The 72,089-nt window shown below is 40.5% G+C and overlaps 2 protein-coding genes across 2 annotated transcripts; both read right to left on the bottom strand.

Moving 5' to 3' along the window:
- Positions 1-16,777: 16,777 nt before the first annotated feature.
- Positions 16,778-21,706, bottom strand: LOC148040733 (65-kDa microtubule-associated protein 1-like). Its single transcript, XM_087661265.1, has 12 exons — positions 21,205-21,706; positions 20,876-21,079; positions 20,287-20,532; positions 19,971-20,186; positions 19,723-19,878; positions 19,421-19,580; positions 19,190-19,341; positions 19,016-19,103; positions 18,851-18,924; positions 18,518-18,592; positions 18,053-18,398; positions 16,778-17,851 (listed from the first exon to the last, which is right to left on the bottom strand). The coding sequence occupies exons 1-12, from the start codon at positions 21,277-21,279 to the stop codon at positions 17,373-17,375; spliced, it is 2,271 nt and encodes a 756-aa protein (XP_087517391.1). The 5' UTR covers positions 21,280-21,706; the 3' UTR covers positions 16,778-17,372.
- A 32,676-nt stretch (positions 21,707-54,382) lies between these two features.
- LOC148040732 (dirigent protein 1-like) lies at positions 54,383-56,240 on the bottom strand. Its single transcript, XM_087667055.1, has 2 exons — positions 55,374-56,240; positions 54,383-55,276 (listed from the first exon to the last, which is right to left on the bottom strand). Exon 1 carries the CDS (start codon positions 56,075-56,077, stop codon positions 55,439-55,441), a length of 639 nt encoding a protein of 212 aa, XP_087523181.1. The 5' UTR covers positions 56,078-56,240; the 3' UTR covers positions 54,383-55,276; positions 55,374-55,438.
- Between the last annotated feature and the right edge of the window lie 15,849 nt (positions 56,241-72,089).

The following is a 72,089-nucleotide window of genomic DNA, read 5'->3' as shown; positions in this document are numbered from 1 at the left end:
GAAAATGAGGGCGCTCACATGGGAAAAATACAAAAAAACAGGCCCGAAAATACATACGGGGATTAATATCGAAAAATTCGCTCACCGAAATGCAAGGCGGAAAGAAGGAAAAAGGTGCAGAAGAATGTGGCCAACAACCTTATCACGGCAAAACACAGTTTCGACCGAGATAGGACGTGTTCACATGGAAAAAATGAAAAAATGGCACACGAAAACGAGGTTAGAAATTAATTACAAAAAATCGGTTCACTAGAACAGAGGGTAGGAAAAAGGAAAAATGTGCGAGGGAAGGGGAGGCACAAGGGTGTCACATCAAAACTGAGTTCCGAGGGAATCAGGAGGGCTTCACATGCAAAAAACACAAAAAATAGATTAAAAAACGCTCGAAAAAATTAATAACGAAAAATTCGGCAGTCAAAAAAGGAGGGAGAAAAAAGGAAAAATTGGGGGAAAGGCTGGCAGGACACGGCGGTCAAATCAAACTGCAATTCCGGTGAAAATAGGACAGGTTCACATGGAAAATTGTAAAAAATAAGCACGAAAAAGACTCGAAAACCCATAAAAATTAATAACGGATGAACCATACGTCGAAATGACACGGAGTAAAAAGGAAAAATGTCAAGGAGGAAGAGGAGGATAGGGCTATCACATCAGATCACCGTTCTGAAGCAAGCAAGATGCGTTCACATGGAAAATGGTCCAATTTACGCAAAATACGTCAAAAATTAATAACTTGAGAATCGTCTGTCGGAATAGGGGTTGGTAAAAAGGAAAAATGGTCATGTCAAAGGGACAAACAGGGCTATAATTTTGGATTGGAAGTGCGATGATCGTAGGGTGCGTTCACATGGAAGGACAACAAAATCAAGAAATGAAGAAAAACTGCAAGGGAACGGCCCCAAGGGTGGGTTAAAAATGGATGAGTGGGTGGGGAAGGGACCCATCAAGGTAAAAGTAGGGCAAGCATAGATGCATTATCAGGTTAAGGCAAATACAGAGGGGTATGCAATGTAGACACGTAGGGACGCGTCCCCACACTTAAAACCTTAAGGGATAGGGTTGACCGAGCAACATGGACTTAGTACCACACAACAGGCCAACCGCTAACGTCCCCACACTTAAAACATGACCGCCACTGACAACAGAAGGTGTAGAGTTAGAAAAACTTAGCCCATGTTGTCGAGAATCAAGGTTGATTGTCGATGGTACATCCACTGTCGTTGTCGGCTGCAAGAGGTACCAAGTTATCTTCACACCACACATCCTTCATGGCAGGGACCATGCGGCAGTAACCAGGGAGGTAGCTGGTTAAAGGAATCGCAGGAAATTCGTCGATAGCGAGGGATATTGCACTCAACTCACAATCACTCATATGGAATGAAAGAGCAGTCACTCACCCCATGACTGATATCACTCGAGAAAATCAAGATGAAAACCCATAGCTCACACCCGGTTTAGGAAGTGACAAAGGAATGGTGCAGAGGGAGTATACCAGGGTGCACAATTGATGGTGCATCGGTGCGTTCAACCCATCTGGCATAGGTGCAAGGAGGAAGGCTAGGGAGCCTTGTAGTGCAGTGTGTAGAATAGAACGATGTGTCATGTGTTGATGGCAGAAACCCAGCCTGTGGGTGCATAAGAAAACGGAAACGTACCTGACTCCAAAGGTCGTAACGTCCCTTAATCCTCACCTCCTGATAATTGATTGAAGAAACTCCAGTCACACTCAGCCCACCCTCTGTCTCATGCTCTATTGAAAGATATAGAGGGCAGTCATGTCCTGAAACCCGTTGATGTAATCCTCACGGTCACTTGTGCAAAGGTTGTATGCCTTGTGCGCATTTGATGGTGCAATTGTGCATCCCGCCCAGTGCCGGCATACAGTGCAAAAAGGAAGGCTAGGGAGCCTTATGGTGCAGTGCACAAAAACAAATCGTGCTTTGTGCATTGAGAGGCCCATCTCGTGCATGCAACACTCCGTTCACACATCTCACCTCTCATTTGATTTAAAGGGAAAGACTGGTCACTCGCCCCACCCTCTATCTCACTCTCTGATAGATACAGAGGGCAACCCATACTCACATCCCCATCCTGTTAGGATGAAAGCTCACATCACTCAAGGGGTTGGTGATGAAGATCATGTCAACTGTTAGTGTCATCAGGATCTTAAGGAGGAGGCATACCCAGGGAGGCAGCCTACAAATCCCATACTTCAATGATTGGTAAGAAGAGTCGTCTGTTAAGAAGGGCAGACGGATTGATATTGTAGAGACAGCGCACCAAGGGAGGTGGCTTCAAATTACTTTCTGAAGAGGTTCTACTGGTGAGTCAGCTATCTTGAACTGCGGGGTGTTACCACCTTTTCCACAGTCAGCTTCTCGCCCAAGGGTGTTTCCACCTTTTCTTGGAACGAGGCCTGTTATGACAGGGAATTTCTTCCTTTTCTCCCATAACAGTTTCGTTTTTTCTTTTCTTTTCTTTTCTTTTGTTTTCTTTTTCTTTTATTTTTCTTCTCTCTTTTTTTTTCCATTAAGAAAGAGAATGGTAGAAATACCATATGTCAGGACCAACCTCGCCACCGTTGTTGGATCAGACGAGAAGAGAACAATGTCAGGTTGAGATGTTTCCGTGAGGGGATAGTAGAACGAGACCACCTCATGAAGAGAATCATCATGGCTATCAGAAGCACGACAAGAAGGACAGTGCGATGCCCAAAAGGGAAAGGGTAGGTCGACTGTGATTGTCAAGATCCCTAGGAAGGGAAGTACTTCAGGCGATATCCATTAATCAGGAAAGGATCATCAAAGGCATCAACGGTCTGCACCTGAATAGAACCATTAGGATTGACAGCCAGTACCTTGTACGGACCCATCCACCATTGTTGAAGCTTGCCGGAAACTTTCCAAATCTCAAATCATAGGCTAGAACAACATCACCTTCTTTGAACTCCTTGTGCTTGATGAAATTGTCATGATAGGCCTTGCGTCGTGCTTGAGTGGTTTCCATGCACTATAGGGCCATCCGCCGAATGTCATCCAAGCATTCCAAGTGCAAGAGACGAGGTTGCAGTGACTCACTATCTCCCAAGCGTTCTTTAACTGCCACTTGCAAAGAGGGCAATTCCAGCTCAACACGGACGACGGCTTTTATACCATACACTAGTTGGAAAGGGGTCTGTCCTGTAGCTGCTTTATGGGAAGTTCTGTACGCCCAGAGGGCCTCTGTAAGTCGATCATCCCAGTCGTGACGATGTGCAGCAATTGTTCTTGTCAGAATCAAGCAAAGAATGCGATTGGTGACTTCAACTTGGCCGTTGGCTCTAGGGTAATAGGGAGTGGACTTACGATGGCGCAGTTCCGTCAGCTCCGCCATGATTTTGTTAAGGAAATGAGTCCCTTTGTCACTTACCAGCTCCAGGGGACTGCCAAAATGGGTGATAATATTCTCGTACATGAACAGGGCTACGCTGTTACCATCGTCCTGCTTTAGAGCTTTAGCTTCACACCACTTTGTGACATAATCCGTACATACTAGGATGTATCTATTCTACTTCCGTCTGGTAGGTGGATCAATGGGACCCACAAAATCAATCCTCCACTTCTCGAACGGCTTTAGAGAAAGAATGGGTTGCAGTGGTATGGCACTTGTTTTGGTGGGTTTTCCCATTCGCTGACAAGCATCACATTTTTTACAGTAATCATATGCACCCTTGTGGAGGGTCGGCCACCAATATCCTGCTAATAGAGCCTTCTTGGCTGTCGCTTCTCTTGCGAAGTATCCACCACATGGTTCGTCATGACATGCTTTCAATACTATGCCGATTTCATCTCTTGCGACACATCTTCACAGCACTTCATCTTTGCCTTTCTTGTACAGTGCACTGCCTAGCAAAGTGTAGGGGGCTAATTCTAAGAGAAGCTTCTTCCTCTCACGACTTGAGATGCCATGAGGATATTGTTGAGTTGCCAAGAGGTTGGCTATGTCTGCATACCAGGAGCAATTGTTTCAACTAGAAACAAGGAAGCGTCAGGAAGGTCTGGATCATCCTGTTCCTCTTCTTCTGTTTGAGGGATCCGTGATAGATGATCGGCTAGGACATGGGAGCGGCCAGGCTTAGTGACTACTTCAAAGTCGAACTCTTGGAATAGGAGCAACCATCTCATCAGTCGCCCTTTAACATCTACTTTGTTCATCATGAATGACAAGGCCTCATGATCCACATAGAACTTGAAATGTGTGGACAATAGATAGTGTCAAAACTTCTCCAGTGCAAACACCATTGCCAAGCACTCAAGCTCTGTCACACTGTGTAGTTCCGTTTCCTATCAGTGACCTTTCGACTTGCATAATATATCGGTTGGTCTAATTTGGAGGGGCTCTTTTGACATAGGACAGCACCTAGCCCTTCAACTGATGCATCTGTGTGCACATGGAACTCCTTCGTCCAATCAAGAGGCTGCAAAATAGGTGCTTGGATCAGGCACTGTTTTAGGGTATTAAAGGCCTCTTCACAGTCATCAGTCCAAAGGAAGTCAGCTTCTTTTCTTAGGAGCTTGTGCAGAGGGGCTGCATTGGTTGCAAAATGTGCAATAAATCTTTTGTAGTAGCCCACATGGCCAAGAAATCCTCTCAATTTCTTGAGGTTTGTTGGTGCTGTTAAGGCGGCAATCTTTTCAATCTTTGCCGGGTCTATTGCAATTCCTTGTGCAGAGACAATATGGCCCAATAGAACTCCTGAGGAGACACCAAAGACACATTTGTCAGGGTTGAGAGAAATCCCATACTCTCGACATCTGTCAAAACATGGCTCTAGGTGTCCCCAGTGCTCACGGATCAAGCTATAGACATAGAAGTCATCAAGGTACACCTCAATAAAATCATGCAGATGGTTCTGGAAGGCAGCCATCATTACTCGTTGGAAGGTGGCAGGAGCATTACAGAGTCCGAATGGCATCACTCTGTAGGCATAGGTCCCCCATTCTGTGGTGAATGTTGTTTCGGATTGGTCCTCTTCTGCAATTTGGACTTGGTTATATCCGCTGAATCCATCCAAGAGGAAATAAAGCTCATGGCTAACAGTTGGTCTGTAAAAGGGATAGGGAAATGATCCTTCTTCGTCTTCGAATATTCGAAGTTTCCCGTTCTTCTTGGGTACTACCACAATGGGCGAAACCCATTCACTGTTAGCCACGGGATAGATGAACTCTGCTTCAAGAAGTTTCAATAATTCGGCCTTCACCAGAGCAGAGTAATTAGGATTCATCTGTCTTTGTCTTTGCCTTACAGTTTTGGCATCGGGCTCTAGGTCAATGTGATGTTGACATACTGTGGGATCAATCCCCTTTAGGTCTTTATATGACCAAGCAAACATGTCTAAGTTTTCCTTAAGTAGGTCTCGAAGGACCACTAATTTTTCTTCTAGAAGATTGAGACCCACTTTCAGGTGATGTTCAGTACCCTCAGCATCCAGGAACGTTACTTGTCTTTCACCTTCCACTTCGTGGATAAATGTCCCACGGATTTCTTCTGGGTAGAGGTCTGACTCTTTCAAAAGAGTCGTATCCTCGTCTGATGTCCCACTAGAACCAATGTCCTCCTTCTGAATAGATGACTCATTTGTCTGTTTAAGTTGCTAGAAGGGTATCAGAGCTTTGTTTGCTTTTGTTTGAGTGGTGACCTCTTCAGGACTCAAGGTTTTATCTTCAGAGGATGCGTCCAGGAATGTCACATAGCACGGACTTGCTAGCGGCTGTGGCTTTGAGGGCTTGGGCTTTTGTTGGCAGGGAGCATCATCATCATCTTTTCTTTGGATTGAACAGTCAGGACGACAGGAGCCACTGGTGAACTTAATTTTTATGCTTTTAATCCATTGCTTATACAGATTCTGCATACTTTGTGGTCCATTGATCAACCCAAATGGAACCATGGTCATTCCATCCAGTACCTTGAGATATTCAACCTCTGAGGTCTCTGTAGGGGCATCAACAAGATCATCCTCTATCAGAGGGAATTCATCATTTGCACTTTCATAACCTGCTTCATTTTCTTCCTCATCAGTTTCATCCTTATCCTCTGGAGGCTCTGTCTCTGCTTCTGTAGAGGCTCTATAGGAGAAGAACAGATCTTCTGCCTCTGCATCTGCTTTTGCTTCTGTCACCAGTTTGACTCTGCTTCTGCCTCTGGCTCTGGCTCTGTTACTGTCTCTATAACTATCTCTATATCTGCTCTGTCTCTGTTCTGTATCCGCTCTGTATCTGCTCTGCCTTTGTACTGTCTCTACTCTGTAACTGTACTGTCTCTGTACTGACTCTGCTCTGTCTCTGTGGCTGTCATGTAATAGGGAGAACAGTACATCCATGCTTCTATTTCACTGTCAAAGGTGATTTCAGAGGTTAATTCTAGTTGAGGCAGGAGATATTCACCCATGGACAATGATTTTACATCCCGTGGCAGTTGGCTTACAGTGCCCACTGTTAGGGACTATGCCTCTGTTTTCTTAGGAAAGATTTGCTTAACAACTTCTTCATCTCCTGACATACCATCTGTTTCCTCATTAGAGGAGTCAGTTATTACCTCAATGGATGTGGATCCATTGCCTTTTTGCGATCCATACAGCTTTAACACCGCTTTGTTGGGTCCTCTGCCTAGGGTTAGGGTTCCTTTGAACCAGTCCATCTTGGCTCTTGCTTCAAAAAGTCAAGGTCTTCCCAACAGCAGATGGTATGAGGTCCCACAAGAATTTGGTTTGACCACCAAATATGTCAGCCAATAATCTCTTCCTGCAAGGGTTGTTTTTACATATGGGAGAATGCCCAACGATTTGACTCTACTTTGGTCTGTCAATCTAATAAGCCATTGTGTAGGTTGAATTCCTTGCAACCCTAAGTCCTTCATTGTGACATCAGTCATTATGTTTACTGATGAGCCTCCATCAATCAATGCATCTGAAATGAAGCATCCTTCTATCCATATGCTAATCTCTGGGGTTCCAAGATCTAGGAAGGCATTAGCCACATCTACTTCCTTTACAGGCTCCAGGGCCTTGTTGGTCTTAATCGTTGTTGAAGGGGCGATTCTTAGTCCACGCCTTTGTGTCAAGATGCCTTTGAATCTCTTTCGACAGCTGGGAGACAGCATCAGAAACTGTCGGAATGTTAAGTTTGGTTTAAAAGTATCTAGGTCTTTGACCAAGTCATAATCTTTAATAGGATCCACAGGCTTCTCCAGCCGGCTAGGGAATGGGGCTACACCCATTTTCATCTTTCCTTTTTCTGCTAACAATTGTTGCATCGACACTTCTTCTATTTTTGGAAGTGCTTCTGTATCATCTATCTCTTGGGCCTCTGGTCCTGTCTCTAGGACTGTCTCTGTATCCCTTTGTGGCACTGTAGTGCTCTGTACTGTACTGTTCTGTTCTGTACCACTCTGTCCCTTTGTAGGTAGGTTGAACTTCACAGTCTTGGTAGGAGAGTCATTTCCATTCTGAACCACTGGTTCCTTCTTCTTCATGCGCATAACAGCAGCAACTTCCAACTCGACCAAATTGGAAGCAGGTTCTTGTACCTTCTGTTGGCTATCAGTGGCATTGGCCTTTACAGGGGCTGGACTGGGACAGTCCTTTGCAGTGTGGCCTTCTCCTTTGCATTGGCTGCATAAGGGCTTGTAATCTACAGATTTTCTAGGGTTTGGACAATTCGGGGAGATATGTCCCTTTTCTCCACACCTATAACATAATCTTTGACCACCGCCAGACTGTCGTCCTCTGTAACTTTGAGAGGGAAACCTCCTTGGACCAAAATTAGGACCAAACTCTCTAGGCTTGGGTCCAATATCCTGTGTTATCATTTTGGATTCTAGCAAGTTGAATCTTGCATTTTCATCCTTCTGTCTTCGTTCATGCATCTCTTTTAGAGAGCAAATATCCTCTGTATGGTTCTTCCGCAAACAGTAAGAATAGAAGGCTCCAGGAATGGTTGGTTTTCGGGTACATTCAGTGGCTAAATGTCCCGCTTGATGACACTTTCCACACCATGTATTAGAGTGCATCACATCTCTTCCGGCTCCCACAGGAGTGGATATATTGGCAGTATTCACCTTTAGCATCTGTAGCTGCTCCGTAATCACATCCAGAAGCTCTTTCTTGATACTTGCAACTGAGTTGGATAAGTAGTCCTTCATATTTTCACCTCTTGAAGTGCTTGTGGTAGGGTTTTGGGAAGCTTCTGTAATTACTGCATACACTGGTTGGGTAGATCCAGAAGGTCCTCTGCTCTGACTCTAATTCAGAGCTCCTGTTGAGACTTGGGGTTGTTGATTCCAATTGGTAGGATTCCACTGTTGTTGATTTGCCATTGGAGAAACTGTTTGAGGCCACTGTTGTTGTGGTTGAACCATCATTTGAGACACTGCCGTCTATGGTGACCACACTGGATTAGGTGCACTATACTGCAGCACTGTTTGCATCTGGGGATAAGGGTAGGGGATTGTCCCTGGGACTGCATTTGGTGGGTATACCATTCCAAGCATATGAGGGGATAGGACTCCTCTTCCTGGAGTCATTGACAGCCTTGCTTCAACTTCGTCATATAATCTTGCACCTTCCACTGCAGCTTGCAGATTGACTGGTCTTCTCAATTCCACGAACTTACGAACTTCTGGTTGTAGGCCCCTGAGAAACACTCCTTTTTGGATTCCCTCATCCAAATGATGGTTAGTCCATCTCTTCAGGATGGATTCCATTCGCGAGACATAAGCTTCTACTCTTTCTCCAGAGGACTGACTTAGGTTCATGAACTCCTCTCGCATCCGCTCTTCAAAACCTTCACGCCTGAATTTAGTGAGAAAGGCCAACTTCAGGTCGGAAGGGGACCTTGAGTCACCATGGGGACTTCTGTAAAGAGTGCTTCTACTGCAAGCTCGTTCTCAGCTTTGATTTTTGCCTTCTCTCTTCTCACATACCTCTGGACTCGTTCCAATGCTTGCCTCTTTATTGCGTCATTCATCAGGGGGTTGGCTTCAACCAGTTTTGATTTTTGCCTTCTCTCTTCTCACGTACCTCTAGACTCGTTCCAATGCTTGCCTCTTTATTGCATCATTCATCAGGGGGTTGGCTTCAACCAGTTGGTCCGGACTCAACAGGATAGTATCAGCGAGGGCTTCAGTCTCTGAGGGATTCTCTAGCCAACATCTCTTCTACTTCCTTCTTTTCAACATCTCTGAATTCAGCTTTTAAACCACTACAGAGGGGAAGATATTTTGTTCTGAAAGTATCAAAACTCATTCTTCTTAGGATCATTGTTGCGTCATTATAATAATGCCAGCTTCTGAGGGTTTCAACAGTGTATGTTGTGAAAAACACTCTGTCTACCAACTTCCAGTGGGTTGCTAATTGAACAAACAGAAGATTATCAATGCACCAAGCATCCCACATATCTTGCTGTTGAGCATCCACAAACAAATTCCAACTCTTTTCCTTTTTGTCTTCGTAAACCTCCACAGACCAAGACTCCTGAAGCTTCTTTACAATCTCCCACTTGATGATGTCTGGAAACTTCTCAATGAATGCCAAATCTTCCATGGATGGTCATTCTCTCTGTTTCTGCTCTTCAGTTTGTTCCCAAACAGTTTGCCACCAAGATGCAAGTTTCTACTGCTTCAACTGGAAGAGGAAACAGTCCACCACATAGAGCATGCATCATGATGGTGATATGTTTCCGCCATTGTGGGATGAACTTCTTGTGGAAAGTGACTTTGATTATGAGAAATTCCAACTCTTCAGTGGAAGAAGGAACTTTACAAACATCCATTGAATTCTTCTCTTCTTGGCAATGCCATTTCCTTCATTTTCAGCCTCTTCTGGTGCTTGTTGATGGCAAGTTTCCCCGGCTGCGCACCAAAAACATGGAGCCCCAAGAGGAACACCAAGGAAAAGGGAATTATCTTGCAAGAAAATCTATCTTGCAACATCAACAAGCTTTTATTTCATTCTTTTGATCATCAAAACAAAGAAAACAACAATTCTTCATGCATCATCATAGTAGATATCTCCCACGGATTTGATAGAATAAATCATAATCTTCAACATCTTCATAAAATTCTTCAATAGGACAAAGAACACAAAAAAATACACCATCTTTGAATGGAAATAAATCAGATATTATTCATCTTCAATGTCTTCATAGTTCTCTCTCTCAATCTCTCATATACAGTTACACTGTTTTGATAGAATTGGCTATCTCTGACTCTCTCTCTCTCTCTCCATCAATAGTACATCATATCCTCACTACAATGCTCTCATAATAACTCTCAATAATCCTTATTAGGTCATGGATGCACCTCCTAAGAGGTATGTCTGATATGAAGAGTCACTAGAGCCACTACAGTGTCTTTTCACAGCTCACTACTATCACTGTCACTTAGTCTTCTCTTCAGTCTTCAACAGCTGTTTCTTCCACCTGTTTTAGCTCTTTTGAACTTAGATTCATCCTTTCTAAAGATTAGAAAACTTTCCCAAAGTCGCACATACATTCTACAAAACACCTACAGAAGGTCTACAGAATAGTCACAGTACAGCACTAGAACAGCTACAGTACAGTTAGACTGAGGCTCTATAGAGGGTCTACAGAAGGTCATCAAACCCTCATAACTCATACTCAAACCATTCCAAACTCTCAAAAACTATTCAATAAGCTTTCAAAAGATCTCAATCTTCATCAATCATCAATCCATGCTTCATATAGAAGACAATTAGAACAAAACAAAAGCTATACAGAAGGTATACAAAACCAATCAGAACCTATCAGAACATCACAGAACCTCATATCTCCATTGAGAAGCATCATGAACTTTCAAACATGATCAATATCATTCAAAACACTCTCAAATACTCCCCTTAACAATCATACATCACTCTAAATCCATCAAAAATCAATCATTCAGTCCTAAAAAACAACCAATTTCACTCAAAATTTCAGTCTTTTTCCACTCTCAATAGTGGCTAGGAAAAAAAGCTCTTTATGGAGGGGACCTTGGCAAAATCAGCAATCTGAAGCTTCCAAGATGCAATATGATGCTGGGCAATTTGATCTTTGAGGTCCAGAGAGGCTGCCAGAGATGTCATGGCTGATTCACCTAGCTCTCGGATGATCGTGCTTCATCCCAAGCCTCTCGTTGAACTGAAAAGAGGGGGAGATTGCTAAAGTTAATTGTTGAATTACTGACACTGAATTCATGCTTTTTAGTTCAGGATTAAAGATGCCAAGATTGGGGGTCTGTTGCACCATTTTTTTTTCATAAAGGAGGGGGGGGGGGGGGAGGGAGGGGGGGGAAAGGAGGATGGTGGCTAGATCGTCATCGTCCTCCTCTCTTCCTTCTATTTCTTAAGCTTTTTAAGATTTAAGGCTTAAAACTTTATGATTTATCTCTACATACCAAGTTTTAAATGTGTGTACTCAAATTCAACTTATGTCTCCTAACTCTCGTTCACGCGGTCATTTCTGCGACGTGTAGCTACAGTCTTTGTTAATCCGAGAGAATATCGGTTTATGACCCTCGGGTCTTTTTGCTCAAGATCTTCTCTATTTAATGATTTTAGAGTTTTTCAAGTCCATTCTGTGAGAAGTCGGGAAGATTTTAAATCAAAGTCCGGATATCATAATAGTAGCAGTGTAGAGATAGCAGCACTGGCGGAGGAAAGCATTGGAGTCTAGCGAGTATTCGACCTTTGGGCTATATTTTGATAGGCGCCACGCCTATATTTTGTTATGTCTATTGAGACATTGATTATTGATTATTATTTTGTATGCGCCTATGCGCACGGATATGTTATTTCTATTTGGACATTGAGATTGGGCGTGCCAGACTCTATGGGCACCGTCCATAAGCTTTATTTTCCTATTTTTGTAGAAAGCAAACTCAAAAGCTAAAAGCTTGTCATATTTTTGTAAATTGGGCTATTATTGAGCATGAAGATGGAAATATACATAAAATACATGCTTTGTGAAGCGCTCACACAAGGCATGGGGGAAGACTGAACCCAATTTGTCTCTTGCTTCTTGTCATGCATGCTTTTACATGGTTTTTGTGCAAAAAGATAGAGTTCATTGTTCTTGGGGACCTTCCGGGATTCACTACGTGAGCATTCTGCGTCCGATCTGCGCACCACACTCTGATAGGAATAGCCCATAATCTTGGGTTACTAGGAATTAGTCCAAATCATTTTTCCTATCTTTACACTTAAGTCTCTCCTAGGTTAAAGCATGATGTCCCATTTGTCACTATCATGTTTTAGAATAACTTCTAATATTCCTTATTCCTACATTTCCCTTGCCATTTCTATCATATTAATTCCTTCACTATCATGTATTAGTTCACTGATAGATTTGTCTCAAGGATACAAATTAGGGCTTTTATAGGTCTTGGCCTTCTCCAAATATCTTTGTCCAACACTCCAAGGGTTCTTTCTATAAATATGTGATAACTTTCTACTTGATCATAAGGCCTATAAGCCTCCTATTACATTGATTGATGCCCTAATTCTCATTATTTAGAACTTATTTAGTGTAAGTCGAATATCTAGATACTATCTTAAAGTACTTCATCACATCACTTAAGCTATTTGATTATTAAGTATGGTTGGTTTGTCCTAGCCATTGTATACATTAGGATTGTTGTATTTATATCATCTACTTATTCTTTGAATTGTGATTTATAGGATGGTAACCCTAAGAATTTTCTAATCCATTTTGTATAATGACAAGCAATGATTAGCTTTTTTACCCTTATATTGGAGAATTAGAATCCTCTTGCTACTAATTTCAACATGTGTGAGTGAATATTAGGATGATATGTTTTCTTAGCATAAGCAACGACCATGTTTACTAGATTCGTTTAGGACTTCAATCCTTAGGCCTGATTATGCTCTTTTGATGAAATGGTAGTTATAACTATTTATCCATAGCTTCCTATTTTCGTTTGATTAAGGGTGGGTTATTTACTAGACTCACATATATATAAAATATACTTTTGAACTTTGGTGGTTAAATTAAGAACTATCCTTACACCACTAATGTTGTATCTTTGAATTACATGTATATCCCTACATTGATATCTCATTAATAGATTTTGGGAGGTTATACTTTTACTTATTGTACTTTTTCTATCCTAATCAATATTAAAACAAGGATCATCTCTTATCTATTTAAAGTATGTTAATTTTATTGTCAATATTTTTAAATTGTTCACATCTAATTAGTATTTGCATTACGATTTAGCGAACCTATGCAACATTTTTTTGTACTACAATACCATATGATCCTAGCTAGATTTTCAAGGTATCATTATTCACTCTACTTATAACATTGTTGTATATTTACATTATATGGAAAAGATTTCTCTACTTTTTATTCACAATTTCCTAATTTACAATTTGTGAACATTGTTAATTATTTTCTTATTTTGATGCCTTTCTACATAATGCAAAATGTAATAATTTAAAGTGATTTAAGAAGTACACGTTCTCTTTTCACTAAAGAGAAACTCATTATTTTCTTTTCTTATCATTAACATAGTTTAACTAAACTTTATTAGTAAAAAATGGAAATAGAACAAGCTTTGATCATTATTTGAAGCATTCACATTGGTATTTTTATTGTTGAGGGTTAATGATGGTCCCACCATGTTTGATGGCCCCCCTACATTTGAAAATCTTGCCATGTTAGCTCTTTTTTAGGGAGGCATGACAAAAATGAGAAGTGAAGGGATAGAGGTAAAAGAGAAGGGCCTTCATAAAATGCCTTATTGATGGTGAGTCAACTTCGCTTTGGAACTCTTCTTAGCACTCCTCAATATCACTCTCTCGTTCTTTCTTTGCTCTTATTATTCACTTGCTCGCTCTTACTCTCAATGATTGTAGTAACCTTTAGGCTTGTCTACCTTGGTCTCTTCTCCCATGGGGAGTTATTTATAGGGGTAGAGAGGGGGGAAAGAGATGCTCAATGACCACATCGGCATTTGGTAACTAATAGTGGGTGGAGTGAGGTGTTAGTTTGAGTAATGCTTGAGCATAGGGAATACTTCAATCATTAATGGCCAAAGCAAGATATCACCATGAGTGAAGGGAGTAGATTATGATGATGAGGATAAAGAGGAGGAGAAGACTATTTGAATATGATATTTTGTACAAAGCAAGAGGTAGTTTTTAAATTCGCATGTGGGGGAGTATATTATTTTTCTTTTAGATCAATTTATGGGGAGGGGAGAATCATAGCAGCTCAAAAGAGCGGGGAGTGTCAAATGAGGGGGAGTATTTACTATTAATTAATTATTAATAATTAAGAAATTACTAGGGTGGGCAATATCCTATCAGTCTAAAATGGCCACCTTCCTTCCCTCCTTTAGCATTTTTAATGCCTTATTAAGACTTCAAGCTTTTTAAGTCTTAAAATATTTTTGTTTCTTTTTTCTCTTCATCATTGCCCTAGTTTGTGTATTTAGGTGCTCATTATCAAATGGTCTCCTCAATTTCCAATTTAGCGATAGCTTCACATATGTTTTTTAAAACGATCAAATCATTTTGTGAGTGAATTTTATTTTTTTCACAAGTTGTATTAAAAAAACCATCGTTGAAATTTTTTTAAAGATCAATACATCACAATAAATAATTGGTGATCAAAAATCAAGAGGACAAAAGAGAGTAAGAGAATAATAGGAACAAAAGTACATGATAAGAGAATGTATATAATCTCTCAATTTGTACTAGCATTCCTAGGCTACTTCACAGTCCCTATCACGAAGCGGCAAAGCGAAGTTACCACTTGACAATCCATTTCTCCTCTTTTTCTTGTGTTTCTAATTTTTTATTCTCTTTCTCTCTCCTCTCTCTCTAAATTTTTTCTCTCTGTCTTCTATATATATATATATATATATATATATATATATATATCTCTCTCTCTCTCTCTCTCTCTCTCTCTCTCTCTCTCTCTCTCTCTCTCTCTCTCTCTCTCTCTCTCTCTCTCTCTCTCTCTCTCTCTCTCTCTCTCTCTCTCAGTATGTGCAAAACTATGTCAAAACTTTTTTAAAACATTTAATTAAAAGAGAAGGAAAAAGAAAGAAGGGAGGAAAGTTTAAATTAAAAAGTTTAATCTAACTAAAAGAGGCAAAGGAGAGAGAGAGAGAGAGAGAGAGAGAGAGAGAGAGAGAGCTTACATGTGTGAGAGAGAGTGGGATTAATTAAAAAGGGGAGGGGGAAGAGAGAGGAAGGAATAATCATGAGAGAGAGGGGGTTTTAATAAAAAAGAGGAGGTTTGGGAAAGAGGTAGGTTAAGGAAGCCCTCTTGAGGCTCGGGGCTTTCCAAACCTTAAAATAATATGGTAGTAAGATTATCCACAGGATTAACAACAATGCAATCCATTTGTGCATCTCACCTCATTGGAAAATCCATAATTCATTTTAATCATCTACACACCAAAGAGACACATTAATGTCTTGCCTATTTGCCAAGCATAATGTGACGATGCTACACACATGCATGTGCCATAAGGCTAGTATACAAACACTATTCATGGTTTTATGCTTAGGATTATTTTTTATGATGTATTATTGGCATACAAACTACTTTTTTATTCATACACTTGTGCTTGGATTATTTATTATTGATGTAGCCTTTCTATTATGGCCTTACAATGAGATTTACTTTTGTAAGGTTAAAACGTGTTTGACCTAAGAAATAATTAGATATTTCTACAAAAAAAGCAAGTCATTCAAGCAAGTAAAGTATAAGGCCAAAAAGGATGCTTTTAATGATTTTTTAGCACAAAAAGCTAAGAAAAACAAGTCATTAAATACATAGAGGGCGGTGCTCAATTTTTGTTTGTACTTTTTGATGAATAGTGAGGGTGAGTAGCAACGTTCTCAATTGCTCTCTCCAACTACATGGTAAGTGTGTCAATTCATGCTCTAATATATGTAAGTCATACAAATACATGTTGTTCTTAGTCCAATTGATCTTCAAATGTGAGAGTGGAGATACAAATTTGGTCCTATACTACTATGCCCTATAAAACAATACACTATGCTAGCATTCAATTATACCCAAAACCCAAGTGATAGCTTTATTTCGTATTTGCATTGCATTAGATTTCACTTTGCATTTCTTCAACCTTAACATGCATTTCCTATGACAAAAGAGGCACACTGTCTTACCTTCCCATGCAATTCCTATGACAAGAGGCACAATTTCACTTTCTTTATGATAAACTTGTCCAAAGATCAAATGATGAAATAACTAAAAGCCAAAGGAATCCATCAATTAATTGTACACCCTCTTTTTGTCTCCCAAGATCTCTCAAGCCCAGAGGAGAGGCTTCATCTTATTCAAGGTTATCTTTGGATTTTGCTAGAAAAATGTAGCAATGTGAGACAAACAAAAACAATGCAAAAGTAAGTCTCTTATAGCTGCCCACAAAGGTATTTGGACCGAGAAACCTCACAATCTATAAAAGGTATTTGGACCGAGAAACCTCACAATCTATAAAAGGTAAACTTTCTAGCTCTTGTAGCCAAATTTTTCTTCCACTACATTTTTCCGTCCATCCTCTCGACTCATCAACTTTACTCCATTGGCTCCATTCCTTGTCCACCCAAGTGCAAATCAATTCTTAGTGTCATGCTTCATGCTACATTGATGCACTCAAATGGTAAGTGCGGTTGTGTTGATGGATGTCTTGGAGGGGATGTATTCTCTTGGGCTATGCTAAATGGTGGACATGCTTACGTGGCACGTGGAGTTGGTGGTGCAACTAGCTTTGGTGAAGGCCAAGCGAGGGCCACTCTATGCATTTGTTCTGAAGTCTTGCTAGCGATGATCATGGACCTTATGCCAATGTAGCAACATGCACGTTGGCCATGTGTATGATGGCAAAGTATTTAAATTAACAATAAGTAAACTTGGTTGCAATAGAGGGGGGGGATTAGCAAGATATTGACATTGGTTGCTGATCCACCACAATTTCTCGCAAGAAGACAGTATTGTATTAGATAATGGCATTCATTGGAGAAGAGCATATGACCGAACCCTTTACAAATCAACATGGCATTCATTGGAGAAGAGCATATGATCTGTTCCCCATGTGGACAATCTAATAACCCTAACACTGTGGGCATAATCTAATAACCCTAACCCTACTGTTTTTTGGTGTACACACACATACAAAGGTATGCAGCATCACGCGTATGCATCTACGTTATGCATACCTGACTGAATCTGATGTCACAGCAAAGAAATGCCTTGGACAAAAAAAAAAATGGAAGCTTTGAAGGACAAGAGCTCCCCCAGAGGCAGGAAGGAAGATTAACAACAAACCTTATAAAGCTGCTACCTGCAATTCATCCACCTGCTGATCTGAGACTCATGTTGGGCTAATAACAGAGCCAGCCTCCTCTCCTCAAAGGAATATTCCTTTGCCTGATGATGCTGCTGCTGCTGCACATACAAGGACTGCTTTGGTTCTTCTCGAGGAGCAGCATTCTCTTCAGCAGTTGGTCTTCTGAATGGACTGGCATTTTCCTCCTCCACTGCTGCCCTTGCTGTTGCCGTTGCTGGGCTCCTGTATGGGGACGACGCCAATAATGGACTTTTCAGAATAGCTGTAGATGCAGGTTTCCCTGGCGTAGTAGACGTTGTTGATGTAAATTGGCTGTTGCTGCGCACATCCTCGACATTGATGTTAGGCCTGAGAATGGCAGCATCAACCGGCGAAAGGGGCAAGCGGTGCAGTATGCTCATATCCGTGTCTCGTGAAGCGGCAGGCGCTGCTGGCATATGCAGTAGATGACTGCTGCAACCTTTTGGGCCTGTTAGACAAACAGCATGTGAAATGCTCCGTAAGTAAAAGGGGAACATGAGGGTTTCTTACGGGAACATGAAGGCAAAGAAACCGGCAATGCTGTTTGTAAGATAAACAGCATGTGAGGTGCTCCATGAGTAAAAGGGGAAAATCAAGGCAAGAAACCAGCAATAATGTACTAAAAACGAGTGGATCATAACAAAGATACCTGAGACAGATCCATTTTGATCATTATCTGGTAATAGCACCCTGTTCACTGAGGATGGTACCGGTGTTACCACTTTGGCTCTGCTGCTGTCCTTTGCAGCTGGGGTTGCAACATGTCTTCCCGGGGTGGTCATTCCATTCATTCTCGGTACAGCGGGGGATGCTTGCTGCAGCATGGCACCTCCCAGTGATAGCCTGCGACTAGATGCAGGAGTGTTTGCACCACTTAGTCTTGATGACCCTGAGATTGCTTTCTTTACACTTGGTGTTCTGCCATTTGGACTTTGTCTGGTTCCAAAGAGGGTCTCTTGCTCATTGACTAATTGCTCATGAAGCCTCTTCTGATCCTGCATTGTTACCAAGGCTAAAACTCAGCACATCAAGATCTTATTGATCCATAGAGGTATTTTAATGGATTGCATACTGCCTTTGATGAAAACATAACACAGTTGGAGGTTTCACATACCCGCAGTCTCCGTTTCTCCTCTTCTTTCTCTATCCGAAGTATGTTGTACTCTTCCAGAGTTGACAGTAGCCTCACCTGCAACGTGTTCCTTTTCAAATACCTCCCTTGAAGATTTTATCATCCATTGGCAACACAGTCCTCAACTTTAAGAGGTACCTTATCACATAAATCAGCATACTTCTCTACATTCATCCACAGATTTGCATAGTCTCTTGTATTAAACAATATAGACTATCAAAACCCTCATGTCATATGGAGTAGCAAGCATTATAACGAAAGATTTCAACGAGCTTAATCAATGCTGATGGCGAAAGTTTCTTGTGATTTGCTTACCCCATCATAGAGAAATGGTTGGTTCCTTTCTTCCTCCCATGTTCTCGTCTTCATGATCAGTGAGTCCACCAAAGCTGGTATTCCCAATCCAAAGCACAATCTGTGAAAAAGCTTGTATATCGAGCCCTGGAACACATACTGGCAGTGCTAGTGCACAAGCCTTACCTGGAATGTTATTAACTGTTGCCCGAGCTCGCTCAGCACGTTTCAAGTTCAAGTGTGCGCCTCGAGTTGAACTGTACCTGTTATCATCCTGAATTTTGCAAGGTAGTGCTGTGATATTTATGGAAGTACATACATGGGAATGAATGTAGTGCCTGATTTTAACATAGCATTCACCTTATTATACTCTTCAAGCCAGCTCTCCTCTTCACAAGCTGCCATCCACTTCTCAATTTTATCCATGATTTCCTTTCGACTGTAGGCTTCCTCCTTGGTGTTTCCTATCTGTTCTTCGATGCTTGCAAGCAGTTCAAGTGGATCTACCATACCTGGTAACAAAGATCCACTTTGATTACCTACACAAGATTTGCCAGCCATTTAGCACAGATGAAGAAACAGTAGAGTCACCAGATTCCATGGAAGCAATGGCCCTGTCCAGCTGTGCATAATCATCAAGTATCATGTGGGCCTTCCTACGAATCTCTTCTAACTCAGTACGTTTCTTCAAAATGAGCTCCTTCATCTTGCTAGCTTTGAGTTGCTCCAACCTTTCAACCTCAGCTTCGGCCTGGAAAGACAAGGCAAACAATAGCCTAAATTTTCATTCTCTTTTTATTTTCTCTTGTATCTAGATGCGATCTGTACATGCTTCTGGGAGCAATTTGCAATGTGGGCATGCCTACAAGCGTTGGCAATCATCGATTTCTGACCTGCTTAATGACATACAGAGAAAGTGCTCCAGCTGCAACCACCTCATGCTCAGCAGCTGCAATGTTGGAAGTTACATGCTGAAAGTGTCGTTGTTCTTCCTCAGGGGTATCCATCAAGTTCCAAAGCTCAACTAGTGATGTTCCAAGGTCCTGAACCTGTAATGAAAGACATGGCTCGTCAGAAAGGAGATACACCTAAGCAGATATATTCCAGAAAGGAAAATCAAATTGCAAAACTGGTATATAACCTGCTGCATCCTCCTCCTCTTTTCCTCTCTCAGCGACATTTCTGTGTTGGCAAGCCTTTGGATAGTTTCATTGCTGATGCTTTTGGCTTGATTACTATAGGATTCATCTAAGCTTGGGTGCACATGTCTGATAGTCTCACAGAAATCCAGATCCAGCACTAAACAGAAATCATGAATTATGTCCAGATAGTCCGCAATCTTGAAGAGCCTCTCATTCTGCAGAGTCAAACAAGCAGCAAAAGCAAATGCACGCTAAATGTCTGGCCAATTGTGAGAAATAGAAGATATTAACCAGAGCGGCAGGCAATGGGCATACTTTCTCTTTCTGTAGAACTTGTAATTCTGCATGTAGCTCTTCCAGTTTCTGTGCTGTTAAATCTTGCTCAGTCCTTGAAGCTTCTTCGTATGGCTGAGAGGAAGAAATCTCAGACTTGATGCTTCGAATCTGTGCTCTGACATCATTGAAAAGCTTGAGGCGTTCGTCTTTCTGCCTGGTGAAGTCCTCCAAAAGAGGTGCGAGTTGTGCTAGCTGTTCCTTGAGAGAGGCACCTCTTTTTTCGACCTGTCAGTAGATACATCATGAAGTTATGGACAGATTCACAGTATGTTGCTTGATGGGATGAGCTTGTTTCATGCAATTCCATGACAAGCTCCTCAAAGAACTCTGCAGATTGTTGGCATCTTATCCCCTACGTGACAGTGCTAGTCAAAGGCTGCATCTTGGAAAATGGCGCTAGTAGCATAATGTGCCTCTGTATCCCCTATGACTCTAAGTTGCTGATTTTCATTCTTGTCACATCATACATACTGTTTTAGACTGAGATGGTGAAATTTGAATGCAGATTGAGATGGCAAAATTCAACACAGACTGGAGATATTAGGGGGTTGAGCATGTATGTCCCTACCTGAGGAATAGGTGGTATCTCTCCAAGTGCAGAGGCCAGTTTGGCAATTTCAGAATGAATGTCTGCAAGCCGCTGGTGAAGGTGGGCGCGCATTAGATTTGCCTGGTCCACCTTCCGCCTGTACACTTCAAGGCATTCTTGCTCAAGCTGCAGGAGGACTCTGTCTCTTTCCTCATCAGTCTCTCCGACTTCGTCCCAAATCAGCTGCAAAACAAAAAGGTTCCTTAACTAATTATTCAAGGCATGATGGAAGCAAACTCATCCAGAAAACAAGATTTTCTTCTCTCTTTCTTTATCTTTTTGGCCCACAAGAGACGCCATAGCCATACCTGTAGTTCGCTAAGCATTGTTCCGCAGGTGGTTTCCACCTGCCATAGCTGGCCTCGCCCGACGGAAGTGGTCATGATTTGCCTCGATCTCGGTCCACTCAGCCAGGCAAAATTTAAGATCGGCTGCAGAAGCAGCTCGGAAAGCTTAGGGTTTCTGGTAATACAGACAGAAGGCAAGAAGGCTTCGTATTGCTGTTCATGAGAAGCGAGTCTCTGTCAAAGGCGACAAAGAGCTAGCGGCAAATGGAAGGGCACTGTAGCTATGGCGAAATGCTGGTTGATGTCTGTCTGTGTTAGAGAGGGGGAAGAAGAGAGCACATCAGAAGCTAGCACTGTTTTTGCTTCCCTGCCAGCGCGAGAGAGTTTCTTGTCCCCAAAATTCGCGTGGCTGCATTCGAAATTTTTCAAATTCAACTAGCCGTTGCCTCTCCCAGGGCATAGTCACTGCCAATGCCAATGTGAGAGCCTAGTAGCTGCTGTTAACATACCATCCCGTCACATACACCCATCTCTCAACTCTCCCATAGTCATTGCCAATGCCAATGTGAGAGCCTAGTAGCTGCTCTTAACATACCATCCCATCACATGCACCATCTCTCAACTCTCAATAAAGACTGTGTTTAGACTTCAACAGCCAGACAGCTTACTGATTGGTAGGACAAAGGGGCCAATGGTGGAACACTTAACTTTTCATACACCATTGGCCCGGCATAATAGAAAATACATCTTCCCCTTCCACGTGTCAACATTGCCCCAAAGCTAGAATGATCAAGGGCCAATCACACCACAGTCTTGCATGGGAAGTTGTTGGCATGCTCTCTCTCTCTCTCTCTCTCTCTCTCTCTCTCTCTCTCTCTCTCTCTCTCTATATATATATATATATATATATATATATATATATATATATATATATATATATATATATATATATATATAGATGAGACATAAATTACCCACAAAAAGGAAATTTGTACCAAGTAGCAATCTACCACAAGGCATCATTACATTCCTCATAAGTCATATGAGCATTGATACAATGCTAACCACAATATAGATTGATTACAAGAAGGGAACCAAAATCAAGAGGTAGGGATGCCACTTGTTATCTACAAGCTGAGTAAGCAAATTATTAGTAAGGACTAAATCAACATGTTGGCATCATATGAGTGTTATCCCAGTTGCCCACATCAATTAGCTACCTTGGATGTAGCCATTTTCTTGTACTAAGAGATCATTTAAGAAAAGGCACCAGTAGCCAAAGCAGCTTGCATGCTTAAAAGAGTGGGTAGCATTGGTGCTATATATAGGCAATGTGACTCTCATGATGGATTATCACGAGATGAGGCTTGGACATGATGTTATTTATGCCATAAGAGCACATAGGATAGTAGTAAAAAGGTAAAACGAGAGGTTTCCCTTCTCTCAAGGTGCAAGAGAGTGCTTAAGCAGTAATCGTATATAGGGAAAGTAATGTTAGCCACAAAAGGGCTTCCATAGGCTGTTAGATATGATCAATGCCCCACCCTCATTAGGTACTACCAATGATCCATGGTGCTCAAAGTTGTAAGGCCCCCATTATGAGGAGAAGCCAAGTGTGAGCCCGGACATTGGTGGAGTCCTGACTTGTATATCAGATGAGGTCTATGTGACCGGATGGCAAAAAGGTGACCATTGTGGGTCTAATCTTTGGGTTAGATGGAGTGGTTAAGCTGGTAGCAACTCGAGGCACATTGCATTGAGTTGCGTGGTAAGGGAGTTAAAAGGGGCCCCTATTGTGGGGTCCGGGGGCCGCGGAAGCGGCCCCTGGCTGGGGGGTCCCAGGGGGGCCAGCGGCCCCCCTGGCGGGGGTCCGGGGGCAGCGCCCCCGGCCCGATGGTAAAGGGAATATTCCCTGGAATATTCCTTGGCCGACTAGTGGAGGCTCATATGGTAGGTCGGTCAGCAGGCCGACCTAACGACCTTCGCGGGCTATAAAAGCTAAACCCCTTCGCGGCCATCATTCACTCATCTTTCACCCAGTCAGAGTTGTTGTTCCAGCTAGCCTTAAGCTCTTCACCTATCTTCTGTCTAGATCGCCATCTAAGCTTCACTCAGTGGAAGCGCACGGGTGGACAGAGCCATCTTTGTATCAGTTGTTTGGAGTTAAAGAATTTACTGATTCTCCTCTTATCTGTTGTGTACTCTCTATCTCTTTCTCAGATTCTGTTCGCTGCGCCGTGTAATATTTTACATGGTATCAGAGCCCAGGGGGCTCTAGAGATCGGAGAGCGTGCAAGAGGCAAAGGCTTCAACAACAAAGAGAAACGATGTCGACTCCGGGAAGCAGTTCTGGCGCATCAGGAAGCGGTGCAGGAGGTGGTGCTGCTGTACCGGCTATTCAAACACTGAGGATTCGTCCACCAACCTTCAGCGAAGGCAAGTTAGATGGTACAAACTACACCTTGTGGAAGTTCAAAATTACAACTATCCTTGATTCTTATGAGCTTCTGGAGACTGTGCTGGGGACTGACGCAGAACCACAGCCTATCCCCGACCCATCAAATCCTAGTGTGATGATTCCTCCGAATGCAGATCTTCTACGAGCTTGGAAACGAAGGAATGCAGATGCATTGTGTGCCTTAGTTACAAGCTGTTCTGACAGTGTTTTGACTCTGATTCAGCATACAACCAAAGCGTCAGAGGCTTGGAATGTACTAAGGAGTCAGTATGAAACACGAAACCAAACAAGGATTCAAAACTTGGAGAATCAACTAGCAGCGGAGAAGTTTGCTGAAGGAGAGACGGTTGAAGCATTCATCACTCGGATTAAGAATCTGCGCGACCAGATGGCTGGCGCTGGGATACAAAAGACTAGCGAAGAGCTAGCTCGGAGGTGTCTTCGGATTTGTCCACAAAAGTTTGATGGACTAGTAACTGCCCTTAATACTCAGGTGAGACCTCAAGCTTTGACTTTTGAGGAGTTTTGTGCATTATTAATGGAGGAGGAGTTGAGGCTGAAAGCCCGAGAAGGAAGCAACAATGGAGATGCTGCATTCTCTGCCAATGCAAAAGGCAAAGGTGTTTCCTCCACCAAAAATGATGGTGACAAAAAGAAAAAGGGCGGCAAGAAGAGGTTTCAAGGAGAGTGCTTCTACTGTAAGAAGAAAGGACATGCAATTGCAGATTGTCGTGTCAAGAAGGCAGATGAAAAGAATGGTACCCTTAAAACTAAAGGGAAAGAGACAGCCAATACGGCTGAAGCAGAGTTGGAATTATTCATGGCGACCATTGAGGAAGTGTGCTCCTCGGCGCAAGAAGAATCTACCACTGACTCTTGGGTGTTGGATAGTGGGGCCTCCCGTCACATGACCAACAAGAAAGGTCTATACAGTTCTATGCAGCCTCTACAAGAATCCATCACTGTGACGGTTGGAAATGATGCTAAATGCCCTGCTGCGGGCACAGGTACTATTTCTTTTGTTGCTGCAAATGGTGAAGTCAAAAAGCTTTCAAATGTGTTGTATGTTCCCGAAATCAGGAGAAATCTCTTATCAGTTGCTGCCATAACTGATCTTGGTCATGAAGTGAGGTTCAAGAAGACAGGTGCAGAAATTATTGATAGTGCTGGCACAATTGTTGGCAAAGGAGAAAGAAGGAACAACCTGTATGAGCTAAGTGCTCTTACAGCCACCGCTGGAGTGGGCACAAGTAAGCTTTGGCATGAAAGGTTTGGACACATCGGATTTGCAGTATTGAAGGAGATGCAAAAGCAAGGTATGGTTGCTCACCTACCTACAATAACTGAATTGAAGGAACCATGTGAAGCTTGTATGATGGGCAAGCAACAGAGAAAGGCATTTCCACAAGAAAGCAAGAATAGAGCACATGCTCCTCTAGAGTTGGTGCATGCTGACTTGTGTGGTAAGATGCCTACACAGGCCTTGGGGGGATCTTCTTATTTTATGTTGATTGTCGACGACTACAGTAGGAAGATGTGGGTGTACTTCCTTCGTGATAAGGCTCAAGCTTTTGGTAAGTTTAAAGAATGGCTAATACTTGTTGAGAATGAAACAGGGAAAAGTGTGAAGAAATTTAGAACAGATGGTGGTGGTGAGTTCAACTCAAAGGAGTTTGAAGGCTTTTGCAAGAGCAAAGGGATCAAGCGTCAATTGACGACGCCTCACACACCTCAGCAGAATGGTGTTGTGGAACGCAGGAATCGTACCATTGTGGAGATGGCAAGATGCATGCTAAAGGGCAAGGGATTGCCTAACCATTTTTGGGCTGAAGCTGTTAATACTGCAGTCTACATTCTAAATCGGAGCTACACAAAGGCTCTCAAGGGAAAAACACCTCATGAGGCTTACACTGGTAAGAAACCATCTGTTTCACATTTCAGAATTTTTGGATGTGAATGTTATGCACATGTTCCAGATGAGAAGAGAAACAAGTTACAACCAAAAAGCAGAAAATGTATCTTCTTGGGTTATAGTGATGAGCAGAAGGCTTACAAGTTATATGACCAAGAGGCAAAGAAGATCATTGTGAGCCGTGATGTGGTGTTCAAGGAGGAGCCGCATACAGTGGAGGAGGAGAAGGCAAGGTCTTCCACTTTATCATCAAGCGAAGAAGTAGTCCACTATGAACCTGTCCCGAGAGCTATCCCTATCCTTAAGGAGGAGGAAGCATCATCTTCAGATGATGAGGAAAAAGTTCACCAACCTGACATCACCCCACCGGAAAAGCCATTGCCGCGCTGGGTGAAGCAGCTCTATGACCACAATAATCCTATGCCTGCATCTGTTGAGGAGAAGGCAGACGGACCAAGGAGGTCTCAGAGAATAGAGGAGCAAAGGAGGGCTTCTGCTCACATAGTCAACATGGCCTTGATGGTTGAGATTATGAGAGAAGTAAAGGAGCCAACTGACCTAGAAGAAGCACTTGCAGATCCATCATGGAAGGATGCTATGCACGCGGAGTATGACAGCATAATGAAGAATGACACTTGGGTGCTAGTGGATCGACCAGCAAAGCGGAAGGTTATTGGCACCAAGTGGATCTGGAAGGTAAAGTACAAGGCTGATGGTACCTTAGAAAAGTACAAAGCTAGACTGGTTGCCCAAGGATTTTCACAAGTTGAAGGGTTTGATTTTCAAGAGTCATTTGCCCCAACTGCCAGAATGACCACTATTCGCACGGTACTTGCAGTGGCTGCCCACAAGAAGTGGCCAGTGTACCAAATGGATGTTAAGTCAGCGTTCTTAAATGGTGACCTCAAGGAGGAGGTGTACGTGGCTCAGCCACCAGGGTTTGAGGCCCCCCATTCTGAGAACAAAGTGTGTAAACTGAAGAAGGCATTGTATGGGCTGAAACAAGCCCCCAGAGCATGGTACCAGCGGATAGATAGGTTCTTTTTAAACCTAAACTTCAAAAGATGTGCCTCAGATGCTAACTTGTATGTTTACAGGGATGGTAAAAAGTCTGTAGTGATTGTCCTATATGTGGACGACCTTCTTATTACAGGTGACTATGAAGATATGATCAACCAAACTCGAAAGGCTTTGAGTTTTGAGTTTGAAATGACAGACTTGGGCTTGCTGCACTATTGTTTGGGGATTGAAGTCTGGCAAGAGCCAGGAAAGATCTTCATCTCTCAGAAGAAGTATGCATGGGAGATCTTGAAGGCATTTGGCATGACCGAGTGCAAGGAGATAGCTACACCTATGGAGGTGAATGTAAAGTTATCCGTTGAGGATACATCAGCACTAGCAGACATTGGGAGGTATAGGAGGTTGGTCGGCAGTCTAATCTACTTGTGTAACACCAGACCAGATATCAGTTTTGCTGTTGGTGTTTTGAGCAGGTTCTCAAACAAACCTCATGAGAGTCATTGGAAGGCTGGGATGCGGGTGCTCAGATACTTGAAGAAAACTCTTGACTATGGTATCACATACAGTTTCGGAACTTCTCTTGTGGGGAACTGTGACTCAGATTGGGCAGGAGACATTGATTCCAGGAAGTCAGTTTCTGGTTATTGTTTCTCTTTGGGTTCAGGAATTTTCTCTTGGATTAGTAAGAAGCAACCAACAGTGGCATTGTCTTCTACCGAAGCAGAGTACAAGGCAGCTTGTTTTGCTGCATGTGAGGCCGTATGGTTGAGAAGGATTCTATGGCATATGGGAGTGCAGGATGAAGAACCAACTGTGCTGAGATGTGACAATCAGAGTTGCATCGCCATTGCCAAAAATCCAGTGTTTCATGCACGCACCAAACATATAGAGATCCAGTATCACTATGTGCGTGATTTGATGGAGGATGGGATAGTGGAACTGGTCTACTGTCCAACAGAGGAGAATGGAGCAGATATCTTCACCAAAGCACTTACGAAGGATCTGCTTCAAGTTCATCTTCACAGACTCGGCATTGGGCCGAGGAGATAGTTCACTTATGGGTGGACATTGAGGGGGGGTGTTAGATATGATCAATGCCCCACCCTCATTAGGTACTACCAATGATCCATGGTGCTCAAAGTTGTAAGGCCCCCATTATGAGGAGAAGCCAAGTGTGAGCCCGGACATTGGTGGAGTCCTGACTTGTATATCAGATGAGGTCTATGTGACCGGATGGCAAAAAGGTGACCATTGTGGGTCTAATCTTTGGGTTAGATGGAGTGGTTAAGCTGGTAGCAACTCGAGGCACATTGCATTGAGTTGCGTGGTAAGGGAGTTAAAAGGGGCCCCTATTGTGGGGTCCGGGGGCCGCGGAAGCGGCCCCTGGCTGGGGGGTCCCAGGGGGGCCAGCGGCCCCCCTGGCGGGGGTCCGGGGGCAGCGCCCCCGGCCCGATGGTAAAGGGAATATTCCCTGGAATATTCCTTGGCCGACTAGTGGAGGCTCATATGGTAGGTCGGTCAGCAGGCCGACCTAACGACCTTCGCGGGCTATAAAAGCTAAACCCCTTCGCGGCCATCATTCACTCATCTTTCACCCAGTCAGAGTTGTTGTTCCAGCTAGCCTTAAGCTCTTCACCTATCTTCTGTCTAGATCGCCATCTAAGCTTCACTCAGTGGAAGCGCACGGGTGGACAGAGCCATCTTTGTATCAGTTGTTTGGAGTTAAAGAATTTACTGATTCTCCTCTTATCTGTTGTGTACTCTCTATCTCTTTCTCAGATTCTGTTCGCTGCGCCGTGTAATATTTTACATAGGCTAGTATAAAAAGTTCATATGACAATAAAGTATGTAGCAAAGGTATGCCTATGATTAGGCATAGTCAAAGAGAGTACTACTAATGGCTATATATGTCATGGAAGTAATCATCTTCCCATTATAGTAATTACTAAAACATATTAGCAATAAATTAAAGTGTTGATAGCACATCTGATTTCCATATCAAATGTTGTGAGCATTAGCCTAACTATGCTAGGCTACAACTGCTAGCAAGCTCCATCAGCAATAGTAAAGTTAATGGAGTGCAACAATGACGAGGATTGCATGGTCATGTCACCATTGGAAGGCAAAATGCAAGTTAGCTATCCTGGTGAGTGATCTTCAAGTTAGGCTCGAACTGCAATTTAACCTCCGTTGCTTTGTGGAGATTAGCTTGTGTGTTTTAGATGACATTTGAGAGTTTATCCAATCATGAAAGTTGCCCCACCCTTTAATTTGATTCATTCCCTCGATAGACGTTTCGTTCAACAATGCAAAAGATTTAGGTGATGACAGATAGTAGAAATTCCAAGGAGTCAAATAGGCACTTTTGTTACATTGAAGTACTTGATGGTATTAGAGTGGCGTTTAAGCAAGGAGTTGTAAGCTGCAAGCATAAGAGTCTACAATAAGACCCTATTGTGGGGTATAATTGTGGAGGTTTCTCTCGTATGATCTTCGATTAACGAACTGCCTTCGCGAGCTTGAAGTGATCAAGGGAGTATTATAGACCTTCGATCTATCCTTCGTAGTCAAATTCGTGTTTCGGGTGTGTTTCGGCCTCTGTTCGGGAGTTTGAGGCTCTTCTTATGCGAATCTAGTAAGATTTACTACTAGCTTTGTCATTTCACAAACAAGTTGCAAATTTTGGGTGTGCCAGATAATATTTGGACTCTATCATACATTACAAGTATTACTCAATGTATATTTATGTATTGAGTTTAGGACTATCTGAATTGGTAGGTTATTGATAAAGGTAGATTTGTGGGTTTTGTTACACAATGCCTGAGGGATTCACTCAGATTGCCAGTGATAAGCTTGACAAGCATAACTACATTTGGACTACATTGATGAAGATAATGCTGAGGCTTCAGAGTTATTGGGTATATCCATGATGCAAATAAAATTACAGAAGCATGGAATAACCAAGTCGAACTATTGGTACAAATACCAAAGCTAAAAAGTTATAGTTGAAGTTCGAGTTAAACAATGTCAAGTGTGGCAATTTGTTTATTAATGACTATGCATTGAATCTTCAGAGTATTATTGAAGCTCTTGGATTTATTAAAGTACAAGTTGATGATGATGATATAGTGGCTACATGTTTGGATGGCTTGGGCAAGAAGTACAAGCAGTTTTGAGACCTCCATCAACACAAGAGACACCATCCCTGATTTTGCAGACTAATATCTATGTTGATATTAGAAGAGAAAATTTTGGGACTTTTATCATCTTCTTTACAAAGCAAGAATGGTTCAAGATAGGTGCTCTACTCTAATACAAGTAGGGGTACAGATCATGGTAGTAGAGATCATGGTGGTGGACGTTATGGAAAAAATCAAAGGCAGTCTCATGACTCACAAAAGTAGTCATGTATAGGTGGTAGAGGCTAGTCTTGATGCAGGGAAAGCCACAAAGGATGTGGCAAACAGAATGCAAGTTATGACAATAGGGAATGCTATAATTGTGATTAGAAAGGTCATATTTCATATGACTATCCAAAAAAGAGAAGAGGTGGAAATAATAAAGATGGGAGAAGAAAGCATAATAATTGTGCATCTACTAGTAATCAGATGGACAATGAGAAGTTTTTTTTAATGCAACACATAATAAATGTAGTAAATGTAGATACATCAGTAGTAGTAACGACTAATGTTTTATGGTATATGGACTCAAGTGTCTCTAACCATATGACATCTCATGGAAAATGGTTTAGAGAAATGAAAAATCTTGAATGTGAGGTTTTATTGAAACAAGTGACAATACAATGCATCCTATTGGTCATGTTGGGAGTGTTCCATTGTCTATGTAGGATGGAAAAGTTAAGTGTTTGGTTGATGTGCTACATTTGCCTAACATCACGAAGAACTTAATTTTTATTGGGAAAATGATTGAATAAGGATTGCAAGTAAAGTTCAATCAGAATGGTTGCTTTGTAGAAGATTTCACGAACAGATGGAAACTAGTTGCAAAAGGCAAGTATGTGGAAAGGATGTTTACCTTGGATGAAAACGTACTCGAGCTAAAGGCTATTATGTTTACACAAGGTGCAAGAGCTATGGTTGATATTGACATTTGGCAAAAACATATTTTCCATGTAAATATATAGCTCTTGAAAAATATGTAGTCACATGAAATTGTGACGAGCTTGCCTAAGTTCAAAGTGACTGATATGCAAAAAGTGTATGAAGCATGTTAATTTGGAAAACAAGCAAGGCACTTCCCTCATGATAAACATGCAAGCAGTCATTTACTTGATGTTGTACATTCATATGTATGGGATCCTACAAATATTGCATCAATGGCTAGATGTAACTATTATGTAACCTTTATCAATGATCATACTATGAAGGTATAGTTATACTTCATGAAGAAGAAAAATGAGGTGTTCTCTCACTTTTAAGATTTTAAAATTTCGGTTGAGAAACAAAAATGTGTGAAAATTAAGTATCTAAGGTTAGATAGAAGGGGAGAGTACCTCTCCAATGAATTTAGTAATTTTTTGAAACATCTTTGAATTCAGAGGTAGTTTACATGCAGGTACACTCTACCAAAGAATGGTGTTGCTAAAAGGAAGAACATGCACATTGTAGAAATTGCACAAGCCTTAATGGCAAAAAAGAACATGCCTCATTATTATTGAGGTTGAAGCTATTTCCAAAGCTATGTATATTATAACATGACTCCCACAAGTTGCACTGCATGATGTGACACCAGAGGAGAAGCTTACTTCCAAGAAACCAAATTTGTCACATGTTAAGGTATTTGGATGCTTTGCATATGTACATGTTCCTAATGAGCTAAGAAAGAACTTGGATCCAAAAGCTAAAAAGTGTGTATTTGTGGGCTATTCCCTAGAGAAAAAGGATTAAAAGTGTTATAATTACAAGCGAGCAGAGGTATTGTGTTTGATGAGATGAGCAGTTGGTATGCTGCTGAAAAACAAGTTGTTGTAGGTGATGTGAAAGGAAAGGTGATTGCAAAAAGTATGTGTCCATAGTTACAAACATTAAGTGGGGAAAAAGAGTCCTCTTCTAGTAGGTCTATTGAGAGAGGCAAAATATAGGGATTATGGCAACATGTGAGGTAGCTTGGATGCGAAAGTTACTTGACGATTTGGGGATAGAAATCGATAGGAGAGACATTGGCATTTATTGTGACAACATAAGCAATATACAATTGGCTAGGAAGGTAGTGTTTCATGCACGCACGAAACACATTGAGGTTCATTACCATTTCATTAGAGAGCACGTCTTGGCAGATGACATTGATCTCATATATCTGAGCATAGAGGAGCAAGTTGCATATATTTTCACCAACACCCTAGGAGCAGAAAAGCTTTGATATTTTGGAAGCTTACTTGGAGTATAGGTCATGGATTTGAGCTTGAGGGAGGTATTGAGATGTCAAGCTCAACATGAGCTAACACTCATGTACTTGGATGACCAGTTCCACATTCATATCACTGATGTGGTTAGTACCTGCATCTGCATATCATTCTAATGATACTTTACAATTGAAAAATCTACCTACCTAAGTTATGGGTTATCTATCTAGTTATCTTTCTACTTAGTGTGTTCACATTATGGAATGCTTGTATATTATGTATGTTGTACTCTCTATCATTCTTAGTAGACTCATGTAGTGAAGAAGAAGAAGAAGAAGAAGAAGAAGAAGAAGAAGAAAGACTAGGGTTTCAATTTTCTATCTTATGTACATTCTCTCTGTGTGTTTTGTGGCTTACAAGAGGTCAAGCTAACCAAGTCTGCTAGGCTATGTAGGTAACTCAATATGCCTAAAACCCTAGAAAATCTAATATATGTACACACACACACGCACACACATCCCAACCTCATTTCTCACTAATTCATCTTTTGATTGCTTCTTTTGGGGAGTGCATCTTTCTTGGGTGAAGGACCCTCCTGTGAGACATTCCTAAGAGTATCTCATGCATTGATCAGTGGATGGTTCTAAGAATCTTCAAATGAGCAAAAATCTATTCTTTGCATATGCATACTTAAAAAGAAAAAACCAAAGCATATGCAAATAAGATCAGGTTACTTGTTCCCATGAGAGCAAGAGGTAATCCTTGATTATTTGCTAGCCTTAGTTCTTGTTTTTGAACAAACATTGGGACAATCACAAAGTGCTTTATATCTTGGGTATTTGGTCCTTTCATGGGCTGCATATATCCTAGATATGAAGCATTAGGTTAGAAAATAGTAATTAAATATATGTGAACTTTTTTTAATAGACTAATATTATATCTTGGGCAATGTTAGTTCATGGTATGGTTATTGTTTGATGCTATTTAGACTACGTTGCCTCTAACCAGGCAAAGATCAGTCCACTGGCTTTGTCTATAATTAGTTAAACATGTAATTTAAATTTTAATATCATGCATATTTTTAATAAATTATATATATATTATATTAATTAAATATATAATATTAAAATATAAATATATAAATAGTAATATTCATGTGGTATAAAAGTTATAAATATTTAGAATATTTTTGAATTTTTACTTGTGTCCATGGGTATCCCTTATGTGTAAATAGTAAAAGCATTCAATGTTCACAACTTTCATGCTTACTTATCTTTTTCATAATTCTTTCATATCATGACTTACATATATTATGTTTTTATAATTAATGTACAAAAATTTATTAAAGTTTTTACTTTATTGTCAAAATGAATAGTATTTGTGTATTGCATATAATTGTCAAAATGATATAGAAATAACATTTGCATGTGAGTGTTTATTTTTTATTTTTAAGTACACTTAATTTGTATGTTGGGTTGAGCTAACACTCACGTACTTGGATGATTGTTTCTACATTCATATCATTGACATGGTTGATATTTGCATCAACATATCATTCTAGTGATACTTTACATCTAGAGTTAGTCCACCTATTCGAGTTACAAGATATTTATCTAGTCATCTTTCTACTTAGCGTGCTGACATTATGGATTGCTTGTATATTATGTATATTGTACTCTCTCTTATTCTTGGTAGACTCATATATTGAATAATAATAACAATAATGAAGACTAGGGTTTTAGCTTTTTATCTTGTGTGCATTCTCTTTGTATGTTTTGTGTCTTGCAAGAGCTCAAGCTCCCTCTTCCCCCCCCCCCCCCCCGGTCTTTTCATGGTATCAGAGGGGCGCGTTCAAGCAAGGAGCTATGAGCAGCAAGTATAAGACTATACAAGGAAACCCTATTGTGGAGTTTACATGTAGAGATCTCTCTCATACAATCTCCAATTGACAAGCTATCTTTATGAGCTTGAAGTGATCAAGGGAGTATTATAGACCTTGGTCTCTTCTTAGTTGTCAAATTCGTATTTCGGGCATGTTTCGGCCTCGTTCCAGAGTTTGAGGCTCTTCTTATGTGAATCTACAAACCTTGTCATTTCGCAAACAGGTTGTTGCAAATTTTGGGTGTGCCAGATAGTATTTTGACATTACAGGTATACTTATGTATTGAGTTTAGTACATGTGATAATTTATCTAAATTGGTAGGTTATTGATAAAGGAAAATTTTTGGGTTTTGCTACACAATCATCTGAGGGATTTAACCAGATTACTGATGATAAACTTGACAAGCATAACTTCCATGCTTTGAAGTTTAGATTAACCAATTTCCTTATGGATAAAGCTTATTGGGACTACATTGAAGAAGATAATGCTGGGCTCTAGAGTTATTGGAGGAAAATGCCATGCTCAAGTGGGCCAAAGCATTTAAGGAATGGAATCAGGGTACTTGGAAAGTTGTATATCGGCTTTCTATCAATGTTTCAAAAAATATGATTGGGTATATACAAGATGCAAACAATCCTACACAAGCATGGGAATTTAATTAGGTCAAACTATTTAGTACAAATACCAAATTTAGAAAGTTGTAGTTGAAGTTTGAGTTGAATAATATCAAGCATGGCAATCTATTTATTAACGACTATGCATTGAAGATTAAGAGCATTGTTGAAGCTCTTGGATTTATTAAAGTACAAATTGATGATGATGTTATGGTGCTGCATATTTGGATGGCTTGGGCAAGAAGTACAAACAATTGTTTTGAGATCTCTATTAACACAAGAGACACCATCTCTGACTTTGCAAACTAATATCTATGTTGATATTAGAAGAGAAAAATTTGGATCTTGTAGCATCTTCTTCACAAAGCAAGAATGGTTCAAAATAGGTGTTCATAGAGGTACAAGTTGTGGTGGTAGAGATTGTGATTGTGGCCATTATGGACAAAATCAAGGGTAGTGTCATGACTCACAAGAGCAGTCACATACATGTGGTAGAGGGTAGTCTCGAGGTATGGGAAGCTATAGAGGATGTGGTAGATAGAATGCAAGTTATGATACAAGGAATGCTATAATTGTGATAATAAAGGTCATATTTAATATGACTATCCAAAAAAGAGAAGAGGTGGAAATATGTTTTATGGTATATGGACTTAGATGTCTCTAACCATATGACATCTCATGGAGAATGGTTTAGAGAAATGAAAAATCCTAAAATGCCAGGTTTTATTGAAACAAGTGGCAATACAATGCATCCTATTATTCATGTTGGGAGTGTTCCATTGTATAGGCAAGATGGAAAAGTTAAGTGTTTGGTTGATGTGCTACATGTGCCTAATATCACAAAGAACTTGACTTCTATTGGGAAAATGGTGGAGTAAGGATTGCAAGTAAAGTTCAATTAGAATGGTTGCTTTGTGTAGAAGATTTCACGAGAACGGATGGAAACTGGTTGCAAAAGGCAAGTATGTGGGATGGATGTTTACCCTGGATGAAAACGCACCCAAGCTAAAGGCTATTATGTTCACACAAGGTGTAGGAGTTGTGGCTAATATTGACATTTGGCAAGTACACATTGTCCATGTAAATATATAGTGCTTGAAAAATATGCAGTCATATGAATTTATGACGGGCTTGTCTAAGTTCAAAGTGGCTGATATGCAAAAATGTGTGAAGCATGTTAATTTGAAAAACAAGCAAGGCACACATTCTCTCATGATAAATATACAAGCACTCATTTACTTGATGTTGCATATTCATACAAATAACTTTAATAAAAAGTAATCAAAAAAAAAATTAATGCCCCCTTGTCACCGTCACCATAGTTGGTGAAGGGAGGGGGAGCCGTAGAAGCCAGGCGATGTGGCAGAGGGTGGCGACAAATGCGAGGAGGAAGTGAAGGTGATGATGTCAATGGAGGGGGGTTGCATGGCGGTAGCTTCACCCTGGCCACCCACGTGAAGGGAAGGGCCTCCATCATGCCCCCATATTACCCCTCCTCCCCTATTATATAACCCTCCCATTGTAAGAGGTAGGGGGGACGGGTTGGAACGGAAGGGCCTGGGCGGTGCTGGGCGCTGGGCAGCATGCTGAGGGAGAGAGAGGAAGAAGAGAAGAAGAGAGGGAGAGAGAGAAGAATAGAAGAAGAAGAAGAAGAGAGGGAGTGGGAGGGAGAAGAAGAGGAGAAGAAGAAGAGAAGAAGAAGGAGAAGGAGAAGAGGGAAGAAGAGAGAGGAGAAGAAGAGAAGTAGAAGAAGCGAATAAGAGTAAGAGAGAGGGAGAGAGAGAAGAGAGAAGAAGAGAAGGAGAAGAAGAAGGGAAGAAGAAGAAGAGGAAAGAGAGAGAGAGAGAAAGAAGAAGAAGAGAGAGAGAGAGAGAGAGAGAGAGAGAGAGGAAGAGAGATTCTTTCCCGTGGCCACATGCATCTCCTTCCCCCGTGGCTGCGGACCTATACCTGTCTCACAAGATTATCCAGCACTCGCAGACGGCTTTACTACTCGAGCACAAGGTGCAGAGGTCTTGCATGACTCGCAAAGATCAAGAATGGCCCCCAAGCGGAAAATGACGCGCGCGGATGGAAACCCCACAATGAGCAATGAAGCCTCTAGCAAGGACATCATTACCCATCCAACTACGATACCAGACATAAGTAATGTATTTCCTAGTTAATGAATGCTCACTTTGATTCACGTGTGAGATGCGTTAGACCTGCGTAAGCTACACAGGAAGGGATTATTGAAAAGGGTAAGTTTATTGCAACAATCGAAAGATGGAGTTTTTGAAGCGCATGTATCTAGGGAAGTTAGCTACACCTAGATGTTATGCGTCGAATCCATATGTAGTATGAAGACGGCATACAAGGTTCCAAGGTATAGTCGACACTCCCCTCTTGGAAATTAATAGATAAAACATCCTACCATACTGGAAGTATGTAGAGATTGCATGCTTGACAGATCACATGGTAAGTAATCTATCCTAGAGGAAAATCAATCTCAAAACTCTAGTGCATAGTTAATACAAACAACATCCATGAGGATTAGGACTTAGGTGCCTTGAAATCCCTCCGATAGCGGCTATGTTTATTAATCCTATTTAGGGTTGGGTTAGATGCAACAACAACTCTAGGGCAAGCAACGGCTTAAAGGGTAGGAAACCCTAAGTCAAAAGAGAGACCAATGCTTTTGTACTCATTAGAAAGAGGGTTCGGTTATCAGCCAAAGTAAGGGATTATTAGAATTCATGTCTTGAGCAATGTCCTAGCTGAATGGAGGAAGTGTTAAGTAATTTTTGCATGGAATCACTTAGATCCCAAGGGGGAGAGCAAACATGCGATGGAAGGCTATCACGACTATTCTTGCAATGTTTGGAAAAGGATATCTTTGTTTTGTGGATTAATTAGATAACATCGTAAATGCTTTTGCATTAAACTGATTGTGAGATGTGAACTGGAGGATTATTCCAAGTGCTTGTGTTTGATGGTAAATGCATGGCTGGGGTCTGCTGTAATGACAAGTTGCCATGGGAAAAAAAGAATGTTCTTCTTGGAAGATGATATTAGGTTGACTGCCTTGATTGTGCGTGGATTCTCACAAGGTTTTACCATCGTTTGACCCTTAGATATGGTTAGGGTGGAACCCGATTCATGCCGTTTTAGGGGACCGGGATAGGACTATGCCCTACAGGCAGAGAGGTTGAGGAGCGCATCTCTCACGTTTCCCATTCTCCTTGAACCAAGTGCGGTATGGGTCTGCTTTTTGGATTGGGTATCTCTACGTAAAGTACGATGTCCAAAATTCGATGTTAGAATATTGTCAGGAGACCTTGATCCCTAGGGACTCAAGTTTCAAGTCGATCCTAGTGGGTTTGGCCGCGAATGCTCCATTGCGAGGCAAACTTGGGAGACCCTAGGCGACAAACCCCAGAACATTCCATGGGAGTGCTGAGTGGCAACACTTAGATTTGTTTCTTGATGGACCGCAAAAACGTGCCTGGATAGCTGATAGGCGGGCATGTTACAATTACTTAGATTGTTAAAATAGTTATTATTAAATAATCATGAATTTGAGTGTAGTCCAAAAATTTTCAAAGACATTGCTAGGCCCATCTATTCATTATTATTCTATTGATGTGTTGAACACACTCCTAGGGATAAATCAATTTACGAATAATAGTTCTTCTCTGTTTAAAATTTTTTATGAAAAAGAATTGATGATATACATAGAGTCCACTAGGGTAGAAGGCCAATCCCACTTTCATCCACATACTTCTTATCCAGAAAGTTATAATAATTACCTACTTTGAGGATTAAAGGTCCTTGTATGAAAGTGGGCTTGGCCTTCCATCTTGGCAGAATTCTATGCAAATTATCATTTTTAGAGGTGCTTGTATGAAAGTGGGCTTGACCTTCCATCTTGGTGGAATTCTATGAAGATTGTTATTTTTAAAAATAAATTTCTTTAAAAAGAAGAAAATTATCATTCACAAAACCATTTATCCTTGAGAGTGTTTTCAACACATCCCCAAAATAATAATGAATGAATGAGCTTCTTATGTCTCTAAAGCTTTTTAAACTACTTTTGAATTTGTGATTATTTAAGTATGATTCTTTTTGTAACCCAAGTCCATCTTCACCAAGAAGGTTCTCCTCATTCTTGCCCCATTCTTGCTACAGTTTCTTAAATACTCTTTACGCTTTCATGTCTATTTTAGAACTCTCCTCATTGTTTAACAGGCATTAGCACCTTGTACTCAATTGATTCTCATGATATATTCAACCAGAGAGAGAGAGAGAGAGAGAGAGAGAGAGAATCCATGTTTTCAGAGGGGTTTTAGTTGAAAGGTCGTATCCACCAGGGATTAGAGATAAAAGGAAGTAGATGATAGGAGATGGGAGAGAAGAAAAATAATAGACAAAAGGTGAACACGATAAAGACAAAGCACAATGAATCAAATCACTACGTATTGATAGAGCCTAAAATCCCTTGTCTGGCACTACTCAGAAGCAAACTCCAAGCATAAGGTCTCCTAAAGCTCCCTGGTAGACCCAAAAATGTGCAGCAAAAAAATCTCACAGATCACTCCTTCTCCCAATTCAAAGTGATGTTTGTTGCTTGTCAATTGTGATCGCGATGCACACAATTTTGCCCCTCATTTTTTCATGAAAAATCCAAAACTGACTGAAAAAGGCACTTGCTTTTGCATGCCACCCTATTCTAGAAGTTTTCCTAGCTTTTTAGGATATTTACAACAAATAATATCTAAAATATCAAAAATATGCTAAAATTGTTCAAAAATCTAGTAATTTCGAACCATCCATACTAGGACACTAGCATTAATGACTCAGATGGCATTGACTTCCTAGATCTATAAGAAAACCGGATAATGATGCACTCCATGCTTTTTCACACTATGTCCACATAGTGTCACGACATCCACCCCCTCTAAACCTGCACATCCTCCATATGTGCCACCAATGCATCACCCGAATCAAACACCCATAACGTCAACTTGCCACTTATCATGCATATAAGAAGGCATCCCCCTAGATCATAGATCAAAATTCTCAGCATCTGCATAACTCATGAACCACACCTAGTACCTCCTCTAGGGTCATAAGGCCTTGGGTACGTATCATATGCTAGAGGTTGTTGAATCTCCATATACATGCAATCAATACACCCATCAACAAATACATAGCAACATGCATGCTCTTTCAAAGTCGAGCATATGGAAATATTCTTATACTAACAAGTGTATACCACATCAAGCATAAACTGAGCCTCATTTGCATCCAACACATTCTCACCATCACCGAAAATAGAGAAGTAGTCCATATCTTGAAGCATCTTAGAATTGCCTATCAAGGCCTCTAACAAAGCATCCAAAACATTCTCCATTTGTGGAGCATCATATCTAACATCCTCTAAAGGCATATCCTCGAGCTCATGAACTATCTCAGAAATGATAACTATATCTTGCAAATCATGTGCATCCAACACTTCATCAATCTCCCTTTGAGTCCCTGCATCAAGTAAAACATGATCTTCACAAACCTCTTCAGATGCATTAGGAAAATCTATAGATGCAATGGCTGACTCTTCCACTACAGGATCTTCCAAGGCATCCATGGCTATCTCAATATCAGACTCTATAGCTTATATCGCAGTTGCTTGCCCTCTTGCTTGCTATCCCTTTTTTGCTCATGCCCAATCTCTTCCATAACATACTCGGGAGGTGACTAATTTGCAACTTTAGGCAAATCAACACTTCTTCTTGTCACTCATTAGATATCTCTACATTATCTTCATCCCTCTTCTATTTCTCTTCCACAAATACATTTGTGTTTTACCCTTTTGCTAAATATGCATCTTTCGATAATGTAGAGATTAGCCACAAAATTGGGTGGCTTATTGGATACATCAAGTGATTTGCCCATAACAGTGGGCAACAAGCTCTAGAGACATGCAACCTTTCTCTTCTTCTATGCTTTTTCACCAGTGCAGTAACAGCTTCCTTGACATGCCTCCACTTTGCTTTAAGACTTGTCTCTGTAGTCTGATCCTCTAGTAAATCATCAAGCTTCTCTTGAAACTCAGGATCTGCTGCTTGTAGAAACAATTCGATTTTTTGACGTGCAAGAGCTTGCTGTTCTACAAGATCTAATTGCTCAAATCGACTTTGAAATTCTCTTAATAATTCTGTAGCCACAAGACCCTTATTAGGTTGTAAAACCCACTCCTGAAAACTCTTGCACGTAATCAAACTACTGTCTTGAATGTAAAATTCTTCCTTGAGTGTCTTCTTGAAAGCTACCTAGTCAGCATCTTGCATGTACAATTTAGTAATTCGTGCTTTCGGTTCATGTACAGTGATCCGAACAAAATACTGGCTCCATGCAAGTGTAGCCACCCCAAAGAATTCCATCTTTTGAGCATAGGTATGTACATATGCAGATACATTCCTACCATTGAAAAACTTCATCACACACTCAATTGCTTGCAGAGCATTCATCACAATAGTTTCTGTTTGAGTAGAAGCCTACATCACCTGTTGTTGTTGTTGTACTTGCATAAGCATGTTCATATTCTGCACTAACTGCTGCAAAACATCACTGGAAATTGTGCTCGAAGGTTCCCCCATCTTGTCTTTCCTTCTTTTGACGACCTTTCACGTCGGGCTTACCAATGTCGAAGGGGTTTTAGTCGAAAGGTTGTATTTACTAGGGATTAGAGATAGAAGGAAGTAGAGGATAGGAGATGGAAGAGAAGAAAATGAATAGACAAGAGGTAAACACGATAAAGACAAAGCACAATGAATCAAATCAGCATGTATTGATAGAACCTGAAATCTCTTGTCTGGCACTACTCAGAAGCAAAGTCCAGGCATTAGATCTCCTGGAGCTCCCTTGTAGACCCAAAAACATGCATAAAAAACTAACTTCTTCTCTGTTGCTCGAAACCCAAATCTGATGGTTCCGTTGGCTCCGAAAGGGGGGTAAAAACTCAAACATCGGGACACCTGATCAAAAGTCTTGCAGATCACTCCTTCTTTTCTCGGTTCAAAGTGTTGCTTGCTGCTTGTCGATTGCGATCCCGACGCGCGTGATTTTGCCCCTCTTTCTTTTCATGAAAAATTCAAAACTGGCTAAAAAGCCACTTGCTTTTTGCATGCCACCCTATTTTAGAAGATTCCCTAGATTTTTAGGATATTTACAATAAATAATATCCAAAACATAAAAAATATTCAAAAATCTAGTATTTTTGAACCATCCATACCACGAACACTAGCACTAATGACTTAGATGACATTGACTCTCTACATCAATAAGAAAGTCGGATGATGATGCACTCCATGCTTTTTCACACTATGTCTGCAGCATAGCGTCACGACAACATGCATATGGAGTGTACATGCATACACACAATGAGTGATAGAAAAAGGTTACTTATAAGTCCTCATGACATGCATATATTGAGTTTATGATGCATGTCAATCAGACAGCCCTTTCATCACACATGTATGTACACACACACACACACACACACACACACACACACACACACACACACACACACACACACACACACACACACACACAAAGTGGTAAGAGAAGGTTACCACTTATGACATGCTAATGCCATTCCCTACCACATACACCACACAACAAAGGATAAAGAGTGAGAAAATGATTAATAGTAATATAAGGATTATGATTTATTTATTTTTAAAAGATATTCTTAAGTATGATTAAGATTATGGTGAGACCAAGGTTAGAGATGATAAATAGGTTACATGTAAAACACATACACATATATAGTACTCATGTAGAGAGGTTGCATGTAAATCACATACATATACATACTCATCCACACATACAAAGTGATAGGAAAGGATTACCACTCATGATATGCTACTTTTGAATTCATGACACATGCCAATTGGTTGTCCTTTCCTTCTGCACACACACCACACAACAAGAGAGAGAGAGAGAGAGAGAGAGAGAGAGAGAGAGAGAGAGAGAGAGAGAGAGAGAGAGAGAGAGAGAGAGAGAGAGAGAGAGAGAGAGAGAGAGAGAGAGAGAGAGAGACAATTATGGTTTTTTATATCTGAATTTAGAATTAATATTATTCAATAGTATGCATGTATAGTTAAAATTTGAATGATAGTTTATTTCAAAGTTTTAATATTTTTAAAAATAAAATTAAATAGTAGTTAAAGATTATGATTGATTATGTTTTGTTTATTTTCAAAAAAGATTTTTAAATATGATTAATATTAAAAATATGATTAAGAGTTCTTAAAAATATTAATTTGAATAAGTAAAACCTTTTAAAATATTCTTAACTAGGATTACAAAAAAAAAGGATATTGAGGCTAAGGTTAGAAAAAATTAGATCGGTTACACGTAAAACATACGATACACATACACACTCACGCATGCTCACTAACCAATCGATAGTCCTCCTCTTCCACAAACATCACACAACGAGAGAGAGAGAGGGGAGGGGGGGGGGGAGGGAAAAAAGTTACCCAAAAGAGAAAAATGACATTTATCTAGCCCCAAGTGGCTATAATATAGGCCTCTAAAAAGCTAGTAGGGATTCTGATTAGGCCCTATGCAAAAATTAACAAGCTCCGTCGAGCTTTTGCCATGGTTATTAGGTCAACTTCAACCTATTGAAGAGTATGTAGTAATCAATATAAACATGTTAATAAGTTAATCACACACACTAATTATAGAAACTTTTAAGTAATTATGTTATATTCAACCTTGGATCTAGCATGCATGGAACAATTTCCTTGTCATCCATGATTTCCTTTGCATGGCCATGACAACTCTCTCCTCAAATTCTTGAATATAATTGCCACCAAACCTTTTCCATTTGAAGATGTAGTATCCAAGAATGTCATAACCAACAACATTTACACTACATAGAGTAGTTATCCATTTTGGAGAGTATGTCATCATTCCATACATAGTTATTGTCCCCTTCGGCCATGCATTCTAGATGTTGCACAAGGGGTAGTTGTGTGTGTCATATAGAGTCTTCAAGTTCTCATGGAATATCATTATAATTTTTTATTGGAAACTAATGGTTCTAGATTGCTCCAAGGGCTCACTTACTCAAAACACCAATTTAGGATATTGCTTGCAAAAGCAATCATACCAACTCTTCCTGGGAATGCATTGGATGAATAAAGTATGCCTAGTTTGATGTAATCTGATAACTTTTAGCTTCACATCAAGCATAGATACTCCATGGCTTAAATCACATTTTTAAAGCACTAATCGAGTAGAGCTCCCTCCTCTTCTGCAATTACCATTGTTGTTAGTCCCTTTGCCTTCTTGGTGGTCCTCTGCTCTTGCCAATTTAGAATTGCCAAGACACACATCCATATTTGTTAGCACACTTCCTTAGGGAAAATCTTGCCTCATGATCAACAATTGATTGATCCATGTCTTCAAGAGTCCATTGCTTGATGACTCTCTTTCTTCATACCTATGTTGGTGGTTCAGCAAGGGCAAGTTTAGGTAGTGCTGATGAGAGGGGCTTATGCTCAGTTATTTTGGAGTGAGATTTCTTACACTAGACGTGCAAAGGATACTTGGCACCAATGGGTGGAACTGAACCTCCCTTTTAGGCACTTACTGCTTTGAATTCTAGACCTTATCATATACAACAAAAGTGTGAATACAAGAACATGAATACATGCATTCTAGCATAGATCATGTATACATAACAAGTGATGCTACATGAAGAGAAAAAGGTTGGAATCCATGTACCTTGTAAGGTAAAGATTAGCAACTACTCCATGTCCCTGAGAAGAGATGAATACTCCTTTACTGATAATTTTTTCTTGGGTGGCTATGTGTTCTGATCTATAAACAAGGATGACCTCTTTGAAGAAGGGAGAGCCTAATTGGAGTGTATAGGGAGGAATATTGAACATGTAGCTTGGATGGGTGTTTTAGAGCCTTGGAAAATGTAATGGGATTGACATGAATGCCACCGCAGTAACAAACACACTAATCATTTCTATTTAGTAGATTGTTGGTGCATAAGAACTGGGCAAAGATAGGTATTCTCTCAATGCATAGCTAGTCTATCTACGATGTGCCTACAGCCTAAAAAAGGCAATAACTTTGACAAAAAATAGATTGTTCAATAACCTTATGAAATTGTGTCAAAAAATATTTGTATTTGTTTTTGAAAAAAGCAAAAAGGGTGCCATCCCCAACAACTGCTCACTTTTGTACTATCATTGGTGGCTATTCATTAATTGGCCCCTTTACCCTACGTGTTTGCAAGTTTGTGTGAATACAATAGCATATAGATTTAACATGACATTCTTAAAAGCTAGATGGCCAAGAGGGCCTTCCCGTAAGCCCTTTCTAGAATACTCCAACTCTAAAAATAACTAGATAGCATGCTTTTTAGGTCGATTTCAAGCATTTGTAGAATTGTTATCATTCGTTCAACATCTTCATGGTCTATTGTCAACAAATTATAAAATATGGATGTTCGTAGGACTTGGTAGGTTGTATTGAAGGTCAATTTGATGTTTAACAACATCTCCCTCTTGCGTGGGAAATTTGTAATATCTAAAAATATTTTGCATATAAGGCATCATTTGAACTTGTGGGAAGTCCCTTTAATGCAAAGAATTTGGAATGATTGCAAGAGGATACATGTTCAAATATCTCCAATAATATTTTGGGGAATGGTGGTGGTGCTTCTTGTCTCCCCTAATGGGGTTAGACATTCAAAGCACAAGGCAAGCATGGTACCAATCAATCCCTTTATGCTACGTCAATAAGACACCCCTACGCCAAAAAAATTTAAAGGGCCTATCCACATAGTTTGAACCTCCCTAAGCCTTTTTTAATGTTCTCAAAAGACCAAATAGAGACTTGGCACAAAATTTTCTTCCTTTCTATAACTTTCCTAAGCTACATGCATGGGAAGAATCCTCTTGATGGGTAGGGTGAATCCCTAGAATCAAAAGTCAATGAATGAGACTGACATGGATTTGTAATCCTATGTTGATCAAGTGAAGCGTATGAATTATGATGCTCATGTTTTATTCCAAGATATAGCCTCTCATCTTCTTCAAAAGATAAACTCTTTTAGGTGCAACACGTTGCCTTTGTATCATAGATACTATGAGCATGCTAGAAGTGGTATTTTCATGTTTCTTAAGGGCGACTTGCTTTTTGAGGATGAATTTGCAAGATGGTCTAATAGAGCTTTTCATGCTAGATGTTATCTACTCTGATATAAATTCATTGGAAAAGGTATTTATCATGTACTAGTGGGATCTTCCCAAGAAAATAGAATGGATGGATTTTGGTGCAATTGGCTTCAAGAGAGACCCTGTTCATTATCTTCCTTAGTCTTTTGGCTTTTCTCTTGACTAAGTGGTCTTGTCGGAGTGCCTGATATGGGTTTATTTTTCCAAAATTTCACTCCCTTTTGGAAAATGAAGTTAAAATGATTGCCTCCTCTCTTGGTAAAGTTTTTATGTCCCTCAACCTTGATCAAATTAAGGGGAGAGAGAAAAACATGTATATTATGGGATTGTAGGGTGGAACCCCCTGAAGTGCTAGTAGTGGCATTGAGATGGTTTACTCTCAAGTTTTCTCATTTTCTAGATTCTTGTTATATTTGCAAGGAAAATGGACATTTTGCAAGAAATTGTGTGAATAAAAGAAGTATACATCTTGACAATATGAAGACTAGAAAGAAAAAGAACTCAAGGAAATTGATGTGGTTGATATTCAATCATATTTGGCTACTAAACCAAGTAAGAAATCAAATGTTATTGATAGGCTAGGTGAGGATCAATAGTAGAAGTTGAATTTTGTGGATAAAGAGTGATTTCAAATGTCTGTGGGACAAAAGATTCAAAGAAAAGTTAGATGGGGTGAATGTAAGTCTCTTTCATATTGTTTGTTTTTTGAGTCCTTTTTCAGTTTACTAACTTGTTATATTTTTTCTTGTAGTATCGAGATTACCCTGACTCATATATGTGGTGGATAAGGTAGCGGTGCATTGAGTTGATTTTGGATAGGGCAATCACACTATTTGATCCCAACTCCCCTCTGTAAAAATCTCCAACTAAGAGTAAGGGTAAGGGCAATGGCAAGTCACATGGAAAGACTAGTAAGGTGAGCTCCAAAAAGAAAGGAATGCCGATACTTTCTCCTATGAAGTTTCATCCATCTCCTCTTCAGTGTGAAGAGAAGAGATTACTTGTCAAAGTCAAATTATTTAAGCAGCCAAAGAATGGTATCACCCTTATGTTTGATGGATAAATTTGGTATGGTCTTTGAAAAATGTTGAGCATGTCAGTGTCTTCATGAACTCACTCTTTCTCTTCCAACCTCCATAGCTTCTGCATCTGCCATGCTCTAGATCTTGCATCTTTTCATAAGCATGGCACTGCCTCTCTAGTCTCTTCTCACCTCTGATCATCTCTGCCCAGCTCACATTCAGCTCAGGACTTCATTTTTTCAACTTCATCTTCAATCAAGCTTGTGACTACCATAGGCAGATAGAACCTGCTGTACTTGGAGCTTTCATATCTCATCATAGAGGTCATATATTTGGAAGCTTCCTTCTAGAGAGTTGTGCCTTTTCTCAAGGCAAAGCTTCCTATCACATAATACCTTGACATTGGCCACTCCAAAGCTCAACATTGCGAAAATTTGTGGTCATTGGCCCAGAATGCACCTTCTGCCGTTCGTACTACTACTGCCATCACTACAGTTTGCGATGTTGAGGACCAACATAGGGCATTGATAGCCTATCATTCAAGCTTCATTTCCATATAAAAAGTTTTCAAAATGATCAAGTATAACTCCTGCAATGACAGAAAAACCAAGCTGCCCCCAGAAACCCTAACTGTGACTCCATAGCCATTTTCACCTAAGCTAAAAAATCTCATCATTTTCTCTCTCTTGCCACTTGGAGCAACCCAGTGCCACTTTGATCTACTGTCTCAACATCAATATCAAGACATAGATGCGTAGGAATGAAGTGGGTTGCCTTAGTGAGTCTATCCACATCCATAAATGCTATTTAACCCTCTTTAGTAATAACTAGATTAGTAATGAGGTCCATGGTAATATGTGTCTATTTTCCTTTTCGGAATAGGCAATGGCTGCAACAATCCACTTGGCTTATGGGTACTATCCTTGTTCTTCTGACAAGGTATATATATTTCATAACATAATCATTAACATCTTTCCACAATCCTTTCTAGTGAAAGCTCTTGCTAATTTTATCATAGGTCTTAAATACTCCAAAATGTCCAGTTGTGAACGAATAATGTAATTCAATAATTTTCAAAGAAGAAGTAGAAGGAATAACAATCTTGCCATTAAGCCAAATAAGGCCATTTTAAAGTTGATAATGTGAGCTTTCCTCTATAAGACCTTACTATAATTTGTAAAGTACATGGCTGAGCTCATCATCCAAGAGGTAGGCTTCTTGTAAATCATCGATCTAGTCACCATGTAACTCAATCATAGCTAAGACCTAACATGTCCACATTCTAGAGAGAGAAAGAGGAGAGAAATGAGCTACCATATCGTCTTTGCCCCTTGTATGAGTGATATCAAAATCATAGCTTTGCAAGGTAGCTACCCACCTACACTACTTAGGAGTAAGATTTGATTGAGTAAGAAAATACTTTAGGACCCTGTGATCACGTTGAACTCTAAATCAATTAGCATACAAGTAATGGTGTCATTTCTTTATCACATGTAGAATAGCCAATATCTCCTGGTCATAGACATTCATAGCCATCTCTTTATTTGTAAACATACAGCTTTCAAAGGCAATAACTCCATGCTCCTATAGCAAAAAAGCCCCTTTGCCATAGCCAATGGCATCACATTTTATAGTAAACTCTCTAGAGAAATCCAAGCATACTAGAATAGGAGTAGAAATAAGTGTCAAATTTTGCAATGTTTTACTAGCCATACTCTTTTTGGCTTTGAATAATTATTCAAAGAGTAAAGTTATCGAAAAATATATCCATCTCTCCCCAATGAATACAAGTTGTCCTTAAAATTACATAAAGACTTGACCTCACATTCTTGAGTTGTCTCTAGTCCATTGAAAGTTAGAATTGATGACTTGTTCTCCCTCATGAAACTTTATAGTTAAACATAGTTCCTCATAAGTCTTGTCAAAAAGTACATCTTGGAAACATGAGGAAAAACCATTTGAAATCCATATCACCAATGTCATAAAGACTTTTGAGAAATCCCTAGAATACTCTTGGCCTTCCCATCATTCTAGATAAATAATCATCTTTTGCAAAAAATACCCCAATGTAAGAAAAGTTTGCATTACCCACGCAACAGGACTATGATCCAATGAAGAAAATCCCACACTTTCTACAATAGGAATAATACATATTTTTCTTTTCCAGCACAAGAGAATTGCACTGAAAGTATTAGAGAGTCACCCATGATTACTAAGTAAATACTAAGAAAACTTGAAGATTATTAGGGCCATAAAACTTGCAAATAACTAGGATATCCAAAGAATAGTGAACCCCACTTCAGTAACTTGAACCAAGTTAATATCTGCTACTTGCTTGGTCTATGATTCCTTATCTGGGTCATCATAATCCAATTTGAACAAGTATTTGCAATCTAAAACCATGGACTATAGGTTTCATTATGTCACTTTGCAATGTGGCTAGCATAAATGTAGCTTGACTGACATCTTTGACTATCCAATATTGTGAAGCTTGAGATTACTAGGATGCTTTCCAAGCTTTGAATTATAGATCATTACTAAGTCTCATTCCTTGAAAACCTTCTTTTTCACATGACAATTAACCCAAGCTTGTATTTTCTATCCTACCATTGATAGATAGTGATAATTCTATCTTCTTCCAATTTCATAGCTTGCAAAGTAGTCCATAAACAAATAGATATTCATACTCTTTAATAACTGATCTAGAATTTGATCAATGAATCACAACAGATAATAATCTTTGACTATTCTTTTATTGAGCTCCCTAAAAGCTGAACAAGTCTAGGTTTGATTTTTTTTCCTAATGACTAATGGCAAACACCACTCTGTGTGTTGTACAATAAATATTAAACCAGTCTTATGCAATTTTTGTAGCTCCTCAAATAGTCCGTCCCTTAGCTCAAAAGGCATTCTATGGGTACCACCACTTCCATTCTGTACACCAACTTAAACAAAGTCAAACCTATTGTAACCTTGTAAGCTGTCCTAAAGGATCATAAATTTGAATCTAGATTGGTACCCCAATTCTTAAAAGTATCACTAACAATCTTCTCAAGATGGGCAACAAGATTTTGTTTGAGCTTTCAGCCTGCCCATTAGCTTGTGGATGGTATGGTGTAGATTTCTTAAGTGGTATTGTTTATTTTGAAGTAAGCTCCCTCATCAACTCATTCAAAAAATGCTTACCTATGCCACTGACTAATTCCATTGGATAAGGGAACCTTGTCATAATGTTAGAATAAAGGAACTAACCAATTCGTGCTACTTTGTTGTCTCTTAAATCCTTTCCTTCAAACCATTTAGTACCATAGTTTGTACACACCAATATATATTCGTTCTTACTATGATCAGCTACTAGTTTGATGGGGCCTACAAAAATCAATACCCCATTTTTGAAATGTCCCTACGAGTAGAATTGAATGATCTTGCATCCTATCACTAGGCTATGGTTGACCTTGCTGCATGCAAACAATGCATTCATTTGCATATTGACAAGCATCTTTCAACACCGTAGGCCACCATAAACCTACTTGAAGAAACGTTCTACTTCTAATCTTACAAAAAAGTGTCCTCCAAATAAGCTAGCATGAGGTTTATGCAATAGAGCATGTTGTTCCTCAACAAGAATACATCTTTTGAGCACTTGATCAATACTCTCTTATAGAGGACTCCTATAATAAGGTGAAAATGTCTATTCTATAATGCCAACCTTCTTCTCAGATCTCTTGATAAGTTTGCTGGCATTACCCCATCATGGAAAAAGTTAAGTATTTGATCATAATAAGAGTCAAAAACCTATGTACATGTACTTCAAACAAATCACCATCGAGTTGATCATTGAGTCCTTGCATAGTATCTAATGATTTTAGTTTGCTTTACAAATATGCGATTACATGTTCCTTGCCCAGGGTGTGTACAATTTTATAATCAAATTCTTGCAGCAAAATCATCCATTGGGCTAACCTTCTTGTCAATTGTGGTTCATTAATCAAATACATCAAAACTTTGTGATCAACATGGAACATCATTGGATTTCCCAACAAATAGTGACAAAACTTTTGCAATGCAAAAATCATACCCAAAGCCTCTCTTTCCATAATAGTATAATAATTTTATGCACCACAACTAGTCTCTTGCTTGCATAATAGATGGGTCTAAACCACCCTACAATTCTTTCCTACATTAGGACTGCCCCAACCACAATGTTTGAAAGATAAACAAAAACATAAAATGGTAGGTCCCATTGTGGGGGTCGCAGAATTGGTGCACCACTAACATCTTCTTTGATACAGTAAATGCCTTTTCCCGATCATCTCTCTATACAAATTGGACACCTTTTCTAGTAAATATGGTAACAAGAGTACATATGTGTGCTAAATATCCAAGATATCTATTGTGCCACTTTACTTGACCCAGGAACATCATGACCTCCTACACAATTATATATATTATGGTCTTCAAAATGGATTGGATCTTTCTAAGATCAATAGCCATTCCCTCAATTGATATGGTGTGTGCCAATAAGACTCCCCTTTTAGCAGTAAACATTGATTTGAAAGGGTTTAATGATATCCCAAACTTGTGGTAAATTTGAAATCATAGTCTCAAATATTGCAAATGATCCCACCTTCTTTCCAAAGACACAAAAATCATCAATAAATGCCATCATGAATGTAGTAAAATACAAATCAAAGGTTTTATGTGCTGTTACTTGGAATTCTAGTGGACCTTGACAAAAGCTCCTCTTTGGGGATTAAGGAAGTCTTATCCATATCATTAGGGTGCATGTGAATCTAATTATACCTTGAGAAACCATCCAAAAAACTATAGATTCCATGACCCACAACATCATCTAAAGTGAATATGTAAATGGAAGGGGAAAAGGATAAGTGATGGTAGTTGCAATTAGCTTCCTATAATAAACACAAACTCAAATCTTACTATTCTTCTTTGAGACAACAACTATTGGTGATATCCATGTTACTTCATTAATTGGTTTGATAAAACCAACTCTGAGCAACTTATCAATTTCTTCACTTACTTGCTTTGCATAGCTAGGATTCATGTGGTACCTTTTTTGCATTATGGGCTTAGTATCTACCTTCAAATTAATTCTGTGTTGACATACCTATAGATCAAAACCTTTCATATTTGTATGCTCTCATGCAAATATATCTTAAACTCTTTACAAAATTGTACCAAGTGTCACTTAAAGTCCTCCAAAAGATACTTATTTTGATAAGCTCGGAACATATTTCAAAGTCCCAATTAACTTCTTGGATATCATCTTCTAGTACACTTGCTAATTTATTCATAATGTACTCAAATTTCAACTTTGCATCAATTTTGGCTATTGGATTGGTTTTCCCTAGAGCCTCTTTAGTCTTTGTTTGTTGATTATCATGCACTTTCTAAGCCTTTTCATCCATATCATGACTTTCTTGCTTAGAATTAGGGGTAACTTACTTCAAAGTTCTACTTTCCTACATCAGGTTATCACTTTCTTGTCGTAGGATTGAGGTTTCATGTAGTGGGATTGTAGTCTCCCACAACAGAGTTCCTATTTCATGGAATTGAATTCATGTTTTTGCAATAGTGAAATTCATGGTAATACAATAAAATCTACTCCATGTCAACCTCAAATACTAGAACTACATTTGGATTAGCTTGCAAAAAAAACTCCTCTTCATCATCTCCTATTTCACATGCCGCATTTATAGTTTGAGCCAATAATGGTCAAAGTTTGGGTTCCAAAATGGCTTGGTTAGCTACAGAAAGCTTTACCTCTCTAGCCCTGTGTGAAATAATCATTATGTCTATACCCCAATCTTGCTTTAATTAGAAAGTTTGAACCATGGCCTTCCTAACAACGTATGATAAGAATCTCCCAATCCTTCCATTCTAAGGACCACAAAATTGACCTTGAATTTCAAACCTATCACTTTGATAAGATAGTTCTTCAAAATTCCTAGAGGATGAAGCCTCCTCTGGTCCACCATTTTGACTTGAAAGGGTGTAGGTAGTAAATCTTGAAATCTGTGAGCCAAATTCAACTCTTCAAGGATTATGTTCACCCATGATCCTCCATCTAAAAAAATATTATCAAATTTCCTATCTAAATATTCCACTTGGATAGTGGATACCTTGTAGTCCACCACCTCTATTTGAGTAGGTATTACGTCTTCACAACATGTTGTACTTGACTCATTACCCACGTGTTGCCTCCATACTTGTCCTTGCTAAGATATAATCCTTGGCAAAAACTTCTGTTTGAAACATGCAATGAGATTGAGAATTCGTTCTAATATTAGTTGTAAAGAAGACTTAGCTAATGCTATGAATAGCTCACGAGCGCCTTCCTACTGCTCATGAACATCCAAACTTTCTTCATGACCATTTTGCTACTATGAAACCTCTTCTAGTCTTGGTTGTTCTTTCTCAAATACTTGATTGTCTAGCATGTCATATAGTGGGTTTGTAAGGTTGAATTGATTTATCCCTCTCTTTCTTTAATGTTTTTGCACCTCTTTTGCTTTTTCTCTCTTTCTCCTGCACATCCTAGTCAAAAAAAATTTAATCCTATAAATTATTCCATGGTCTCGGCTGGTCATTACCCCACTAATTTGGTGGCTAACCCTTCCTGCCAAACCCTTTGAATCCTCTTTGTGGTGCCATTTTACGCACAATTTGATTAACAGGTGCTGCTAGTGGTACTATCTATATCATTGCATTCCTAACACTTAGATTGTACCAACATTGTTTGGCTTCATGGCTAATTTTCTATCAAACATTACAAGATGTAACATTCTTAGAGCATTCATTATATTTATATATATATATATATATATATATATATATATATATATACTTTTTGAGCTACTTATCTAGCATTGACTTTTCATATTTTTCTTTTTCTTTCTTCTTACCCCTAGAGGATTCTTTGTCCCTATTAGACTTTTTTTTAATGTTGATTTACTTGCTTTCCCCCCTATCATCAATTGAATCACTAGACTGAATATTTGAGTTTGATTCTAAAGAGGAATCCTCCTCATCATGGTTATTGTTGTATCCAAATAATCGTTTTAGAGTCAAAACAATCCTTGTTGGCCTTCTTCTTGGTTTTGCCCTTTCCAAGTCTTTTTTCTACCGTTTGGGCAGTATCAGCTAGAATACCCATGATAGCATTTCCTTGGAATTCAATGTTAGTAATTGCTTCTCCAATAGTTTTGTTCAGTACTTTTACAAAGTATGAACTTTGTAGATATAAAGACGGTTTGTTTGTAGCATCCAATCTATTCAACAAGTTCTTGAATTTTTGTGCATAATCTTGTACCAACATTCACTTTTGCTTAAAATATTTCAACTTGTTTAACACATAAGTGGTAGTTTTATCTTTTTTGAACCTACTTAAAAATGCAATTTTGAGTGCATTGTAAGTAGCAAAATGACCAATGCCATATGTGCTATACCAATCAAAGGTTCTAGAGAAACATTGTGGTGTTAATATTGGCTTATTGATAGTAACATTGCTTTTTTCAAGGGTGGGAGTTGACGAATATGGCTCATTGGCACTATGAGTACAATTGGTGTCATAGTAAACATTGCTTCTCTATCAATAGCGATGATATTGGATGTAACCATCTTCTGGAAATAGCTAAACAAATAAATAAAGAAAATTTTCATAGTAAAAAAATTTTGAAAAATATACAAATGATGTGTTTTTTGGATGATGCATGTGGCTTCCATTGGCAAGCAATGAAACAATATAATGTAATATGGAAAATAGGGTTGTAACATAAAGCATTCCAAGTTTATGTTCAATAGTAAATACATATTCTCAACTGTGTGACATTCAAGGTAACATGGGATCGGAAAAGAAATAAAGGCATAACATTTCTAAGTGTAGACCACTTTTCTTTTTCATTTCACAGAATTACGGCCAAATGTACAACACTTCATAGAGAAAGCCCACATCCATGACTTTCCCCACTTCTAAAGAGTTGGGCCCAAACATACAACACATCATAGAGAGAAAGCCCACATCAATGACTATCCCCATAGTTCTAAAAGGTTGGGCAATCTAAGTTCCTAAATGTACTAGAATAGGGGTGCCCAACTCCCTTAACAATTGCTATAGCATTGATCCCTTAGAGCATTTTCATACGAAGACCAACTATGAGGAATCTTGTGATGCAACATATGCCTTACTTTGTTGTGGTTTATGAACAAGAGTCAGCCCATGCAACCCTTACAAAAAGTGTGATTTTAACTTGCTTATCATTGTTCCAAAATTTTTCATACCCTTAAACCAAGGGTATAAGTATTAACTCTTTAAAGTTATAAACTTGGTCTTGACATATGTTGAGCGAATTCTTTTTTTTTTAAAAATGCATTGCATGATGTATTTTATTCATTAGACATGAGACATTAGCCCACAGCCTTGACAAGGGGCATTCCATCTTGAAGGATAGAGCATCATTGAGGTGCTTAGTTGAGGGGATTTGAATTTGTGTGTGACCAATTCACACTCACACACCTACCCCTTCCAACTAAGGTACCCTTCTTTGATAAGACCTTTGAATGTTGAAAAAAGAAGGTATAAGACTTAAATTTATACAAATGTCGTGGTTGTAGAAATAGCAAAATACATGCAATTTGGTTGAAGAAATACCTCAAGGTTTGCAAGTCGAAGGTTTTTGTATTTGTATATTTGTGCTAATAAAAGGCTAGGCTAGATCACATCGTCACGATGGAGACATTGAACTTCAGCACGGCATTGATTCCGGATCTAGAGGCTGTTTCAATGGCGGCGACGCCGCGGGCTAACCGGAAGCGGCCGGTGCCGCCCACGACGGCGATCTCGCGGACGGGCAGCAGGATGCGGTCGGAGCCGTGGAAGGAGAGGGTGCTGCCGTTGAAGGAGCTATTGCCGCGGAAGACGGCGGTGAAGACGAGGAGGAGGTCCGGGGAGGTCCTAGAGGCGAAGATGTAAGTGCCCTGGCCGGCGCCCAGGATGGTGGAGTCGGAGAGGGAGGGCCCGTCCGTCAGCACGTCGTCGAAGACCACAATGAGCCCCAGCCCAGGGTTCGTCGTCAGATTGCGCCCCGCCACCGGCACTGACGACGGATCCGACGACACCGGCAGGTCGTGCATGTAGAACACCAAATTATATCTAATGGTGTCTATACTACTGCAGTGCGCCCAGCTCTCTGGCCGCTTCCCTGCCGCTAGTATTATAAATTTATGATCCGTAATCAAATATTGGTTTGCTGAGAGTAGTACCAGTAGCAGTAGCAGAGGAATTAGTCGGAGAGCTGGTACGTCCAGCTTCCTGGTAATCATCAGAGTGAGCTGTCCTGCGACGCTCAACGACATGGCTTGGCGCTGCTTAATATCTAGTTTAGCAGGTAGGCCTCTGACGATTTGATGGTATTTTGCTCTCTCGGAAAATGAGAGAGAGAGAGAGAGAGAGAGAGAGGCCCAGGATAGGCCCTTCCAAGCAGAGGTCGCCCAAAGTCGGCATGCTTGTGCTCATGAACACAACACGAGAGGTAGCGGTGCTTTCTCTCATCATAATAGTACTTGCACTTTTGTTAGTGGGCCGTATCAAACTTTTGCGGATACCAGCGGATCATACATGCTACACCTCTCTATAGCATACGCGAAGCGTGATCAGGTTTGCGTCATCTCGAAGCTTTTGTTGCAACTATAAAGCTGGCCAATCAGCATTTATCAAAATCGAGCTTCACATAAATATCGTTTCGGTCCAGGCCTCAAATTGGAAGGGTTGCCCAAGAAATTCCCCTTTTGTTTTGTAAGCACGATTATTTCTAAACATATAGAAGGTTTCATAGTTTAAAGGAGTGCCTTTAAAAAGAATGCTAACAAGGGCTAGTGGCTTAGTGATGTGCGCCATCATTATTAGTAAAGGTGCTTTACTTTTGTGTATTGGCGTAGGAGTACACATGCATGCTCACCACCTCATGGGAACCGGTGAAGGCTATCCTACATGCAGAGTTGTAGCAAGATGTGACCATGTCCAAAGACGATGTCGAGAGTAATAGTGACCTAAGCCAAGGAGAAGGAAGAAAGGCACAAACCAACAGCTGCAAGCAAAGTAGTGAGAGGATGGAGGCAGTGTTGGGGGTTAAAGGCCACCTGTGCCTAGCCATCTTGTATATAGTACTCGCATACCTATACAATGCAGGTGGTGGGCGGCTATCACTATCACACTTTTTTTAGTTGTAATACAATAAGGGAAGGTAGGACACACATTGTGACTGTTGGAGTTCTCACACACCAATCTCTCTCTTCTTACTTGAACCTCCATACCTCTTACTCCCTTCTTTCTTCCCCTCGTGCTGAATCCACTTCTACTCCACCTTTCAATCAGTATAAGGCTTGGCATTTGAGAAGCTTCATCAATCATTAGCCTATGAAGAAGCTTCATTTCCTATAATATTCATGGTAGCCATTGATTCACTCATTCGAGGTATGTATTGAGTCCCTTCATCTCCCAACTATCGGGGATGTTACATGCTTATATGGATTCTTCATTAGGACAAAAAAATGCTTTAAAAAAAGCACTTGTAAGAAAATGATTAAGTTGCTAATTAGTTGAGATTTTGGAGGAATGAAACCACCAAATTTGGTTGCTCAAATGTGATTAATGAGAGACTATTTAATTCATTGAAGGCGTCAGCCATTAATTGCTCTCAACTTTTAATTTATGTAAGGGTTACCTTTTTTATAGTTTTTGTCTTGAAACTTGGGAGGATTTATATTTTCAAGATATGTCCATCAAAATCACGTTCGTCTACTCCTAGGTCTGCATTCACCTTAGTCCTGCTCCTCTTACCAGCATTTAACCCAGAATTTTATTTTTTTGCCCTTCTTTTCCCTGTTTCAGTTTGTTGTTATACAACAACATGAACCCTGTTGTGTGCTCACACTATTTTGCTCCTACCCTACCTAAATGTAAACAAAAATCATGAAGGAAACACCTACGTTACTTCAACATGCTTTTCCAAATCCAAAAACCAAAAACCTACTTGCTAAGGAGATTAAATACCTCTTCAAACTCCCTCGCTTCCTACCTATCTACCTCAAGCACAGGTTCGAGGGAAATCCTAGTTCAATGCTCGATTCGAAGTGCGCAAGCACTCAAGACTTGAATCCATTGGTCCCGATAATGGAACCAAAATGTAGAGGTGATCAACTGCCAAGACCCATGGACCGCTTATTGTTTCAAGCATTCCAAGCCGAGCACTAATGGCTACCTCTCATATAGCCGACGTGCTATCCATCTCTACAGGTGTAGTGAGCTTACCTCTATGCATGATCGAGTTACCTCCTCTCCCAAGCACTCTAGTAGCTCCACGATTCAAGTGCAAGCTTCAAGAAAGCTCCATCCTCAAGCTCCACGCTCCAAGCTCCATTGCTGCAAGCAAGACAAGAGAAGATAAGAGAAGAGAAGAAGAGAGGAGAAGATGGAGAACTTCTCCACCGCGGTCCCTCACCCTCACACACTCACTTCCTCATACTCTCACACTCCCTCCCTCAAGCACAATCTCAAGTATGCAAGAAGAAGAAGAAGAAGAAGAAGAAGAAGAAGAAGAAGAAGAAGAAGAGGAGGAGGAGGAGGAGGAGAGCTACTTTTGGCCACACACAAGAATGAGCTTCTTATTCACTCTTCAACTTTATATACAAAGCCTTGAATCCGATTTGGGTGGTCATCCCCTTACATGGCCGGCCATAGCTTGCTGGGCCCTTTTTTCCATTGTTCTCCTAAATTCCTAGCTTCCTTCCTACCACCCATCTATATTTACAATTTGCACGGGCGAGAGCCCGACGCTCTCAAAATAAATCATGGTGCACCTTGCGCTCTTTTACAAAAGTGTTGACATGCACTTTTTCAATGTACACATTTCTCCTTGATTTAGGACTTTTTTGCACTTCTTGTGTTTCCAAATTCTTCTTGGCATGCCTTCGTTCTCCATTCCGCTTTTGCCTTGACTTTATTTTTTGCTTTAGATTTTTTAAATTTTCCACCTTGTTTGTTTAAGGGTTAACACTCCATTTTTGAAATGGCCCTACAAGTAGAATTGAATGATCTTCATCCTATCCCTAAGCTATGGTTGGCCTTGCTGCATGCAAACAATACATTCTTTTGCATATTGATAGGCATCTTTCAACACCATAGGCCACCATAAACCTAGTTGAAGAAACTTTTTACTTCTAATCTTATAAAAAAGTGTCATCCAAATAAGCCAACATGAGGTTTATGTAGAAGAGCATGTTGTTCCTCAACAAGAATACATCTTCTGAGGACTTGATCAATACTTTTGTTAGATATGATCAATGCCCCACCCTCATTAGGTACTACCAATGATCCATGGTGCTCAAAGTTGTAAGGCCCCCATTATGAGGAGAAGCCAAGTGTGAGCCCGGACATTGGTGGAGTCCTGACTTGTATATCAGATGAGGTCTATGTGACCGGATGGCAAAAAGGTGACCATTGTGGGTCTAATCTTTGGGTTAGACGGAGTGGTTAAGTTGGTAGCAACTCGAGGCACATTGCATTGAGTTGCGTGGTAAGGGAGTTAAAAGGGGCCCCTATTGTGGGGTCCGGGGGCCGCGGAAGCGGCCCCTGGCTGGGGGGTCCCAGGGGGGCCAGCGGCCCCCCTGGCGGGGGTCCGGGGGCAGCGCCCCCGGCCCGATGGTAAAGGGAATATTCCCTGGAATATTCCCTGGCCGACTAGTGGAGGCTCATATGGTAGGTCGGTCAGCAGGCCGACCTAACGACCTTCGCGGGCTATAAAAGCTAAACCCCTTCGCAGCCATCTCACACTCATCTTTCACCCAGTCAGAGTTGTTGTTCCAGCTAGCCTTAAGCTCTTCACCTATCTTCTGTCTAGATCGCCATCTAAGCTTCATTCATTGGAAGCGCACGGGTGGACAGAGCCATCTTTGTATCAGTTGTTTGGAGTTAAAGAATTTTACTGATTCTCCTCTTATCTGTTGTGTACTCTCTATCTCTTTCTCAGATTCTGTTCGCTGCGCCGTGTAATATTTTACATGGTATCAGAGCCCAGGGGGCTCTAGAGATCGGAGAGAGTGCAAGAGGCAAAGGCTTCAACAGCAAAGAGAAACGATGTCGACTCCGGGAAGCAGTTCTGGCGCATCAGGAAGCGGTGCAGGAGGTGGTGCTGCTGTACCGGCTATTCAAACACTGAGGATTCGTCCACCAACCTTCAGCGAAGGCAAGTTAGATGGTACAAACTACACCTTGTGGAAGTTCAAAATTACTACTATCCTTGATTCTTATGAGCTTCTGGAGACTGTGCTGGGGACTGACGCAGAACCACAGCCTACCCCCGACCCATCAAATCCTAGTGTGATGATTCCTCCGAATGCAGATCTTCTACGAGCTTGGAAACGAAGGAATGCAGATGCATTGTGTGCCTTAGTTACAAGCTGTTCTGACAGTGTTTTGACTCTGATTCAGCATACAACCAAAGCGTCAGAGGCTTGGAATGTACTAAGGAGTCAGTATGAAACACGAAACCAAACAAGGATTCAAAACTTGGAGAATCAACTAGCAGCGGAGAAGTTTGCTGAAGGAGAGACGGTTGAAGCATTCATCACTCGGATTAAGAATCTGCGCGACCAGATGGCTGGCGCTGGGATACAAAAGACTAGCGAAGAGCTAGCTCGGAGGTGTCTTCGGATTTGTCCACAAAAGTTTGATGGACTAGTAACTGCCCTTAATACTCAGGTGAGACCTCAAGCTTTGACTTTTGAGGAGTTTTGTGCATTATTAATGGAGGAGGAGTTGAGGCTGAAAGCCCGAGAAGGAAGCAACAATGGAGATGCTGCATTCTCTGCCAATGCAAAAGGCAAAGGTGTTTCCTCCACCAAAAATGATGGTGACAAAAAGAAAAAGGGCGGCAAGAAGAAGTTTCAAGGAGAGTGCTTCTACTGTAAGAAGAAAGGACATGCAATTGCAGATTGTCGTGTCAAGAAGGCAGATGAAAAGAATGGTACCCTTAAAACTAAAGGGAAAGAGACAGCCAATACGGCTGAAGCAGAGTTGGAATTATTCATGGCGACCATTGAGGAAGTGTGCTCCTCGGCGCAAGAAGAATCTACCACTGACTCTTGGGTGTTGGATAGTGGGGCCTCCCGTCACATGACCAACAAGAAAGGTCTATACAGTTCTATGCAGCCTCTACAAGAATCCATCACTGTGACGGTTGGAAATGATGCTAAATGCCCTGCTGCGGGCACAGGTACTATTTCTTTTGTTGCTGCAAATGGTGAAGTCAAAAAGCTTTCAAATGTGTTGTATGTTCCCGAAATCAGAAGAAATCTCTTATCAGTTGCTGCCATAACTGATCTTGGTCATGAAGTAAGGTTCAAGAAGACAGGTGCAGAAATTATTGATAGTGCTGGCACAATTGTTGGCAAAGGAGAAAGGAGGAACAACCTGTATGAGCTAAGTGCTCTTACAGCCACCGCTGGAGTGGGCACAAGTAAGCTTTGGCATGAAAGGTTTGGACACATCGGATTTGCAGTATTGAAGGAGATGCAAAAGCAAGGTATGGTTGCTCACCTACCTACAATAACTGAATTGAAGGAACCATGTGAAGCTTGTATGATGGGCAAGCAACAGAGAAAGGCATTTCCACAAGAAAGCAAGAATAGAGCACATGCTCCTCTAGAGTTGGTGCATGCTGACTTGTGTGGTAAGATGCCTACACAGGCCTTGGGGGGATCTTCTTATTTTATGTTGATTGTCGACGACTACAGTAGGAAGATGTGGGTGTACTTCCTTCGTGATAAGGCTCAAGCTTTTGGTAAGTTTAAAGAATGGCTAATACTTGTTGAGAATGAAACAGGGAAAAGTGTGAAGAAATTTAGAACAGATGGTGGTGGTGAGTTCAACTCAAAGGAGTTTGAAGGCTTTTGCAAGAGCAAAGGGATCAAGCGTCAATTGACGACGCCTCACACACCTCAGCAGAATGGTGTTGTGGAACGCAGGAATCGTACCATTGTGGAGATGGCAAGATGCATGCTAAAGGGCAAGGGATTGCCTAACCATTTTTGGGCTGAAGCTGTTAATACTGCAGTCTACATTCTAAATCGGAGCTACACAAAGGCTCTCAAGGGAAAAACACCTCATGAGGCTTACACTGGTAAGAAACCATCTGTTTCACATTTCAGAATTTTTGGATGTGAATGTTATGCACATGTTCCAGATGAGAAGAGAAACAAGTTACAACCAAAAAGCAGAAAATGTATCTTCTTGGGTTATAGTGATGAGCAAAAGGCTTACAAGTTATATGACCAAGAGGCAAAGAAGATCATCGCGAGCCGTGATGTGGTGTTCAAGGAGGAGCCGCATACAGTGGAGGAGGAGAAGGCAAGGTCTTCCACTTTATCATCAAGCGAAGAAGTAGTCCACTATGAACCTGTCCCGAGAGCTATCCCTATCCTTAAGGAGGAGGAAGCATCATCTTCAGATGATGAGGAAAAAGTTCACCAACCTGACATCACCCCACCGGAAAAGCCATTGCCGCGCTGGGTGAAGCAGCTCTATGACCACAATAATCCTATGCCTGCATCTGTTGAGGAGAAGGCAGACGGACCAAGGAGGTCTCAGAGAATAGAGGAGCAAAGGAGGGCTTCTGCTCACATAGTCAACATGGCCTTGATGGTTGAGATTATGAGAGAAGTAAAGGAGCCAACTGACTTAGAAGAAGCACTTGCAGATCCATCATGGAAGGCTGCTATGCAGGCGGAGTATGACAGCATAATGAAGAATGACACTTGGGTGCTAGTGGATCGGCCAGCAAAGCGGAAGATTATTGGCACCAAGTGGATCTGGAAGGTAAAGTACAAGGCTGATGGTACCTTAGAAAAGTACAAAGCTAGACTGGTTGCCCAAGGATTTTCACAAGTTGAAGGGTTTGATTTTCAAGAGTCATTTGCCCCAACTGCCAGAATGACCACTATTCGCACGGTACTTGCAGTGGCTGCCCACAAGAAGTGGCCAGTGTACCAAATGGATGTTAAGTCAGCGTTCTTAAATGGTGACCTCAAGGAGGAGGTGTACGTGGCTCAGCCACCAGGGTTTGAGGCCCCCCATTCTGAGAACAAAGTGTGTAAACTGAAGAAGGCATTGTATGGGCTGAAACAAGCCCCCAGAGCATGGTACCAGCGGATAGATAGGTTCTTTTTAAACCTAAACTTCAAAAGATGTGCCTCAGATGCTAACTTGTATGTTTACAGGGATGGTAAAAAGTCTGTAGTGATTGTCCTATATGTGGACGACCTTCTTATTACAGGTGACTATGAAGATATGATCAACCAAACTCGAAAGGCTTTGAGTTTTGAGTTTGAAATGACAGACTTGGGCTTGCTGCACTATTGTTTGGGGATTGAAGTCTGGCAAGAGCCAGGAAAGATCTTCATCTCTCAGAAGAAGTATGCATGGGAGATCTTGAAGGCATTTGGCATGACCGAGTGCAAGGAGATAGCTACACCTATGGAGGTGAATGTAAAGTTATCCGTTGAGGATACATCAGCACTAGCAGACATTGGGAGGTATAGGAGGTTGGTCGGCAGTCTAATCTACTTGTGTAACACCAGACCAGATATCAGTTTTGCTGTTGGTGTTTTGAGCAGGTTCTCAAACAAACCTCATGAGAGTCATTGGAAGGCTGGGATGCGGGTGCTCAGATACTTGAAGAGAACTCTTGACTATGGTATCACATACAGTTTCGGAACTTCTCTTGTGGGGAACTGTGACTCAGATTGGGCAGGAGACATTGATTCCAGGAAGTCAGTTTCTGGTTATTGTTTCTCTTTGGGTTCAGGAATTTTCTCTTGGATTAGTAAGAAGCAACCAACAGTGGCATTGTCTTCTACCGAAGCAGAGTACAAGGCAGCTTGTTTTGCTGCATGTGAGGCCGTATGGTTGAGAAGGATTCTATGGCATATGGGAGTGCAGGATGAAGAACCAACTGTGCTGAGATGTGACAATCAGAGTTGCATCGCCATTGCCAAAAATCCAGTGTTTCATGCACGCACCAAACATATAGAGATCCAGTATCACTATGTGCGTGATTTGATGGAGGATGGGATAGTGGAATTGGTCTACTGTCCAACAGAGGAGAATGGAGCAGATATCTTCACCAAAGCACTTACGAAGGATCTGCTTCAAGTTCATCTTCAGAGACTCGGCATTGGGCCGAGGAGATAGTTCACCTATGGGTGGACATTGAGGGGGGGTGTTAGATATGATCAATGCCCCACCCTCATTAGGTACTACCAATGATCCATGGTGCTCAAAGTTGTAAGGCCCCCATTATGAGGAGAAGCCAAGTGTGAGCCCGGACATTGGTGGAGTCCTGACTTGTATATCAGATGAGGTCTATGTGACCGGATGGCAAAAAGGTGACCATTGTGGGTCTAATCTTTGGGTTAGACGGAGTGGTTAAGTTGGTAGCAACTCGAGGCACATTGCATTGAGTTGCGTGGTAAGGGAGTTAAAAGGGGCCCCTATTGTGGGGTCCGGGGGCCGCGGAAGCGGCCCCTGGCTGGGGGGTCCCAGGGGGGCCAGCGGCCCCCCTGGCGGGGGTCCGGGGGCAGCGCCCCCGGCCCGATGGTAAAGGGAATATTCCCTGGAATATTCCCTGGCCGACTAGTGGAGGCTCATATGGTAGGTCGGTCAGCAGGCCGACCTAACGACCTTCGCGGGCTATAAAAGCTAAACCCCTTCGCAGCCATCTCACACTCATCTTTCACCCAGTCAGAGTTGTTGTTCCAGCTAGCCTTAAGCTCTTCACCTATCTTCTGTCTAGATCGCCATCTAAGCTTCATTCATTGGAAGCGCACGGGTGGACAGAGCCATCTTTGTATCAGTTGTTTGGAGTTAAAGAATTTTACTGATTCTCCTCTTATCTGTTGTGTACTCTCTATCTCTTTCTCAGATTCTGTTCGCTGCGCCGTGTAATATTTTACAACTTTCTTATAGAGGACTCCCATAATAACATGAAAATGTCTATGTATAATGCCAAACTTCTTCTCAAATCTCTTGATAAGTTTGTTGGCATTACCCCATCAAGGAAAAAGTTAAGCATTTGATCGTAATAAGAGTCAAAAACCTATGTACATGTACTTCAAACAAATCACCATCAAGTTGATCATTGGCTCCTTGCATAGGATCTAACGATTTGAGTTTGCTTTACAAATATGCTATTACATGTTCCTTGCTCAAGGTGTGTATGATTTTATAATCAAATTCTTGCAGCAAAATCATCCATTGGGCTAACCGTCTTGTCAATTGTGGTGTGTTAATCAAATACATCAAAGCTTTCTGATCAACATGGAACAACATTGGATTTCCCAACAAATAGTGACAAAAATTTTGCAATGCAAAAATCATATACAAAGCCTCTCTTTCCATAATGGTATAATTATTTTGTGCACTACAATTAGTCTCTTGCTTGCATAATAGATGGGTCCAAACCACCCTACAATTTGTTCCTACATTAGGACTGCCCCAACCACAATGCTTGAAAGACAAAAAAATATATAAAATGGTAGGCCCCATTGCGGGGGTCGCAGAATTGATGCACCACTAACATATTCTTTGATACAGTAAATGTATTTTCCCAATCATCTCTCCATACAAATTGGACACCTTTTCTAGTAAATATGGTAACAAGAGTACATATGTGTGCTAAATATCCAAGATATCTATTGTGCCACTTTACTCGACCCATGAACCTCATGACCTCCTACACAATTATTTATATTATAGTCTTTAGAATGGATTTCATCTTTCTAAGATCAATACTAGCAAATCATACAGCTCTCTATAGCATACACGAAGTGTGATGAGGTTTGTGTCATCTTGAAGCTTTTGTTGCAACTATAAAGCTGGCCAATTAGCATTAGTCAAAATCGAGCTTCACATGAACATCATTTCGGTCCAGGCCTCAAAATCGAAGGGTTGCCCAAGAAATTCCCCTTTTGTTTTGTAAGCACGATTATTTCTAAACGTAAAGGAGGTTTCATAGTTTAAAGGAGTGCTTTTAAAAAGAATACTAACAAGGGTTAGTGGCTTAGTAATGTGCATCATCATTATTAGTGAAGGTGCTTTACTTTTGTGTATTGGTGTAGGAGTATGCATGCATGCTCACCACCTCATGGGAACCAATGAAGGCTATCCTACATGCAGAGTTGTAGCAAGATGTGACCATGTCCACAGAGGATGTCCAGAATAATAGTGACCTAAGCCAAGGAGAAGGAAGAAAGGCACGAACCAACTACTGCAAGCAAAGTAGTGAGAGGGTGGAGGCAGTTGTGGGGATTAAAGGCCACTTGTGCCTAGCCATCTATATTTACTTGTATATAGTACTCGCATACCTATACAATGGAGGTGGCGGGCGGCCATCACTATCACACTTTTTTTAGTTGTAATATAATAAGGGAAGGCAGGTCACACATTGTGACTGTTGGAGTTCTCACATACCAATCTCTCTCTTGTTGCTTGAACCTCCATAGCTGTTGTTGCCTTCTTGCTTCCGCTCGTGCTGAATCCACTTTTGCTCCACCTTTCAATTGGTATTAGACTTGTCATTTAGGAAGCTTCATCGATCATTACCTATGAAGAAGCTTCATTTCCTATAATATTCGTGGAAGCCATTGATTCACTCATTCATGGTATATATTGAGTCCCTTCATCTCCTGACTATCTACCTTGTTCCAAGACCTCATTGTGGATGCATTGAGCACTATTGAGTGTTTATTGAGCTTCAACATTGATAGTAGAGTGACTAGGAGTAAACACATCGGCTATGCGGCTTGTTTTTCAAGTCTCTACACTTCATTTGCAAGCTGCCTCCTCACCTAGCCATTGGGTCCTAGCATGTGGGCAACCTTTTGTGCACTCTCAAGGTTCATTGACTTCAACCTAGGTGCTACTTAGAGTAGGAGATCACAGCAATTGCCTCACTATTTAAAAAAGTTTGTTGTATACTACCTATAGACAACATACTCTTAATTGTGTAGGGCTTTACTGATGCTAATACGCCTATATATTGATGTTGGTAGATCATTGTGGATGCTCTTTTGGATTGATTTGAGCTTCCTTTGCTAAGTCTATTGAAGTTTTCTTGTTGTAATACATAGTAACCAGCAAGCTTACAAGTTGCAAGTCTATGCTTTGAATGCCTATAGGGCATTTCGCGGATGTTACATGCTTATATGGATTCTTCATTAGGACAAAAAATGCATCAAAAAAGGCACTTGTAAGAAAATTATTAAGTTGCTAATTAGTTGAGATTTTGGAGCAATGAAACCACCAAATTTGGTTGATCAAATGTGATTAAAGAGAGAATATTTAATTCATTGAAGGCATCAGCCATTAATTGCTCTCATCTTTTAATTTATGTCAGGGTTACCTTTTCGACTGTTTTTGTCTTGAAACTTGGGAGGATTTGTATTTTCAAGATATATCCACCAAAATCACATTCGTCTACTCCCGTGTCTTCTTTTCACACACCAACCACTCTTTTGCCATTCTCTTCTTTGTGCTCACTTTCTTATCACTATGAGATTCATTTATGGTTGATCTGCTAAAATATTTAGCAATACCTTTGCAAGCAATATAGATGCGAGTACATGCAAGTACAAACTTACCATCCAACTAGATCCAATGTATACATCATGGAGAAATATACATAGTCAAGTACTAACAGATGAGATGGAGACTAACATATTGTGAACTCAAGGGAAGAAACATATAGATTTGTGGGTGGATGGAAATATTTATCCCAAGGATCCTTGTACAGGAAAACCTCCTAAATTTTTTAATATTCATGACTACATAAGATATGTTGGGAAAGGTTATAACGGGATGCTTGGCTATTGCACAAGGTTATGCTTTGTATCTTGCACATACATGGCTCAAATAAACGAAATGAGAAAAGAATTATTAATTGTACAAACAAACATTTTTGAGCTAACAAATGAGATTGAAATTTTGGAAAATGATAATAAGTTATTACAAGACAAGATAGCACACTTAAAGGAAACTCCAATAGGATTCAGAGAGAGGAAGAGACCATTAAAAAATATAACTAGCTTGTGTGTGAGAGTAAAGAAAAGAAGATTGAATCTTGTAAAGAAATATGTCTCTCACATATCAAGCATTGATATTTGAGAAAGTGAGGAGATATTCAACCCTTTTAAAAGAGACCATGAATAAGAATGAAATTTTGAGGATTCTTAAGTCACCTCAGAATGTGGATTTGAGAGGCTCAACTCTCAAAGAATTGGTAAAGGACTTAAAGGACACAATAAAACCAAACAAAATTATAGAGACATGTGATACTGTGGATATTAGTCGAAAAGGTTATCGTGCTATCTCTAAATTATAGTTTAAAAATCTTAAATATAATAGAATAACTGCATTTGGGTTGCTCGAGCCCTTGCAGTATTGGTTGGAAGGTTTGCTATGAATCGTAAAATTCCACATATTTTTGGGGAATACATTCATATCGTAGTGTCTATGCCCCATAAGAAAAGACAAAAGGAAAATCTAGTTTTGAATGGAATGTGTTTAACAATATATGCGCTGATCTAAGAAGAGTGTAGATTGCAATGTTTCACATGTATAGACTCACAATAGAGGAATCTCGTGGTGTTTTGGAAATTTCCTTGAAGTTAGATGAAGCACATATTAAAAAAGGACAAAAGATGGAAAGAGTCAGCATTTGCATCATGAACAAGGTATTGGACCACAATAATGGTGGGGGTTAAGCACCAGTGCATAAGTTCTAGTCTAAGATGGAGATTTGGCAGGTTGGTGCAGCTCAGGTACCAGTTGAGAATCATTAAATATTGAAATGGTTGTTCACTCATACATGTATTCCAAACATTATTAAGTCTCAAAGTGAAGGAGAAATGTTGGTGGTTGATGGGGTTGGTAATTTTAATGTGGAATGGCATATGAGCACTGACTTAAAAACTATCAAATGTACGCTTGGAATATGTAATGGGACAAATGCAAAATATCATTGTATTTATTGCATGGAAAGTGTTGAGTCTAAACATTGGAGCAACTTGTGCCCTGCAAGAAGGGCCCCAACTAGAGACTCTATAGATTTGAGTAAATTTAAAAACAAAGAAGACATATGGAATCCCATTTTTTCAATTCCTCTTAGAAATGTTCATATATGTACTTTGCATATAGAGATTAGAATAATTGACAAACTTCTCAGGTTACATCTCGACTATGAGAACTCGATATAGCCCCTATCTTTTATCAGATGAGTGTATTGAGAAATGTGAGTCATTACTCTCCAAAATGGGTTTTCATGGAAATCAAGTTCACTTAAGAAAAGATCCAACACTTTTAGGGAAAACAAGAGATGCCTTGGCTCATGTCTCAATGGGAGGCTAAAAATCCAGATGATATTTAGAAAACCATACAAGAAAATAGGTGAGCATTACTTGGGAGCATTGGAGAGAGCTGGGTGGGGTAACAACAAATGTTGCAAGCACATTGCAAGTTACATTTCTAAGGATGGAGGTTTGGAGACACCTCAATGTCTTTCTAAAGCTCCTCAAGCAACAAAAGAAAACAAACACATATCCAAAAGATATGCATATGTTTTAGCTTTTCTTTTGCATTTAAGCTTTTATTACAACACTCTTAGAAAGCTTTAAGGCATTTTCCAATGTTTTTTCCTTTTTATGTTATGCTCATGACCATCCTACTTCTGGCTCATTACATAATAATATCAACATCTTCTTTTCGGTGGTTGGTATCTTCTAGTAATTCCATTCTAATAATCTTCATCGCAGCTCATCCACGAAGATGAAGTCATTGAGCATAATGGGACTGACATGCCACTCACTCATTAGCTCAAAATGCTAGCTCAAAACCACCTTTTGAGGCCACACTCATCTTTCTTGTATGACTAGTCTAGTATCAATCTAATTCACATGAAAGATATAGCTTCAAATCATATTTCCTTCCTATTTAATTTCTAGGAAAACATCTTAACTCCCAAAGTAGATAGTGTAGATTGCATGCCATACTTGGATGATGGCACAACATTTCCCTTTATTAAATCCTTGTTTGGCCTTTGTTGCCACATACCCTACCTTCAAAAAATGTAGTAAGACCATAGAATCATTTCCACTGTTGAAACTAAAAGCCAACTCATCAAACTTGCATGATCTATCACACAAAGTCCATGCTTGCATCCATTGCTTTTGGTTTTACTTTGGCCATGAAGCACCTTGGAGTCCATCCTAGGCAACACGTTAGAGTTTCTCTTGCTTGACCTCATTGCTTCTCGGTGATGAATCACCTTCACCTATTTGAGTGCTCTAGTAGATGCTTTTTCCCATCCATTTCATGCACCCTACCTTGAGTCAGTATTTCTTCCACAAATTGCTCTCTTTCAAAGGTCATTAATCCATATGCACAAGACTTCCCACTATTGAAATCTTGCATAATCTGCTACTCAACGCCCTCCAATAAATGTTTTCATTGTCTTTGGTCCCTTGCTTTCTTTTGTTGGGGGTAAAGGCGCCTCCGCCGTACCGCCCCGTGTATTACTACACTGACAGTACCCGCCACTGCACACTGCAGGTGGCGGGCGCCTGTCACGTCACTTTATTCTTTATTCTTTTAGTGACAGTTTGAATAAAGGAAGGCCCGGTCACACATTGTGACTGTTGGAGTTCCCATTTCTTGTCTCTCTCTTTCTTGCTCTTGCTCTCTCGCCATAGCTTGCGTGCAAGCTTCGATCCTTCTCACCTTTCAACTGGTATCAGAGCTTGGCATTCTTTTGCTCGAGCTCGACTCGGTGCTTCCCGACCTTCGCATCGACTTGCTTCACGCATTGGGTCTCCATCCCGGCAGCCATAGCCGACCTCTCGAGCTCCCGACTCTCCCCGGCTTCCCGAGCTCCATCCCGGCCTTCTTGAGCTTCATCAGGGCCTTGCCCTTGAGGTATTGCTTCAGCATTTGCAGGCATTTGAGTGTATTCTCAGTTTGAAATAGGGCAAGAACAAAGGGTAGCCACTCTTCTTGAGCTCCATAGCTCATATCTTCCCTCCCCTTTGCATTGGGCCTTCATGGCTTGGTATGTGCCTACCTTGGGCCATCATTGAGCCCCCCCAAACCATCCTAACTCCACGTGATTGGCAGCAGCACTCTAGGCCTCAACATGCTGAATATGGCGCCCATTTTCAGACTTTGACCTCCACGTTTTACAGCTAAATGCTTTGTTGCTCATGGAGCACTCATCATTGGCCTATTTGGAGGGCATTTGAGCCATTTTTGGATGTCATTTTGATGCTTTGGCTTGACATTGAGGTTGGGAGCTGATCATTCTCAGTTTTGAAACTGTCATTCACTGCATAATAGTGCTGGAAACAGGGCAGCACCCCTGACACTGACATTTGTTGCTTATGCCTCATTCCATTGGAGCTATTTGATGCCCGTATGCGGTCTACTTCCTACCCGGATGTATTGGGGATGTATGCATTTGTTTTGGCCATGATTTTGGCTTGAATTTAGGGCTAAAATCTACTGTTTAGAATAGTAAATACATGCTGGAATAACAGTGGGCTGAAGGTACTTTACATGCTTTGGCACTTACCTACCGATACCAGATGTATGCTTTGAGCTTTGGCATGATGTCTCTGACATTTGGGGATGACTTGGAGCGATTTTGGCTTGAATACGGGGCTGAAATCTACTGTTTAAAACAGTAAATACATGCTGGAATAACAGTGGGCTGAAGGTACTTTACATGCTTTCGCACTTACCTACCGATACCGGATGTATGCTTTGAGCTTTGGCATGATGTCTTTGACATTTGGGAACGACTTGGAGCATATGTATGAGATTATGGGATGCTTTTGAGCTTCACATTAGCTCTGTCTTCACTGGCATTTGGACCGACTTGGCATGCTCGTGGACCGCCTATGCCTCATGTCTCTGCTTGACAGTTAGGCTTTTGCATTACATGCTTTGGTTCGTGACATATGCTATTTGGTTCGTGTATGCCATACCGACATTTGGAGCTTGGATTTGGATGTATTTGAGCATTCCCGGCATACTTGATCACTGATCTTGGTTGCTAATTGGATGTCATTGAGTTGACCGAGAGCTTATTTGGGCTTATGTATTGCTTCATGGTTAATACGATTGGTGCTTCATGTATGTCATGCTCTCTTGGATGCGCTTGATGCATTGACAGGGTCACTTATCACTGGTGCTTTCTCTTGGGTTGTTTGAGCTTTTGAGCTCGCTTTGTAAGCCTTTTGTGCCAGTGGGAGCATTTTACATGCT

The sequence above is a fragment of the Lygodium microphyllum genome, chromosome 2 (assembly GCF_053477565.2).
Source record: "Lygodium microphyllum isolate KBCC chromosome 2, Lygodium_microphyllum_v1.1.10, whole genome shotgun sequence".
NCBI lineage: Eukaryota > Viridiplantae > Streptophyta > Polypodiopsida > Schizaeales > Lygodiaceae > Lygodium > Lygodium microphyllum.
This window is presented reverse-complemented; position numbering and strand designations above follow the sequence as displayed.

What these genes read in the sequence shown, in the direction of transcription:
- LOC148040732 (XM_087667055.1), bottom strand. Translation starts at nt 56,077, where the DNA reads ATGTCGTTGAGCGTCGCAGGACAGCTCACTCTGATGATTACCAGGAAG.
- LOC148040733 (XM_087661265.1), bottom strand. Translation starts at nt 21,279, where the DNA reads ATGACCACTTCCGTCGGGCGAGGCCAGCTATGGCAGGTGGAAACCACC. An exon ending in CTCTGTATGTCATTAAGCAG is followed by an intron (nt 19,581 to 19,722) that starts GTCAGAAATCGA and finishes TTGTCTTTCCAG; the next exon opens with GCCGAAGCTGAGGTTGAAAG. An exon ending in TCAAAATGGATCTGTCTCAG is followed by an intron (nt 17,852 to 18,052) that starts GTATCTTTGTTA and finishes TTTGTCTAACAG; the next exon opens with GCCCAAAAGGTTGCAGCAGT.